The 54382-nt window shown below is 39.0% G+C and overlaps 1 protein-coding gene across 1 annotated transcript; it reads left to right on the top strand.

The window, feature by feature from the left end:
- Nucleotides 1-6594: 6594 nt before the first annotated feature.
- On the top strand, nucleotides 6595-50708 carry LOC139736257 (mediator of RNA polymerase II transcription subunit 16-like). Its single transcript, XM_071646989.1, has 22 exons — nucleotides 6595-6762; nucleotides 7937-8092; nucleotides 9738-9939; nucleotides 10321-10455; nucleotides 11508-11610; nucleotides 12117-12200; nucleotides 13041-13118; nucleotides 34931-35026; nucleotides 35668-35777; nucleotides 36921-37078; nucleotides 37698-37765; nucleotides 38413-38553; nucleotides 39408-39509; nucleotides 40473-40584; nucleotides 41739-41878; nucleotides 43193-43273; nucleotides 43952-44055; nucleotides 44563-44677; nucleotides 45240-45338; nucleotides 48143-48208; nucleotides 49572-49779; nucleotides 50576-50708. Exons 1-22 carry the CDS (start codon nucleotides 6713-6715, stop codon nucleotides 50706-50708), a joined length of 2541 nt encoding a protein of 846 aa, XP_071503090.1. The 5' UTR covers nucleotides 6595-6712.
- Nucleotides 50709-54382: the final 3674 nt, after the last annotated feature.

Below are 54382 nucleotides of genomic sequence, written 5' to 3'. Positions count from 1 at the left end.
CTAACACCTGTAAATAAAATGGACTGTCCCAGACCCCTTCACACATTCATACCAAAGATACCAAAATAAATGAAGAAAAAAATTAATTAAAAATCAATGATGTAGTTTGGCAAAAAACTGAATAGCTGTAGATATTGAGTATGAATTCCTCTACAAACTGCATTTTGGTTGGAGGATGAAAGCTTTTCTGATGGAATTTGAGGGGACTATATTTCATTGGGTACGTGTACGGAAAATAGGTGATTTTTTGAGTGACAAGAACTCGTAGTTTGGCTTTGCGGACCCTTGGACAGAATTTGAGCCGAAGAACCCACCCTGGAAATTTGATGGATGAAAGGTTATATCTCACTTATCCAGGTTAGTGAAGCTGAAACACCTCATTTCTCCCAGCTATTTTATAGAATTTTTTGAAATTTGAATTTTTAACACACGTCTCTATGGGGAATTATTTACCTGTGTAAGCCCTATATCGTTGTGCATATGTGACATCATACACTGTAGTAGTCTTCTATTCATCTGTGACTGTGCAGATACTTTAAAAATTCATAACTTTTGAACGGATTGTCCGATTTTCCACAAACTTTCATTGATGTGTTCTAATAATATTTGAAGAGTTTGTTCGCAAAAACCGATAAGTCCATATTTGCCGAATGGAGATATTTGCGATTAAAGGTCAAGGAAAACAAAGAGAATAATAAGAAATTTTTTGCTTCTTTTGACCATAACTTCAAAAACGTACCTTTATATGTAATGACCAATATATCATTAAAAAAAGGTATTATTTTGTACTTTATGACAGAGACCATCTATACTTCAAAATCTTCAAAAATGGACGTATCGGTTTTTGCGAAGAAACTCTTCATTTCTACATTCACTCCATTCACATGTAAATAAAGGTACACTTGTCCTTTCTTGTAGATCTACCGCTGGCAGGGGATGGGACTCTGTCATATTAATATTGCTCAGCGGTATCGTTGGGTTCACTTGCCATTCATGAATGGTTTGTACCAGGTGCTAGTTTCCAAAATATGCCACCTCATTTATCTGTTTATCAGGAAGTAAATAATGTGATGGCCTTCTTTTTATTCACCTCTACGACTGGCATTAAGACTAATACCATTTGCCACAGTGATATTTCTAGTTCGTATGTACAATACGACCTTTAATAGTTCAAAAATTGTATGGCAGATAACACTGACATTGATTATAACCAATAGCTGAAGAGTGTAACCACAATTTTGTTGGAGGTAATTAGAAAAAGAAAGCATTAATCAGTTCTATCAAATTCAAGATTCATTTGTAAGCTAGGATTCAGATTTTGCTCTGTTTTCAACCCTCTGTACAAAAATTTAACTTTGCTCAGGGGTCAATTGGTGTGTATGATGATGGGAGAGTGTGGTTAACATCCAGACAATGACCCTAAACAGTGGCCAGGGTTTGAATAAGCTATTCATTAGAAATTCCATTATCACAGCTAGTCTTTACTCATCCTGAAATGCAGTGTATGTAAGCGCATGGAAACATGTGCTTGCTTCTTCTTCTTTTCATGTGCATGCATTTTTACTCTTTCTCATGAATTCAGACTAACAGTGCCCAGGGCAATCCACTATGAAATATCAGTAAAGCATTCATGTGCCTTGGAAACGGAGTCTGAGTTAGTTTTGGGCCGTGTATGCATGTGTTCTTCATTTGGCTTTGAATATATTGGGATTTATGATAATTTAATTTGCAGTATAACAGAGGTCCACCTGTTCATTGAAAATTTTGAACTCGCGCTTAGCGAAAAGGAATATACAAGCACATGTCCCTCGGATTGGACATAAAATGGAGGTCCTAGATGTGTGAGACAGTCACAACTCATGCACGTAAAAGATCCCACTGCATTTATTCATCGCAAAGAGCAGGGTGTTTAAGGCTTGCATCCAACTGGACCTATTATGAAAGTTGAGACCAGCTATTGCAGCTAAATTATGGGTTATCCAGCCATCTTACATGATGGAAAATGAAACAATCAAACAAACATAAGGCACTGTATACAGGGATGTCAAGTTCAAAAACTTTTTATGAGTGAGATTTTCATGACTCGGCATCTCGGCGCGCGAATGTGCACGTGAGCGAGGGTGTGGGAGGGGTTTTTCCCCCTGTGGCCTCCCACAGTAGGGAGCCTTTTCAATTTTTAGGTCTTAATGGTGCGATCAGGTGCATACTTAAGCGACTATTTTTTACTTATTTTGAATGACAAAAGGGAAATATACCTTCAATTGCAAATATCACTTTAATCTTTTGAGCTATGCTCCTTATTACAGGCCAAAGTTGCAGACTTCGCCCGATGCGTGAGAAAAATGGGTGCCATGCGTGAGATCGTGAGACGGCCCCTAAATGCTTGAGTCTCACTCAGAATGTGTGAGACTTGGTAGCTCTGCTGTATAGGCCTACAACTTCGAGGAAAAAAAAATAATTTCGACTATTTTTATATTGAAACTGAAACATTAACATTTTATACGTACGTCTTGCATGTTGTGTATTGCTGTCTTCTTGGTTTACTTTTGCTGGAGTTTGTGAGATCATTGTGTGACAGTTTGTCTTTAGATTGATGAATTGTCATTATGTTGTTGGTGTTGGGGCATTGTCAGCATGCAATATCATCAAGAAATATGATTAAATTGTCGTTGCGTTGTTTGAATGCACTGCTGATTGGACATTACAATTTGAAATTTATTGAGATGAAAAACAACGGATATTGATTATGAACAAAGAACAATGTAGAACCTGTAAACAATCATGATTACACTATATGCAAGCCTCCATTGGTTGTGTTGGCCCTTTTGTTTCTTAAAAAGTCTATTCCATTTTCATCGTTAAATTGATTGCATGAAGAAAAATAAAATTGAACGCTCCAAACAAGCTCATTGGGACTATCACATGACTATCGCATGAATTTGAATACACGATGGTAGGAAAGTCGGTGCTGGCATTTTGAAATTGAATGCCCAATCGTGAATTTGATTTCACGAAAACGAAATAGAACGCCCATAAATGAAATTGATCACTCGGATTCTGAATTTGAATGCCGGAATATTTTCGCGTGCGTTCTCTGTGTGAATTTGAATGCACATGAATGAATTTGAATGACAAAAAGTACGAAATTGACCGGGAAAAGAAAAACTTAAAGTAGTTGTTCCGTACAAGATTACTTCCACCAAGCTTAGAATTTTTAAAACCAAGAACCTCTTCTTTAGTTTTTGTATCCCAACTCTAGTTTGTTCATTCAAATGGTGATCCCTAAGTTCGAGGATTAAGCTAACTTCAAGGATAAGTTCGTAATTATATAAGTATGGGCCTCAAGTGTCTCATGGTCTCTTTCGTTACGAAACCGGCAATTTTCGTCACAAAATTCATGTCGTTGACAAAATTTACGTTGTCATGTGCAGTAAATAATTGTCAACGAAAACAAAACAACAAACAAAAAAAAAATTTGTCATAAAGTTGTAATTTCGTTAACCAAAGAGACTATGCGAGATATGAAAGTACATGTAACTATTCATAGGGCTCACACCTGTCAATAAAATGGAATGTCCCAGACCCCTTCACAAAATCGTACCAAAGATACCAAAAATAAATGAAGAAAAAATGATTCAAAATCAATAATGCAGTTTGACAAAACAAAAATGAATAGCTGCAGATATTGAGTATGAATTCCTCTAGAAACTGCATTTTGGTTGGAAGATGAAAGCTTTTCTCGTGAATTTTGAAGGGACTATATTTCATTGGGTGCATGTACAGAAAACATGTGATTTTTTTAGTGAAAAAACTCGAAGTCTGGCTTTGCCGACCCTTGGACAGAGTTTGAGTTGAAGAACCCGCCTTGGAAATTAGATGGATGTAAAGGGTGTATCTCACTTATCCAGGTTAGGGAAGAAGAAACATCTCATTTCTCCCAGCTATTTTACAGAATTTATTGAATTTTGAATTTCAACACACGTCTCTATGGGAAATTATATTTACCCGTGTGAGCCCTATATAATAGGTGTTGAAGAGCGGCTTGGCACATGGAACATCAAAACCACAAAAATGTTAAGAATTTAATTGTCAGGCAAGAACGTATACTTGATACGCCTAAATTTGCACAACTTGCGAAAGGATTCCACTCCGTCTCTAGCACCTCCCTGCTTGGCAACTCCTGTCCATTGTTCAGCTTACTTTTTACAGGAGAAGGGTGTCATACCTGGAATATGAATAAAGATAATCTTTAGGATTTTTGATAGATGTAGGGGACTATTGAGAACAGGGTGAAGAATTATGATCCGGGTTTTTTTTTTCAGTATTCAGTGATTTAGTTACATAAAGAACAAAAGGTATCAATAGAGGTTTATAGGTTTTTATTATAGGGTCCTTTTCAGTTTCCACGAATTTGTGATCGATTATCAGTAAACAATGAGCACAAACTGTAGCTATTGGTGCTCCATTTCTTCTATCAAGGACAGTGATCCTTTCCGTTGGGCATCTCATTTCCGCTGCACCGGCCACACACAACCTATATTTATCTAGGTCACCATTTCCTGTAGAAACTTACTTCACCACCATGTCAAAAGGGATGTACAACTCTTGTTGTATTATAGCACAGTGGCGTGGGAAAATCATTTCTCTATATTCTCGATAGAGAAACATGATTATTTATCATAGACAACAAAATAAGTCACATACAGCAAGACATTGACACATGTATTATAGAAATTTTATAGCAGAAAGGATTTATAGGGAAACGTGTTTTCTTTCTTGCTTGCTTGCTTTATCTCTCTCTCCCTCTCTTCCCTATCAGCTCTCCCTCGATTTCCCCCTCTCTCTTTCTCTTGACTTTTATATTTCTTTGCACGCCAAATGAAACAAGAAAACACACGCACACACACACACACACACGCACACAACGACAAACTTCCAATTACAACCAAAACCAAACAATAACAACAAAAGGCATTCTGTAACATTCTGTTTGACTTGATAACCGTTCACGACTTGTTGTGACTCAGCAGCCAGACCGATCGAGGAATTATAGACGAGTATTTTTATCTGGCCACGAAAAGCAGCTTTTACTTGTGACAGTCTATCTCTTGAAATTTTTAAGAAGATCTTCTTACTATGTCAGGTCGTAAAAGAGACATCCTCAAATTTGAATACTCTTGTTAGTATTATTGGAACGCCAGGAACAATCCAGAGCCAAGAAAATTGAGAACATGAGCTGGTAGCGTTTGTTGAAAGAAGCAAGTAAAAAATGATCAGGAACTCAAACGCATGCTTCATATCCAGGAGCTGCAGATGGCACTAAACGTCTCGTCCTCGCGGCAAAATATCTTCAACGTGTTGAGAATAACGTTGGGGTGTGGGGAAAAAAATATTCTGAAGTTTAAATCAGACTGGAACTTTTTCAAAGAGGGAAGTGACCGGTCTCCAGGCGTAGTGCGCCGCAAAGTAGGTATTCCTTATAAAAAGATTGCTTCTGGTGGAAACCTCCGGCTCGCAGAAGGTTCGGACAGTCGCACTTGAACCGTATTGAACCTTGATGAGATAATCCTTGAAGCAGCTCTTTCCGAACTAAACTCGACTCATCCTTGGATCCTTGGTGTCTTTTCATCTCAGTTTGTACTTGACAACTCTCGATCTTTTCTTCAATCTTCTGATAGTTTCTCTATGTTAACCGCCCCCCCCCCCCCCGGAAAGGAAGTGCAATGTTCAAAGCGTGTTGAATCCCAAACAATTGCAACATTAGGCCCTATCTATGACGACCGATTAGGAATTTCACTTTCTTCAACTATTACGCGTGTATAGGCGGTCTACTCGGTGACTGGACAATCTGTCGCCAAATCATTAGTTAAGACTCTTATTCACACCACAAGGCCAAGTTGTAAAGGCCTACACTTCGTGTAAAATTTCAACCTCACCGAATGTTCTGGTGCGAGGTAGGCAATATCTGGGCCCTGTCATAAAAATTGTGATAGAAATCAATCAATCACAAATCTCTTGAAAGCTGCAATTAATCGCAACCTGCGATTGGTTGATTGCAGTTCTCCGTCTTAATTTCAATCATAACTTTTTTATAAGATGGATTTGCATTCAATCGTAAAGTTGTGATTGATTTGAATCAATCACAAGTCTTTATAAGACGGGGCCAAGGCAGATGATTGCGCAGGTCAATTTGTTTGTTAGTTTTGTTTTCAGTCTGTAAAAGTAGCAATAATTCCTGACCAACCGATGACAGTTCTGTCGAGGAGGAGTTCCCTGTCTTTTAGACCGCATATTATTCAACTAATTTAATTATATACAAAATGAGCTAGAAGCGCAATTCATCTCTAAGAAGAATCATTCTTCTCTTTTAGAAAGAACTTGGCACTTCTTCAGTAGGCCCCTGGACTCTATCCGTTTTCTCTCAAACATTTGATTTTACATTTACATGTACCAGGGTACTCACTAGTTATGTACCCTTTTTTTTTTTTCCTTGAAGTCGCACAAGTGAATTTGTCGCCCTCATTGTTCGACCGCGACCGATGCGACCTAGCTGTACATGTACGATCTTTGATTTGACTTTGTGCGAATCAAAGAGCGTAGAAACCTGCGAATTGTGGAATCTTTGTGCTTGTTCGTTCCTTCCGAGGAAATCAGTTATTCTACACATAACACCGTTCGTTCTCTAGCCAAGCTTTGGTTTCCTTTGCCTGCTATGGAGCGGGCATTTGTCACCGACTGGCCCAACACAGATGCGAATGTGTGGTAAGCCGTATCCCCAGACCCTAGTCCGATATGTGATGTTTTACGTCAGTACAAGTCGTCGCGTTGAAGGGAACCTGCTAACGTTAGAAGTCTAACTGTTAGCTTGAATTGAATTGAATTGAATGGGTATAAAATTATTTAATATCAAACTTGGCAACTCATTGGATGAATTGCGTCTGATTTTCGTGCAATGATTGGCAATTCAGTGGCTAAAATACAGAGAAGTCATGAACTTCGAACACGCCAACCCAAAGACAAACGAAAAAGTGTGACTTGCTTGGCCTTGGGCCAAGTGGTATCTAACAACATGTGATGACAATCGATCAATGTTACTCATTTCTAGTCTAACAAATTCTGCATTCAATATCTTTTGAAACTGGTCATGTAAATTTGATTTAGCGTTAAAGTTTTTGGAATTAATTCTTGTCAAAATCGTGAAATAAGCCCCACCACAGGGCGCCCAGTGGCAGTGGATCCATGCGTTTCACCACCGTTAGGAAGCAAGGTTTGCAAGTGAGGCCTAGATACCATGCTAACTACATGTACAGTGCAGTGTCGGGTTAACAGCATTGGTTAACAATGGTTAGAGTCAACCTTGTTGCTGTACACAAGTGTCGAAATTAACCTTGCTTTGCAGCTTTGCAAATAATTCTGTGTAAAGTTACCGGTATCTCACCATTCCCTGCATCAATTTGATCATGACAGTGCAAAGCTGTCATTAAATTTTAGTTTTAAATCCTAACACTAATCTTTTCCCCTGACTGTTTTGTTATTGGATAACTTTCAGGAAATTACTAAATACAATTTAACCTGGTCCTCCCACAATTCTCGGAGAGCCATGCCTCCAATGCCCTCAAACGAGATTCTTTTTGAAAGGTTGACAGAGAACAGATAGGTTGGTAATCCATCTGTGCAAAAGCAGTCAAGCGCTACACATACGTTGTACATGTACTGTACATGTATCCCCTTTTCGTGGTCAACTATGGGTCATGGTGCCATCCAACAATGCAAAATATTGAGCATGACTTCAAGTGACCGCCAATCCCAATAGCATTCCTTGTCCGCTTACAAATCTGTGGAAACAGTGCAATGGTGGTTTGTACAGTATTGGGGTACTTTTGGTTAACCTTGAAAGTGATTCAAGACCCTTTTGATTTGTACTTTTGTATTTCAGCATCAAGACCCTAATCGATGACTCTGTGTGCAGTTGGTCGTGCCGCAACATTGCAGCCTTCACAGCCATAGGAAATCCTACTTTGCCTGAAGAAAGGGAGGTGTACAGACCTACCATTCATGTTGTAGATCCTGACAGGCCGTGGGAAGTATGCAGGTAAAATGCCCATGGTTATTATCAGTTGTCATGACTTTGATGTAAATGGTAAACAGGAAATTAAGAAGCAGGTAAAAATATTTCTATGTACTCTGCGTGAATTGGAAATCACAAGCATGCTAAAGATTGCCTTATTCAAAGCCTACAATGCAAAACATCTCCTGATCCCCCCCCCCCCCCCACCTGCATTCATTGATTACTGAGCTGAAATCCCAGAGTTAAATGTCTGACCAAAATGAAGGAAGAATTTAGTGACTTTCACCTAACGTGCACTTACAAACTCATTGTACCAGCCAACTGCAAATTTTGTTTTAAAGTACATCAAGATATGTTTAAACAACAGGTAATACACCCATGAATTATGTGTAACTAGTTTGAATTGAGTCAAAATAGGTTCCTGTGTGCCAGCAGGTGTTGAGATTGCTGCTAACCAGTATCTGTATGAAAATTGTCTGTTGACAGAAGAGCATTGCTGGTGGTGAAAACAATACAGGGCCGGCACTATGTTTTTTATGCCTCCGCCAATGAAGTGGCCGGAGGCATTATGTTTTCAGGTCATCCGTCCGTCCGTCCGTCCGTCCGTACGTACGTACGTACGTCCGTCCCGTTTTGTTTTTGTCGATATCTCAAGAACCGTGTGGTGGTTTTACATCAAACTTGGTATGAGGGTATATCCTGGGGGAATAATACTTTGTTTGGATTTTAGGGTCACAGGGTCAAAGGTCAAAGGTCACAGGTTTTGTGAAAAAAAGGTTGAAAATTCATGTTTTTCTCCATATCTCGCAAATGGTTCAAGGTATCTTCATGGAACTTAGTATATATGCTTGTTCCAATGGGAAGTGATTATCTAGGGAAGTTAGGGGTCATGGTTCAAAGGTCAGGGGGTCAAAGGTCAAGGTCAACTCCTCAAAATATCACTACACTTCCTTGTATTTATGCAATGCCTGAAGGTTTTTTTTTTTAAACTTGATGTGTACATGTATTACCCAATATATATTCTGTGGAAAGTTTCTTGCTCAAAGGTCAAAAGGTCAAGGTCAAGTGAAAGTGCTGAATTGCACTTTTTCCTCCATATCTCAAAAGTAACTCCAGGTATCATCATGAAACTTACATATTTATGCATGCTCAACCTAACAGTGATTCTCTTTGGAACTGTGAGGTCAAAGGTCAAAGGCCAGGTTTAGATAATGTTATTTTCCCACTTGATACTGAAATTATACTTTTTCTCAATACCTTGAAAGTTACTCAATGCATAAACTTATAAAAGGGTCAAAAGTCGAGTAAAAATCATCAGTTCCCCAAATACCTGCACTCTGAAATTTTAATCATTCATCCAATTGAACCTAGTTCTAGGAAAGTGAACATTCAGCTCATTTGTGTCAAACCTGTCATTCTAATATTTTGCCAATTGTGTGAAACTGTCATCACACATTGTCAAGACATTGTACTATAGACCTATTAGGAGAACCATGCATTATGGCGGAGGCATATCAGTCGCCGTAGAGATATATCTAGTTTTTTTTTTTTTTATATTGAGTGGGCCGACTTTGTGCGAACAGGAATGTGTGTCTGTTTCCAGCATAATGTACACTTGGTTGTCCTTTGCATCTATTGAAAGGTTTATTGTTTTATTCAATCTTCATAGCTTTGGGAACCAGCACAGAGATGCCATCCAGGCACTGCGCTGGAACAGCGACGGCACCCAGCTGCTCTCGGCCGATGCCATGGGAACGGTGTTCCTGTGGAAGATGAAGCATTACCTGATGAATGACTGGTACTGTGCAGCCGAGAGTCACCTACAAGGGGAGCCCATCATGGCCGTCGCATGGCTGCACAATGGCATGAAGGTGTGGACTGCAAAAGAAAAACATCTCCTTGCTTCCTTGGCTGCATTGTGCTAGCCAGCATGTTTTGCTTCTCAAAGTCACAATTTAATGATTTTCACTGAATGATGTATGCTTCAAGCAAAATGTTTTTTTTTTTCATTATGTAGCTAGCTGTTCAATTGACAACAAAATTTCATCTTTGCAGTATTTGCACAAATTATTTTCAAATTCAAACTTATCCAAAATGCAGTTTAGTTTGTTTTTTTTTGCAATGTTTGAACCTTAACTTTTTTCACTTTGAAGTACAAAATGTTTTCACAGTGCTTTGTGCTGAATACAATAATGTACAAATGCTTGTACGCGTTCACTCTTTCTTTCTTTTTTTTTTGTCTGCTCTATCAGATATCGTACAATGTCGACAATATCGACTCGCCAAACATGCTTGACAAGTTCTCCAGGACTCGCTTCACACCCAGTCTCGCTGAGTTCGGTATGCGCCCGATGGAAGGCTGGGTGTCTGTCACTGGATCCGGACTGGTTAGTGTTCTTTCATCACATCAGACCATACTAAGTTTCATTTTGACAGAATATGCAGCAGTTAGCATATTTCCAGAGCCAAACTTAATTGCTGGTCTATTTTTTTTTTAATTTGCTTGTTTTTGAAGCAAAGTAGCTGCTGTGTTGCAAGGCCCAGCAATAGATATTTTTCCCCACTTACCCGAATGGACATTTTCCCCAAATGTTTGTCATATAAGTGTATTTGTCAAATTGAATAAGAACATGTTGTTCAAAGAAATTAAAGAAGATGTCCATAATTCAAGATCACAAAGAAAAAGAGTTTAGAGGAAGGCATAGTACCCACTGTATTTTTATTAACATGAATATTACAAGTCTTAGACCTGGCACAGTTCAGGTCAGTTCAGACTAATTCAATTTATTTCCATCATCAACAAAATTGTGCATAAAAGTATACAAGCATTACAAAGGTAGTTCATGGAATGTTCATGGAATTGAGCAATTTGACCAAAAAAAAAATACAGGTCTAAAATGTAATGCAATATATATGTGTACACATAATTGTATATGCGCAAAAACAGTGCCCACTTTACAATAGAAACCAAAAAAAAAAAAAAAAAATGAAACAGTGGAAAGAAAAATAATTCTGAGTTCCATTTTCCATTGACATAAGAAAAGGTCAAACATTTTTGCGTCCCTGGTTGACTTGCACACAATGTGAATATTGCATACACACACCCACACACACACACACACAAAAAGTGTGACTACATTACAAAAATGTAGTCAAGGAGTCATTCAAAGTATGATTAAGTAATCTTAGTAGGGCTACTTGATAACAGGGATTAGCATATTATTTCATACAAGTTTGTAGAACACTCGAGGTAGAATTGAATTGTTCGATCTTTCAGTGTACCAAAATGTCATTATGCATGAAATACAAAACTAGTATGTGTTCCAAAGTGTTGCGGAATTTAGGAACACATTGGAGAATTGTTAAACCCATATGCCATTCATCTCTTTTTGTTTCTTTACTTGTTTGTTTTTGTTTAAATTCTATTCTACACGTTCAGATTTCTGCTACAGTATTGAAATCTGGGAAAACAGTTGTTGTGACCGAGAGACTTGGAAATGCCAGGAGTCACATCGCACTCGCGGACATCGCCTTCACCAGCTGTGAGTACATGAAGAGTTTGATTGCAAAAGGAGTTAACTCCATCTGTTTTAATTTGAGACATTTGCAATTAAAAGGATGGTATGCAGTGTAGTGTTGGTTGAGGTGAGGATTCAGCTTATAACGTTTTGCGAGCTATTCAGAAACCACTCTATGAAAAGCTAAAGAGCATACAATTCTAAGGGGAATTGAACTGTGAATTCCTCTAAGAATAACATGGGCATACATAGAAGTGTTATTCATGATTTAATGTAGACCAATTTGTCAATCAGGTGTAATAGAAACAACTTCATGCAGGAATGTCATTAATTTGAAATTTAATGCTGTTGTATGGTACTGTACAGTATGTTTTAGGAGAGTGTTTGAACACACCTTTGCGTTGCTATTTAAAATGACATCTTAGAATCACTGTCTCTATGTCTTTTTTATGCAAGCAATCTCCATCCTTGTATACAACTTCTGCAGGAATGAAGATTTTTTTTTTTCTCTCTCTCTCATTCTCCTTCAGCTGGACATATTCTGGTTGCCACCTCAGATGGTGGCACAAGGTGTCCTCTCCAAGTTTACAAAGTGTCTCTCTCATGGGATGATGGTACTTACTCCCTTATTGTACTTGTACAAGTGCTTTCACTCACACCATACATAAACTAAGTATTCAAATCATGCCTTAATGAAGAAGCGGGTAGGATATCCATTGGGATAAAAGCCAGATGACATGTGGGCGTTCTGCATGCATCAGCGGAAATATGGTCACAAGAGCAAAATGTCGGTCTCAGGATCAATTATGGCTGCTTCTCAGACGTTCAACAATTATCTGTTCCTGTTTGACACCAGATGAGAATTGTTCACACAGAGAAGTTGGTACCCCATACATGATAAGCATAAGATCTAAACAGAATTGATGTCATTTTTGCAGTTAAGAGTGCATACTGTAAAACACAATATGTTCGCCGCGTGAAATTTTCGCGAATTGGAGCCAACGGCCTTTTTCGCGGTATGAAATTTTCATGAATTGCCACTGGCATTCAATGCATATAGTGTCGGTAAAAATGTTTGCGTGCATTTTAATTTCGCGATTTGTGGCTCTTGCAAAGTTCGCAGAATTAAAATGCATGCGAACATTTCTGGTGTTACAGCATAACACGGGGGTGGGGGGGGATGTTTTTAAAACAACAGGAAAACAACAAAGAAACCCAAAGAGAGGGAGGAAGAGGAGGAAATATACTTGAAGGAGACAGTGTACATAGGAAACAGTAGAGGTAAAAAGAAGTTCTTTGAGTACCGGGTAAATCAAGAATGTAATATTTGGTCATGATGATACAGGGGGAGATACCAGCTACATGGAATGTTCAAATATTAAATTTGTTGTTGTTGTTACTGCTGTCATAAAGACCCTTACAGTAACTGTTCAATTTCTTTTAATCTTGTACAGACAAGCTGCAGATGTCGACAGAATACCTTCCCTCACTCTACATGCAGTGCTTGTGTGAGGTTACCAGCAGGGATAAGTGTGAGTGTGTCTTTGATCATTTGGTCTTTGAGCAAATTATACTCTGTTGTCTGGTTTTACAAGTGGAGTACAGCTACATCATTATGAACATGAATTTTAACAGTCAATTCCACTTCAAAAATTTTTATTCATATTTTTTATGAATAAATAGATCTGAGTGATTGTATAATGGTCTGTCATATTTCTGATTCGTGCCAGCAAGCAACTTGAAACAACATGTTTCTGATTTACACTGATGCCAGTGCCATTTTTGTTGCTGTGTTAGTACCACTGCATGCTTTGAAACCCATGAGATTGCAGATTATGGTTGTTATAAACCAATAATGCTGTAACTCCCCCTTCCCACCTGTCAAAAGGATCACATTCTTGAAAATGTGCATGTTCCATTGAATATCCCTTTTCAAACATGATGGAATCACTTTTTGCAATTGTCCTGCACAAGTTGGATTTATTGGATTTCAAATTAAAGGTGACAAAAGGCACTACTGTGGCAAGTCTTGACCCGTCAAGCATTGCAATAGTTAAACGACATATGTGATGCGCTCCGTCGGAATGAGTCAAAAGTCGCAAAAAATGAAATCGTAGTTATGCCTATATGTGAATTCTACAGACTCTAAGCTTTACACTGATATGTAATACAACTCATTTCGACATCCCTATAGATCATTAAAACGAATATCAACTATGTTCATGACGTCAGTCCATTTTCTAAATAACGGAGAAAATCGTTCTCAAAGTTCAGGCTATGTTCAAGCTCACAACCTGTTTCTTTCACGGGACGAAACAATACAACAGTCCCGCTTAGCGACGGCGTTTACGCTCCATCGCACGTACTACCGTATAAGGCGATAGCTTGGGTATGTAAGATAATTAACCAATCGCAGGACAGGTCTATCATTAACAAATCTGACCAATACGGCAGCCCGAATGTAAACTTCGGCGCGTTTGTGTCCGTGCCGCTGCCGCCGCATGAATGAGTCGGTACGCGTTGCGTGTCGGCTGCGTTGTGGTTTGCCGCAAGTTTTTAACTCACAAACAATAGGAAACAGTAGAAAGAAAAAAAGGCACGCAATGCGTCTTACGAGAAGCGTCTTTTAGCGAGGGCGTTGATCGCTTCCATTCTCCTCCCATGTTGTTGTCAATGGAAACTAAAGAGGATGCGTTTAGCAACTACCAATACCTAAATAGAGCCTGAGAACCTATTGTAAGCGGGCACGCGATGCGTCTTACGAGAAGCGTCTTTTAGCGAGGGCGTTCATCGCTTCCATTCTCCTCCCATGTTGTTGTCAATGGAAACTAAAGAGGATGCGTTTAGCAAGTACCAATACCTAAATAGAACCTGAGAACCTATTGTAGGCGGGGTTCAAAAGACAGCATCGGTAGAAAAAGTCAATGACGTTAATTAACGATAGTCGTCTTTTGAGATCGTGTTCTTTGCGTGTACTAAAAACCCTCAAATTACGCACATGGTCGTAATGTTGCAGAGCATCAAAGACTGCTTTCGCGTCTGTTCTGCTGCAGCTGTATACAGCCGTAACATTCTGAATTCCCGCCATATTAGGCACATTTCCTTTATAGGCGTTGCGTGCACAGTAATCATCGCTTATCACGCTTGCCAATGCTGCACATATTATACATATATCAGAAGCAAAGGTTGATGTAGGCTTGACAGCTTTACTTTGGGTTTACAATGATTGTAACATAAATATACTTCTTATTCTCAGTCACTTCTGTAATACCATAGCATATAAAAAAAACATTAACTTGTAGCTTAAGCTGATTTTTTTTTTTTACATCACTTTTGCAGTTGGAGTTTGGAGTATAGATAATAATACTGACAAATATTCGGAATTAATACTTAGGCCTTCTTCACTTCGTTTTATATTCACAAACCTTATTAGAAAAAATGATTGCTTGATTACTTTCGGGTAAAGGAACCACCGGAAAGGAACCGCATTTAATTTTCTTGTTAACGAACCTAAGCTAATAGCGAACATGTTTCCTTGTGTGATTAACGAACCTTCAGAATAATCCATTGTATTAACCCCCCCCCCCCCTCCCCCAAGGATAAAAAAACACATTTCAATGTCATGCGTTGTCAATAGTGATAAAAGGCCCGTTTTTATTTCGTAGTGTGTCTCAGTACTCCTGTGCTTACTTTTAAGGATGTGCCTCTCTTATATAGTGATTGCGATTGATGTTCAACCATTTCTTTCAGGCTTGAACAGGAAGAAGCTAAAATTCAGGCAAGGAGACGAGTTTTCTTCCATGAGATACAATCATTAAGACATACATCTATTCCCGAAAGTTGTGTGATTGCTTATGTGCTGAAGAATTGTGTCCATTACATGAATCAGGCACTATACAAAACAGTTGAAATCTACTGAAAGTCGAACTTCGTTTTTTTTTTTTCATTTCCATTTAAAGCGGGGATAGACTAGAATTTAGTTTGTCTATACTGGCAGGAGACATTACATTTTTCCAGTACATGCTCCGCATTTGAACAGTCGCCATATTTTCGTGGTCAGAATCAGATAATGGACAAATGATATATTATGAAAATGAAAATACAAAACAACGAACACGCCATATGTACAAACATTATGAACTTCAATGAATTAAACTTACTTGTGATATTCTGCATAAAAAACAAGCACGCAGATCAAATAATTCAATAGAATTAATAGAACACACAGCGATGTCATGCATGGCAGATCAAATTAAGTTCAGTTGGTGAGAAACCTAAATGAAGTTAAAAAGTTGACTTCTTTTTGTTTCTCTTTCAATTCATGAAGACAGAATTACATTGTATATCTAATGAAGAGGATTGTCTCTGTTGCGAACGATCGCCATATATAGCACTGTTAGTCTTCTGCGCAAATCCGAATCCCTAAATACTTTAATTTTTGCTTGATAATGTAATAACCCTGCTTATAACTTTATAAAGGACTCGCAAATTCAAAGTTTCAAAACGTATACTAAAGCATTATATTGTACACTGTGTATTTTTATTAAAAAAAACAAAAACATTTTGAATGCGTTGTGTGTTAGCATGTTATAGTCAAGGCGCTAATTCCTGTACGGGCCTTAATTAAGGAGTTCGTTCAACCCACCCCGCAGAAAAGGTTTGACCACACAGAGTGGTAGATAGGACCTCCAGGAACACCCCCAGGTAGTATGTGAGTCGAAATTGTGGTATCAATAAAATTTTACAGGCCATTTTAGTTGCGACAAGACCTTATTGTTCGAAAAAGAGTCTGCGAACGCCAAGACTACTACACGCACCACTAGCACTGCTACAGGCGCAAGTGCCAGTGGTGCGTGTAGTAGTCTTAGCGCACGCAGACTTTTTCCTCGGCAAACAAGGGTTTTTGCCAGCAAACTCACTAGCTGAGGTCATTGTAGTTTAGTTTCTAGCCGTTTTTATTTTGTGTATATTTTTTCCGAGTTGCAGCAAGCCGAGTGAGGTTGCATACCCAGTGAGTGTGACCCCAAACCGTTCGGGCGTCGCAATCACTTGGTATGCGCCTTCGCTCGGCTTAGCACAATAAAGTGGGCTTCTACACATGCGCAAGCTGCAACTCGGAGAGATGAAAACGAAATAAAAACGACTAGAAACTAGACTGGGGTCGGTTGCGGCTGGCACTGAAAATTACAACATAATCACAGTTTTTTGCAGTTATTTCATGAATAATTCCTCAAAACACCGTAAAACCATATATATATATATATATTGCTAGAGATGTCAGCAAAACAATGGGATACATTGTAAGTTAAAATATTGTGCATGGTTACCATGGTAACCAGATGTATACAGGTGATTGATAATCCAACAAATGCCTCCAACTGCTGCAAACTTTGGTATTTTTTGTTCAGTTTTTTTTTTTTTTGTAGATAGGTGAATTAAAAACAAACATTTCTATTGATTATTGTTCAAACAAGTTTTTTCCTGTTGCCATGGCAACCAGTAATATCCAATCAGGATTCAGCTGTCAATACTTAAGAACTAATGCCCATAATTTCAAAAAGCTCAATAAGCATGTCATTCTGCATAATAGTACCATTTACCGTACTTTTAACACATATTTGACTTCAAATTACAGGCAAATGTTGTTTCCAGCAATGTATGGACACAAAATTCCCTCCAAAATCTATGTTAATACAGAGAGCAAAGCCGACGATATTCTGATATTAGCTTTTTAGAGTATATATTTACAGAGAAATGGTTATTCAAAACAACCTTGGAAAAGAGCAGAAGAAAGCAATTGATTGTTCTTGTTCTTAAAGGAAATTTATTCAAGAATGCAGATAAGTTCCTTTCTAAAGAAGGAATATACACGTACACTGCATTATCCATCAATGGAATTAAAAGCGTACTTTTTCGTTGGTAAGCTAGGGTTAAAAATAAAAAAATAAAATGAAAAGTCATGACATGCAAATTTGTATTAAAACGTGCAGTAATGAATTAATGCTATTAAGAGAGAATGAGGGAAAATCTTAGGGGTCCTATCCGTTTTATCCAGGTTAACTTTGTAGTGTTGACGGTGGGTAGTTTAACCCTATAAAGCCCGGTTTCAACCAAATTTGGTGGCTTTTCCTAAAATCTTATTACAAAAATTTTGATGTATAATTTAGGTATGTCCGATATTCCTGTTTGCTATGGCAACCGTAAACTGACAACCATGTTAGTCAGATTTTGTATGATTTTCTGTTTCAATTTCAGTTAACAATATAATTATGGATGAAATTGGGGTTTCTTGACTATAGTTTGCTAAAGGAAAGAAATGTGAAGTAATTATGGTTGAGAATTACCCTGAAATGGTCTTCTTATTATTTCCTTTATTTTCTATATAACGTAGGCATCAAACAATAGATATAATAGAAATAATCGAAAATACAGCATTTTTCAAAGATTACCTTTTTATTTTGTGTTATCTTCACACAAGCTTTGCCTGGAATATCATTTGTTTATCATAATATCAATCTGTAAACTTAAAATTTCAGTATTTTGAAAATGTGAAATGTGATACCAATATATGCACCCATTCCAAGCAATACGTAATAGGTTTTCATATATTTCTTTATATTGTAATGAATTACGCCCCACATGTTGACCTTGAGAAATTTCAACCATAACAGATAGTGAACGTTGACTTGCTCTTCCTTTGTAGTAAATATGAAAATGATTAATATAAAATAACAACATATTTACTGGGGATAAAGAAATAGAAAGAAAAAAACATGATTTTAGCATATTCTCTATGTATTTTTTATATTTTGGGAAATAGTGCCCTCAGTGGGTAACCTTGAGAAATGTTGGGTCATGTAGAGCATGAGTTGCTATAACCCATGTGCCAAATATGACGGTCATACATCATATAATAAAGAAGTTATGTAGGGGGCACAATGTGCCGCCCCCCCCCCCCCCCCCCCCCCCCCCTTGGGCCTGGAAGGGGTCAAAATAGCTTGGGCTTTATAGGGTTAAGACCCGACTTACAATGGGTGATCATGAGCACGTAAGGCAAAATAAACAAACGTGTCTGGATTCCAGATATTTTCTTTCACTTTATCCTACTTTGTTGTGGCAAACTTATAAATGACTGTGGAAAATAGAAAGTTATCTGAGCCCGAAATGTCCTTAAAATACCCTGATCCACAAATAAAATTGTTGAACAAAAAAGTTACAAAACTTGTACTGTAATGTATAACAGTACTGAAAGTCAGTCACACTGTGAGCTCTAGTAACAGGCATAACAAGAAATTCATATCTAACAAAGAACTGACGATTCGAACTTGGTTATGAAATATCACCATAAGTTGTCCAAATAATGATACCCTATATCGACAGAATGAATCAAATTTCGTGCACTTACAGTCCACGAAAAGCACCAAAAAATGTATCTACACTTTAGATATAGCCTATAATAAACAGAATGATTCAAATTTCGTGCACTTACAGTCCCCGAAAAGCACGACAAAGTATTTACACTCGAGATTTTTTTTTTCACTTTAATCGCACGCTGGTGTGGTACAAACATAAATGCTGATGGTATATTTGAGACAGAAAGTTGTCTGAATTGTCTGACCCTGAGACGTCCTTAAAATACCCTGATTCACAAATACCTCGATCCACAAATAAACTTGTTGAAAATAAAGCTAAAATACTTGTATATATATATATATATATATATATATATATATATATATAACGAAGTACTGAAAGTCAATCCATCACACTGTGAGCTCTAGTAACAGGCTTAACAAGAAATGAAAATTGAATTCATATTTAACAAAGAATTGGTAATTCGAACTTGATTATGAAATATCACCACAAGTTGTCCAAATATATATAGCTTACCAACGAAAAGTACGCTTTTAATTCCATTGATGGATAATGCAGTGTACATGTATATTCCTTTTTTAGAAAGGAATTATCTGCATTCTTGAATAAATTTCCTTTAAGAACAAGAACAATCAATTGCTTTCTTCTGCTCTTTTCCAAGGTTGTTTCGAATAACCATTTCTCTGTAAATATATACTCTAAAAAGCTAATATCAGAATATCGTCGGCTTTGCTCTCTGTATTAACATAGATTTTGAAGGGAATTTTGTGTCCATACATTGCTGGAAACAACATTTGCCTGTAATTTGAAGTCAAATATGTGTTAAAAGTACGGTAAATGGTACAATTATGCAGAATGACATGCTTATTGAGCTTTTTGAAAATATGGGCATTAGTTCTTAAGTATTGACAGCTGAATCCTGATTGGATATCTGGTTGCCATGGCAACAGGAAAAAACTTTTTTGAACAATAATCAATAGAAATATTTGTTTTTAATTCACCTATCTACAAAAAAAAAACTGAACAAAAAATACCAAAGTTTGCAGCAGTTGGAGGCATTTTTTGGATTATCAATCACCTGTATACATCTGGTTACCATGGTAACCATGCACAATATTTTAACTTACAATGTATCCCATTGTTTTGCTGACATCTCTAGCAACATATATACATACGGTTTACGGTGTTTTGCGACGGTGATTGCGACGCCCGAACGGTTTGGGGTCACAATCACTGGGTATACAACCTCACTCGGCTTGCTGCAACTCGGAAAAAATATACACGAAATAAAAACGGCTAGAAACTAAACTACACTGACCTCAGCTAGTGAGTTTGCTGGCAAAAACCCTTGTTTGCCGAGGAAAAAGTCTGCGTGCACTAAGACTACTACACTCACCACTGGCACTGGCGCCTGTAGCAGTGCTAGTGGTGCGTGTAGTAGTCTTGGCGTGCGCAGACTCTTTTTCGAACAATAAGGTCTTGTCGCAACTAAAATGGCCTGTAAAATTTTATTGATACCACAATTTCGAATCACATACTACCTAGGGGTGTTCCAGAGAGTCCAACCGACCACCCTATGCAGTCAAACCTTTTCTACGGGGTGGGTTGAACGAAGTCATTTTTTCTGGGTCCCTGCGCCTGGACTATTAATAGCATCAATCTGCCTTTTATTTTCCGTACGTAAAGCGCACAGAAACGTAACGAAACGTTACCAAATACAGTGAAATGCATTGTACGGCGTGGCACTATCAGAAGTAAATCCCATTCCTTTTTATTTTATTTGCTTGAAGCAGTCGTCAAACCATTTTCGCAGCGACATCACTTAGGAATTAGAATGTATGAAGATAATCGTTACTCATTTATTCTGCGCTACTGACATAGCATTTACATTTTCCAACTTTTATTGACATGCAGTATTATGTTACTGTATGGTTACGATTACGAATGTTGGTTATGAATTCAAAAGACTGGTTTATTAATTGAACTATAAAGGTAATAGCTGTTTTGAAAGTAGTTCGATGCAAGTTCAAAACGCAATCGAAGTCATCGTCATAGGGGGAACTGATAGCTCTAGAAAACTTGTTTAGGCTAGTAAAGATTGCCGTACGCAATCTTTGTAGAAAGTTTTGACCTAGGCCATCTTTCGAGTATTTTGAGAAATTATATAAAGAATTATTTGTTTTGATTATGTCAAGAATTAGTTTGAACTTTGAGAATAAAAAGGCACGGTTACCCAAACAATGTCGTGGTTCGATTAGACATGATGGGTAAAGTGAATTCATGACTTGACTAATCCTTACTGAATTGATGATCACTTCTGTAAACCATCAGTTATGTCTTGTAGATGATACCTCTGTAATCGTAGTCAAAATTCTTTTGAGCGATGAGACGAAAACCAACAAACAAAATGCCGTGTATCATCGCTCGAGATTCCAACATTTGGCGTCACCCGACCAACAATAAGTGACGAATCAAATGGAATATTATGTTGTGGGATAGCAGACTGTGTTACGATTTTCAAATGTTTCGAGCAATTGTTTTTAAAAAAGAGAGAATGAGGGAAAGTTCAAGAAATTAGAAAAAAAGCACGTAAATGCAGGCGATCACGTTTGATAATCAAAGTAAGAGATTACAATCGGCCGTGCGGATGTATATGATTGCCATATTTACATGTCTGATTTCTGTAAACTATGTTAAATTTAAATTTAAGTTCCCTTCCCTCCTTGATAAAAGTTGTGTTGGGTTTTCGCTATAGGCATTTATTAGGAAACGCTGTAAAAACGACAACAAATGCCTACTATACGGGTCTAGGAACAGTACCCCCTGAAAAACCACCCTCCGGATAACTACCACCCGGATAATTACCCCCCAGGACAATTCCCCCCTAGGGCAACTACCCCCCGGACAACTACCCTCCAAGGGCAATTACCCTCCAGGGTAATTACCCCCTGGGACAACTACCCCCCCCCCCCCCCGGACAACTACCCTCCTAGGGCAATCACCCCCCAGGGCAATTCCCCCTTAGGAAATCTACCCCCTGGATAACTACCCCTCGGATAACTACCCATCGGATAACTACCCCTGGATAACTACCCCCGCGGATAACTACCCCCTGGATAATTACCCCCCGGAAAACTACCCCCTGGATAGCTACCCCCTGGAAAACTACCCCCTGGGTAACTACCCCCAGGAGAACTACCCCCTGGGTAACTACCCCCAGGATAACTACCCCCCGGATAACTACCCCTCGGATAACTACCCCCGGATAATTACCCCCGGATTATTACCCCCCGGATAATTACCCCCCGGATAATTACCCTCCGGATAACTACCCCCCCCCCCCCCCCCGATAATTACCACCAGGATAATCATCCCCAGATTAATTACCCCCTCCTCCGATAACTAGACCCCAGATAACTTCCACCCGATAACTACCCCCTCCGATAACTCCCCATGGATGATTACCCCGGATAAGTAGGCCTACAACTTCCCCTCCCCTATAACACTATCAAGAGGAAAATTACCCCCAGGACAGTGCACCACGTCAATTACTCCCTGGGTAACTACCTCCCGGGTCACTGCCCCCACCCCCCCCCCCCCCTGACTCCTACTTTTAATAAAAAGGATATCATTACTACAGAAAACGAAGTTCTTTGTATTATTTGCCAGGAATCACGGAGATGCCATACTGAGACATCATCTTATGAAAACAACATCTTAAGGATTTACGATTTGTATCGTTTGCATTTAGGACGATTTATGTACAAGCTTAATTTCTCCCTCTGTATTCTAGTAGAGCGGTTAAGCCCTCAAAATCACGAGAATTGTGCAAAATTTGACTAAAGTATGAAACTTTCACCAGTGTTAGTACATACCATAAGATTCATTTTAAGATCGGGAGGTAAGTCTGATTTGACCTCTGATGACCTCCAGAGGTCAATGAACTTTAAATATCAGAATATTGATGTTTGGAGGCATTTGTGAATGACAGGCTTAGATCTTGGTTATGCTGCACTAAATATGCATTTGTACTACAAATCTTCTGATTCCACAGGGCATTGACAGGTTTCTACCTTTGACCTCTGATGACCTTTAGAGGTCAATGACCTTAAAATACCATAATATTGATCTGTGATGTTATTAGTTAATGATAAACATGGTTAAGATGTGCAAAACAAGCATATCTGTTTTGCAATGAAACTGTCTTCATATTCCAAAGAGCAAAGACAGGTTTCTAAGTCTGACCTCTGGTGACCTTTTAGAGGTCAATGACCTCAAAATATCATAATATTGATCTGTAGTGTCATTAGTTAATGATAAACACGGTTAAGATGTACAAAACAAGCATATACCTGTTTTACAAGAAATTGTCTTCATATTCCAAAAAGCACAGATAAGGCTCTACCTCTGACCTCTGGTGACCTTTAGAGGATGTACAGAACAAACACAATTGTAGCCCAGATGGCTACTAGCACGTGTTTATAATAAAGAATAAAATATAATAGAATAGAATAGAATAGGATAGAGAGTAAAGGAAAACAACACTGCAGTCCTTTTCCTAGACACCCTGTGAGGTCAATATATGCTCAGTCTTTTCCCCTTCTTGGAGTCTATAGCCCTTTTTACACTTGTGTTTCTTAACCCGGACTTTCTCTGACCCAGGACTATCGTTAGTCCCGTATCAATTGTTTCAGCTTTTTACACTGGCCAATCAGTCCCGTACTATCTCTTGTCCGGGGCTAAGGAGAAAACTGACCTTTTTACACTCGTATTTCTTAGCCCCGGACTTTCCAAACCACATTAATATTCATGATTACGCTGTGCACTGTACACGTACACGCACGCACCGGCATCACTTGATTACCTCGTTTCTGATTGGTCAGTGGGGGTTGGACTTCGTCTCCGTTGCTTAGCCCCGGATTATTTTTTCGTTCTGTTTACACTCACTTGCTTGGCACCGCAATTGCGGTGCTAACCCTGCTATTTTGCAGGGCCAGATAGTGCGGGATTATCGGTGGGACTAGCCCACTTTGGCAAAAACGAGTGTAAACAGTGGGCTAAGGATAGTCCCGTACAAGCGGTGGGGCTAAGCCCCCCCCCCCCCCCCCCCCCCTTAGCCCCACCTTTGGTACGGGACTAAGCAAAAATTTACAAGTGTAAAAAGCCCTTATGAAACCGTTTATGTTCCTTCCAGCTATTTCCTTTCTTTTGTGTGTGTGTGTCAAAACCACCTCTTCCAAGAAAAGTCTATGGTCATAGGAATTTATGAGTTTGATGTTGGCTACTTTCCCCGCTAGTGGTCAGCACTCTCCATCCCCAAAGCCCCGCGCCAAATTACGGGGAATGACGTGATGACTTGTTTTTGCCCTCTGATCCCCAAACATAAATGACCCTCTGAGCTGGAAGGTGGCCCTCCTGCCAGAATTTATCCCTCTATTTTAGCATTTATTGTTTAGTGGAGTGGGTCAAACAGGAACTCCAAAGACAAATTCAGGGATAATGACCCAGAACAACGATGACATTGGTTGCCATAAGGACACTAATATTCATTTGGTTTATCATTTTGATATCCAAGAAACAATAAAGTCTTTACCAGTGGTTACAGAGAACAAGTGAATGAAGAAACTAAAAGACAGTGGGCGAGTTAATCAGAAATTGAGATGAATCATAGAAAATTGAGTTTTCACAGAAACGAATAGGAGGAGCAAATTGAACATTTGACCAGTAAGAAATTAATTTCCAGTGAACGCCACACCCCAATGTAAGATTGAGCCAATGAAATGCTTTAGGGAAAGGAAGTTTGTTAGTAAATTAGTTATAAAAAAACATGTCTCAGCCGAGAAATCAGAGTGGCAAGCACAGTGGGAGCGGCTTCACACTATGTAGTGAAACAAAGGCTGCAGAGTATTTTGGAATTTTGAGGAACTTTGATAATAGTTGGAGACCACAGAGATAAAGTCAGGAGTTCCCCTTTCTTGGTACATCATGCCCCCCCCCCCCTCCAAGTCAACCAACTAATCTTTATCGACGCCGAATGCACCATCGACCTTCGCTGTGAATGTGATGAGGATCTGACTGTCGTGACTGAACCGGCGAGCAGCAGGACATTAGGAAAAACTGGGAGTCACGATAGCACAAAACTTTGGTTTACGCCAATTTGGAGTGCAATTACAAACTCCAAATAGTCAACTGGTGTCATCGGAGATGTTGAAGCGCCCTGTCAGACTGATACAAAGTGGAGAGTGATGGTGACGAAGAGAATAGGCCTACTGACAGCGTGACGGCAGACCGCTCAACGGACGGCCCATGCAGTCACACTGACGAGATCGGCAATGACATGCAGACGAGGACCTCATTCGTCGACCGAGAGTAATCATTTAAGAGGAATGACTTTAATTTACGTTTGAAGATATTTCAAGAGATGTAGTAGTCTGACATGTTAAGGGGCAAATCATTCTACTCTTTGCAGTCTTGTGAACATCCGCTTGTATATTTAGCGAAAACTGTTCGAGTACGTGGACAGTGATAAGTAGGCCCCTATAAGTCACTCTGTCGAGTAAATTATATATGAACCAAATGGCTTCTTTTGAACATGTATTGTGTTGAAAAGTTCTTGGTAATTCTTTTCCAGACGACTACATACTACAATGCCTACGGATATCTTTGTTTCACATTGTTAGTGGGGAAAAGAAAAGACAAGACAAGTCTCGCTTCATGAGAGATGTTCAGATCCCGCTCGACACCACAACGTCTACGGATGTCTAGGCTGAAGGTGGGTTTGAGTGTCTTATAGGGCCGATAGAGCACTAACAGTAAGTGCAGATTAATTGGCACGCTAAAATGCATGTGATGGGAAATGTAAACAGTATGTGTGAATACCTCTATTATGTTTCCTGCTATTGAAAACTTGTTTGTTAGTGGGGAAAAGAAAAGAAAAGAGAAGTCTCGCTCTACCACGACTACATACTACAATGCCTACGGATATCTTTGTTTCACATTGTTAGTGGGGAAAAGAAAAGAGAGAAGTCTCGCTTCATGAGAGATGTTCAGATCCCGCTCGACACCACAACGTCTACGGATGTCTAGGCTGAAGGTGGGTTTGAATGTCTTATAGGGCCGATAGAGCACTAACAGTAAGTGCAGATTAATTGGCACGCTATCTTTTGAAGAGAAACAATACTTTGTTTCACACAAAATGAAAAAGCAGAAAAAACAACTGATAATCATCCGCTCATGTAAAAGCAAGCAGAAGTTTTTCAAAACATTTCAAGAGGCATATTTGTGAGTTACAGTCTGTTAAACATGCCAATATACTCTGAAAAACAAATTGAAGGCCACCTTCAATAGGCCACCTGCAATACAGCCTCGCATTTTCCGACATCACAAAAACTTTGATCAACACGTTCCATATATTATACTCGTGATGGAGAGGGAAAATAATAAACAACAACATTGCAAGATTGATGCATTTCTTCCAATTAAGACAACAGACAGGAACTGATTCCACGTAAAATACATAAACATGTATTTTGATTTTTCCATGCATTTTTCCCATATCATTACACACAATCATTACACACGTATACTTGATATGGTGTTCAGCTCACTGTGTGCAGACTGAGCACGACCTGATAATTCAGAACCTCTGCCTGAGAAAGGAGTGTAGCCTATCCCGCGATTCAAAAAGAAGCTTTCTTATCAGCTCGTGCATCCTGTACTCTATGTGCAATGCACTCATCATAGAGACAAAAGCTTGCCTTCACCCAAACTGTTTAGATATTGCCATTGGAAGACTCTGATGATCGCATACAGTGGCTGTGGACCTATAAGAACGCTGGTCTGACTACAGGATGTCTATCCAGTTTAGTCGTGGAGGAGATCTGTGTGCCGATCGCGTGCTTCACTGAAGACGCAGATGCTGCCCTGTCTTAAAAGAGATCGAGGGTATAGATCTAGACCAATTTCAGCAGGTTACACTGAATCACCACTTGCTGGCAGAGAGTCTTAACCGGATCATGCAGGTGATATTACCCGCTGCCAGCGTACCCTGATTCACACATATGATGCAAACCGGATGGCGGCATATTGGAAACAACCAATATTTGGGCATGGGGGCACAACTCTTGGCCAGGCCCAAGTGTTAAGGAGTATCGAGCATAAAGAAGACAATTAGAGTAAATAGTAGTTCCACTCCTATTTGGAATTGAGGTTCCTAAACAGGTCATTGAAAAAATGCCCAAAATTGCCTGACGTAATGACCCAAACTTAATTGGATGACAATAGCAAGTTGCAAGACACAGGGTTGCTTCATGTGGAATGCATGTTATGCCTCACAGTATGTCGCCTTCCAAATGGTCCATGACGTCACTGTATGCTCCTGGACCATGAGTCATTCACCGGAACCATACAGCCCACGAGCTTGACACTGACCAACACAGGCCCGCCAGCTGGAAACTAGGTAGCATTGCCCATGAGCTTGACACTTAGGCAAACCAGGCCCATACGAATCCGACACATGGAGGGGGGGGGGGGGGAGGGGGAGGTCCACAAGACCTACACTGAATAGATTAAGCTTTCTGATGTAATACATATATTAATCTCGTGGGCTTTGTTTTCCTCGAGTGTCGAGCTCGCGGACCGCACAGCTTGTGGGCCTATTATATTTGATGCCGAGCTCATTGACCTTGTTTATCTAGTGTTTAGGTCACGGGATGTATGACTCGTGGGCTGCGTAACTCATGGGCTGTACGAGTCGGGTTGTTTGACTCGTGACGTACATCGCTGATGAGGTGGGCCTGTTGTTTTCTGGTTAGCATCTGTCACCCTTTCATCCAGTTCAAGGGACTTTGCCATATGCCTGTTCACAAACTATTAAGCATCAACCCAAAATATGGTACTCCTCTCCCCACCTTCCATGTTTAAGCGTACAAATTTTGTCCAGTGTAAATTGGATAATGTTGCATATAATTTCATGCAAGCTATAGTCTGCATAACTTACCCAAACAAATATTATATTTGAGGTCACTGCCATCACTGAAGACACGTAAGCTTCATTTCTGAAATAATTGACCGCTCACATTCCTCAGACCTGTTACTATGAACCAATGCTTTAAATTGGAATGTGCATACATACTTTGATTATAACGTCAAGGCGTGATTTGTACATGATTAAACATTTAGGATTAAACCAATGAAGCCAAACATCAATATTTGCAATCCTACACAAATTTTTAGTGATATTCTAAAAGTCTGACCTCACATTGTCCTTAGAGGTCAAAGTTGGATATACTCAGGGTAATGACCAATGTTCTGTGGAATGAGAAGACACTTCTTATACAATGGAGTATATGCTAATAGCATAATGCATGATTGCACACCAGGTAAACAGTTAACCATTGAATATACATCAAATATCAATATTTTGATATTTTGAGGTCATTGACCTGTCACAGTCCTCAGAAAGGCAGAGACGCGTAAATAATTTCCCTTGATCTGAGGAATAGGAAAAAGATTCAGTTGTAACACAAATTAATTTTTAGGACAGCGTTATGTTTATCATCAACCAATTGCACCAAATATCAAAATTCTGATAATTTGAGGTCAATAATTGACCTCTGGAGGTCATTAGAGGTCAAAGGTAGAAACCTGTCAAGGATCTATGGAACATGAAGACAATTCCAATGTAACAAAAATGAGTTTTTAGTACATCATTACCATATTCAACATTAATCAATGACGCAAAATGTCATTTTCTATCAAATTTTGAGGTCATTGACCTCTGGAGGTCATCAGAGGTCAAAGGTAGAAACCTGTCAGGGTTCTATGGAACATGAAGACAATTTCACTGTAACGAAAATGAGTTTTAGTACATCATTACCATATTTAACATTAATCAATGACGCAAAATATCAATTTTTATCAAATTTTGAGGTCATTGACCTTTGGAGGTCATCAGAGGTCAATTCAGACTTACCTCCCGATCTTAAAATGAATCTCGTAACATGTACTAACACTGGTGAAAGTTTCATGCTTTAGTCAAATTTTGCACAATTTTTCGGCTTATCTGCTCTACTATTCTGACTCTATGTTCATAAAACACGAAGCTGTCCCTTCATATCCTACCCGGTAATCCAGTAAATGTCAATGCCTTTCACCAAAACTATTTTCGCTAAATCTGTATTTTCTTTTACTGTTCCGAAATTTCGGATTTCTCTTGATAGTATAGTATAAAAGAAGTTTTAAAGGGTATGTACAGTTCTGGTCGAGGTGAGAATTTTGCTTTTAACGTTTTGCGAGATATTCAGAAAGCACTCTATGAGATGTCAAAGATCATGCAATTCTAAGGGGTATCAAAAGTTTATTTGATGAAAATCGGTTTTGAAATGGCTGAGATATCCAAAAACAAGGTGAAACAAAGAGATCCTAATAAAGGTGGGGCATGTCGCCTTTTATTATTATCACTTTTTTTGGATATCAGCCATTTGAACACCAATTTTCATCAAATAAACGTTGAATCCTTTTAAAAATTACATGCTCTTTCATATTTCATGAGATGTTTCTCACTATCTCACCGAAGAATGTTCAAAACATGAATCCCCACCTCAACCAGTACTGTACAGTCCCTTTAAGTTTGAATGCCTTTACCATTGAATTAAAGACATTTTGAAGAAATGTTACACTTCAGAATGAGTTATACTTTTTGCAATATTTTTTTAGCCACAATGGTTTACAACAACTCCATGTAACACTTCTTTATTTTGAGGAGCTTATATCTCATGCCTCACGTGCCCTGGTTTTGACCCATCATCTTCCTCTTCCCTCTCGCTTTTCTCTGTCCACCGTGAAGGTAGTCTATTCCTGTCATTCATTACTCACCTTTCCTCTTTCTCTCATTACAAGGGATTTATCTCGTGTGTGTTCATGTGCAATGCACTCCCGTTAAAACGAAATGCTCAGGACCGGCAGTTTTTTTTTTTTTTTTTTTTTTTGTTTTTGTTTTAACGAAATTTCATTATAACCGAACAAATATAATATGCAATGTATAAGGAAAAGAAGGAAACCACGCATAAAAAAATTTGTTTGTTGAATCCTCATCATACGCTGGAAAGCTATGTGAGATGGGAGAATACCTTTTTAATTTCGTTTAAATATTACATTTTAAAAAGAGCATAAAGTTGTTTGTGTTGTCACACATGTGGAGAAAATGACGGTGTAGGATTTGGTTACAGTTCGCTATTCCAAAAGTTCTTTTCTTACTATAAAAGTACGCTACTCCGAAGGCTCCTTATTCCGAAGTTTTGCCATTCCCGGGATTCCGATGGTTTGTTTATCTGAAGGTTCGCATTTCTGAAGAATCATTATTCCGAAAGTTCATGATTTAGATCAAAATAATATATTGTTCATTTTCCGAAGGTTCGTTGATCTGAAAATGAAATGAGGTTCGTCATTTTGAAGGTTTATAAATCAAAAAGTGAGAAAGGTTCACTATTCAGAAAGTCCTTTGTTCCGAAGGCTTTTTCATCCGAAAATGAAATAAGGTTCGTTATTCCGAAGAAATTTTGTTAATGAAAAAAAAAATGAGAAAGGTTAGTTATTTCGAAGATTTATTTATCTTAAGACGATTATAAGGATTGCGGTTCTTAAGTTTTGTTGGTGTACTCTCCTTTTTTCACCATACATTAACGATATTTTTGTAATGTTCCGATTAACGAACGTTTTGAATTCCTATCATGTTCGGACTAACGAACCGTATAAGAATGAGAATAACGACCATATTTTATTATCGGATTAACGAACCTTTGTTATGGAATAACGCCAAAATGTGCTTAATATTTCATTTCCGAACTATTACGGACATTTAGTTGTATCAGAATCTGTGTTTTGTATTAAAGGACTTCGGAACAATGAAACTAACCTTATCTGAATTCAGATTATTGTATTACAATAATGCAAGTTCCCCTCGGAAACTGTGCGTGATACACGGAGTGAACATTCAATGATGCGTTCGCTCATGCAGAGACGCTTTAAAATGCTTGTTCCGCTACGCATTTTCGAATGCGATCCGCATTTCGTTAAAACGGAGCACATTTCCTTTATTTTTCTTTGTCAGTGGTGCTCAGAAAATACTTCGTGATAACGAAAATTTTGTTATAACGGTCTTCGTTATAAGCGAATTGTGTACCATAGACTTTAATGGCGATAATTTGGGGACCAGAAGTTTTGCTTCGTTATAACGAAATTTCGTTATAACCGTGTTCGTTGTAATGGGAGTGCACTGTATCTTTATTTGTGTTCTTCGTCTCTGTCTTAATTTTCTCTCTTTGCATTGTTTCATCAATTTTGTAACTATTTTACTGTTATACCGTTAACGCTCATTTCAGAATTGCCCTACTGCATCATTGGGCATTAACAACTAGTATATCAAGAATGTGGGAAGAGATTGTCACCTCCTTGGTATGATCACCGCAGAGCATTACCTCCCTTGACAATTACTCCTTATTAAAATTAGGCTCCAAACAGTCATCCCTCTTACAATAACTCTCCCCCAGAAAATTACGTTTCTTATTGTTATTTTCGAACAACGTTTGCTATTTGAATTGAAAAAAAAAACATTTTTTTCACTGCATATCGTCTGGTTTTGGTTGAGACCTAACTTCAGGTTTTAAATATCTTTTGGGTGAGAAAATTAGAAATCCCTTACGAAATATTAAAGAGCATGTTATTCCAAGAAGGATTCAAGTTTTTGTGAAAAAAAAAATACTCTTGAAATGGCCGGGATAAAACAGAGCAGCCATATAATGTAAAAAGGATTCTGTCAACTACAACTCTCTATAGATCTATTAAAAAAGAGGGTGCAGGACAAAAGACTTCGTTAACAACTAGGGGTGTTTTGTAAAAAAAAAAAAAAAATACCATTAAACTCGTAATATTTTACTCTTTCTAATCAGACTAACTTATATATGAACTGGATTTCCCCTTGAAGTGTCAAGAACATTTAACTTGAAAACTAGCACAATTCTACTTGTATGTAAAACAAGCTGTAATCTTACTCTTATGACAGATTAGGGCACCGTTTGATAAAAGTTGCCAGTTATGACATCTTGTTAGTCTCTAATAATTTCAATAAAACCATGGGTTCTGCTTGATTGATAAGCTCGAGTCACCGACTTGTTACCATGGACCTGCTTTGATCGACCTACAACGATTGGTAATTGTGTGGAACTGACAGCTTGTCAGGACTGACTTCATAAAACCGTGCCCGGATCCTATCAGAAATTATGGCTTTATGTCGAAGGGTCCCTCGCTAATGTTAAGGAAATATGAATTGCAGTGAAATCAACTCTCCTTTTCTTATGTTTATCTTCTAATGTGTTATAACGGTAGAAAATGACAAGCCAAAAGAGTAAATGATGACAGTGTAAGAGAAAGGTGCATCTTCTGATATGGTGTTATGAACTTATGGAAAAATTACAAAGGGTGGTACTTCTTTCGGGGGGCGGGGAGGGAGGGTTGTCCAGTAGGTATCAGGAAAGGGCGGGGGTGGGGGTCGGGGTATGGTTATGGGGGGGGGGGGGGTAGTAATCCGGGTGGTAGTTCTCCGGGGGTAGTTCTCCGGGGGGTAGTTATCCGGGTGGTAGTTATCCTGGGGGTAGTTATCCGGGGGTAGTTACCCAGGGGGTAGTTCTCCGGGGGTAGTTATCCAGGGGGTAGTTATCCAGGGGGTAGTTATCCGGGTGGTAGTTATCTGGGGGGTAGCTATCTGGGGGGTAGTCATCCAGGGGGTAGTTACCCAGGGGGTAGTTATCCGGGGGGTAGATGACCTAAGGGTAATTGCCCTTGGGGGTAGTTGCCCTAGGAGGGTAGATGACCGGGTGGTAGTTGTCCTAGGGGGTAATGGCCCTGGAGGGTGATTGCCCTAGGAGGGTAGTTGTCCGGGGGGTTGTTGCCCTAAGGGGGAATAGACCTGGGGGTAATTATCCGGGTGGTAGTTATCAGGAGGGTAGTTGCCCAGGGGGTAAGTGCCCGGATACGCTACTATACATCAAGAGATGATACATACATGAAACACAAAAATTTGTATACGTTCTGATATAATGCAACTGCTGGTTTGTTAGTTAGTTAGTTTGTTTGTTTGTCTGTTTTGAATTACCATGGTCTTTGTTGGGGGAAAGATGAAGAAAAGTAGTAGACGGTGTATCACTCTCAAATCCGGATGATTGCGATAAGTGTGTATCCCTGCCCTTTCTATACAGGTAAACGATTTAAGCTTGGTATGCTATTATAAAAGCCTGCATGTGTCACGCAGAAGAACTGATTCCGCGATCACTTTTAACCTTTCATAAAATTCACGTTTTAAGATAGTAACGACAGCTTGTAGGAGATAGAGTAAGTTAGCGTCCCTGACTGTGGTTCTGAAGACAAAAGGGGACTGAAAAATTATTTTGCAAATTAGCAGACATAATGCCGATCCTCCAACACTGTTACTCCATTCCGTCACTGATTCTGCTATCAATGGCGACGAAAGAATACTGGTTGCGTGATTATCCACCCCTTGATAGCAGGAAGTTTACCTTTCATTGTTTAAGGCTTCGTTGATGCGGGGTTTATTCGGATACAAGGCGTGAACAGTGTCGTCCGAGTTCTTTCATTCGAAATTCCTCAGAATACGCAATTCAATGGGCAATTAGCGCTGCTACTTCGCAAAGCTGTTAGCCAAATTCTTTGCAGACTTGACCTCTCACATGTCAGCTACACGCAATACACGACAAACAGCTATCATTACACACATTCTGATCAAAAAACAAAACAAAATGAAAAAACACACTTTTGAGTAGCGACACAGCTTTCTGTCCCTTTCTCAATTAGGTCCTACTTCTAAAAAATACACAGATGACAAGAGTCAGAATATCCTCAAAAGGGAACACGACATATTTGGGCATTAATAATGTTTGTCTTCCGATTTCTCTCCATGCCGTCACGGCCCAAACCATCATAAGAAATAGGGCAATAAGTTTTATTAACCAGGGAAGTAATAGTACGCATTACATACATTTGGCGAATTATCACACGAATTGTCGACTTTATAAAAACGATAATACATTTAATTGACAACTTAGGCCCTACTATATCTCCAGAGATGAACTTTAAACAGCAAGTCACATACCAGGGAAAGAAAGTTATGATTATTTGAATGAATTCATTAATGAGGCCAATTAAAAACCGTTGTAAAAGTACACACTCGCATAAAGAGGTTTCAAGTTCGATATATGATCATTGTATTAGCTCATAGATAAAGTATCATAAATTTTGCGTGATCGTTCGATGGAATTATTTTTTTCAGCGCGATTTGTGCGTCACATCAATCACCACTTCATGAAATGGAGGGCATGTATCAAACGAAACTCGCTGGTCATGCAATCGATAGCCTTGGTCAGCTCACTATTATTGCGTAATATTCTAAAGCCCTCGCCGCTTGGCCGCCGACGCCGACGCGCGCATCATGCTTTGTTTTGTCTTCAATGGGGTCAAGAGCAATGCCTCATTAGCATACACCCTAGCAACGGAGGCGGAGTCTCGATCGGGCAAGAACAATAGGTGCGAAACGCAACGCAAAGGCGAGAGTTCGAAAAAAATGTAACCGAAAAAAATTGTCTCAGAAAAACTGTGATTTGGGACACTTGTACTCATTCTTACACGCTGAAATTTTCTGTACAAACAGATAAAACATCAAGGAATCAAAATCCGTAATAAAAAAATTTCGACCAGAGCAGTGCTTCCCCTTCATTTTCGGCTCATTACGGGAAAACTCCCCGTGCGACTTATGACTCATTTCGTCGGAGCGCCACACATATTCCAGAGTTTGTCTGGCTTATCTCCAACAGTTATTGTTCCTCCAAAAAACAGTAGCAGCTGATGAAATTTTCTTTACTTCTCTATTTGATGATGTTTGTCATTTTTTCCACATATATAGATCCTTCAATTACATCAGTCCAGTTCATCAGTAAGGAGTGCACTGAACAGCAGTTGGGGCTGGCCCCCACAGAACAGCTTTTAGTCTGTGCCTCAGGTATCTAGTTTATAACTGCAAAAGTTTTTTAAAAATAACTGGTTGACAGTACCAAAGATATCTGTATAATTGTGTGTTAGACATGTCAGGGTAGTATGGAGTTGGACTCCATGTACATTGTAGGAAGGCAGCAACATGAATGACATACAGTATCTCTGGACTGAGGAATGTAGATAAACTTTCACAAGATATCTTTGTTTTTGTTTTCTTCATTGCAGAACTAATTCATTAGCCTTTGCTTATCAGTAATCTCTCCCCCCCCCCCCCATGAAGGGGGAAGTAAGCAAATATTTAAAGGATTTTTTTTTTTTTCTTCGTTTTAAAACCAAAAGAACATAGGTACATGATGTCAGCTTTTCAATGTTTCACCTTGATGCACTAGAGCTGAAATGTCAAATGGTGAAATAATTCTTTTGTACAACCGTCTTGAGATGAACTGTATTCCATCGTGACATGGTGAAATAGAAATGTTAGATGAGAAAAGTAGTTAAGAGATTTACCACATTCTCCTGTACCATATCAAGATGTAACATTTCTTGAAAGAATGGTGTATTGAGTGCATTATACCATCTTATTAAAGCAAGACCTTGCCTACCATGCCTAATCTCTCTGTATTCCCTTCCTTTACACTGTGTATATAGGCATGATGGGATCCTGTATAGAGTATTGGACCCTGAAGAAAGAAGCCATCCACTTACACAAGCTTTTCCAGGCTGGCTCACCTCATCATAGAGACATGCCCACTACATTGGTAGGCGACTAGCCTTGACTCCACTCTTTTTGTTTTTCCTCTGTCTCCTAGTTTTTTTGGGATTTCCCTCTTTCACTTCTAATATTTCAGTGTAAACAAGTTTGATGAAATGTAACAAAGCATCTTGCACCTTATTCACAGAATCATACATATGCTAGACATTATAGACCTGGAAAAAATGAAACACTATTGGGCAATCTCTTTTTGTCATTATAAGCTCTGTATTTCATGTAATCATTACATTTGTTTTTGGCCTGTAAGTTCATTATTGAGTTGTAATAGTAATGATACACGAGCATGATAAGGAAATTATTTTTTTTGCATGATATGAATTAGAGCGGGTTTGGCATTGTAAATATTGTTTGGCTGCCACACTCTCATAAGAGAGAGAGAGAGAAAAATATAAATGTACAGATACATAAGGTTTGTGAAGGTTTGTTTATGGAAAATGTGACAAATTACCAGAAAAGGGACAAATATTGTTTAAAGTATGAGGGGCGACTAAAAAGTTTTGAGCCTGCGAGAGATGGTAAGAGGCAGAAATACTTTACTACCATATTTTCCAACATTGTCCCCCTGTGAGTCCACACACTTCCTCCAGCGGTGATGGAGTGCCTGGATGCTGCTGTGGTAGAAGATTTTTAGTTGGTCCTCCACCTAGGAGTCGACAGCATCAATGACCTTCTTGTCGGTGGTGCAGCGTTGTCCAGCCAAATCCTTTTTTGAGATTCAGGAAGAGGCGGAAGTGCAATGAAACTGCACACTGTAGATCTGGTGACTAGTGTAGGTGTGGAACAACTTGGCAGCCATTGCTACCACTGATGAATGCACTAGAGCTTCCTGGTGGAACTCGACCCATTTGGATCATTCTTCACCTCTTGTCTTGATGTTTTCCCTTTAGTAGCTTCAGGAGGTCAGAGTAAAAATATCCATTGATAATTCCTTCCTTCTGGAGGTAGTCTACCTTGCTACAAATATATGACCCATATATTTGTTGGGTGGGATTAAGATATGTGAAAAATTTAATGGACCCAATTTGGTCTTCATATGTTAATCCTTTCTATGTGAGGCTCAAGACTTTTCAGGCACCCCTCATAATTATGTATTGAGCTTTAAGATTACTTTTTTTTTTTTAAATTCCAGAAATGGGTGTTCGGAGCAACTTACACAGACTCTTCGGTCATCACAGCTATCGCCTTGCCCAAGCTTCCCCTCAAGCTCTCCATGAACAGTCTGTACAACGGACCAGGCATGGCCTTCGCTGTCGCTAACCAAGATGGCACCATCAAACTTCTACACAGGTATGGATGGATGTCGAAACTCCTTCAGAGCTTACAGGTTGTACATGAAGCCTTATAAAAAAATATCAAACTTCCTACTGTAATTGCAGTCAAATATTGTCTCAAAGTGACACTATCAGGACCACTTTCTTTGTTCTGACATCAACAGTAAGATGTTAGCACAACAAAAGTTGTGATGACTGCTGTAAAACCTGTAGACCTTAGCTAAATTATGCCCCGGATGGTTCCATGACATTTACTCCTTCAACAATTGCTTCCATGAAATGTATGCACACTAAGCTAAATACAAATTCTGCCCACAAACATAACCCTAATCCCCTAAACCTCACATCAAATTAAACTAAAACCCTATCGCAACCCTGTAAAAACCTTAACTCTATAAAGTCCTTGAAAAATGAGACCATAGCAATAATTGTTGCAGGAGCAAATGTTGTTGTCACCGCCCCAGATATTCTGTTTCCCTAATACACTTGTAACATGTTATACATTGTACATAAGAGATTGTGTGTTGGTATTTGGCATGTATAGTGTACATGTAATTGTACTGAACTTCAGGAAATATTATTTGTATTGTTATTGCTGTTGTTGTTTGTTTTCCTGTCTATTTCGAATGTTACAGACCTTCCCTCAAGGTGTGTGCTGCACTGCGCTACGAGGGAGTCCTCAAGGCTGATCCAGGACCTCCTGGTAAGGTTCTTTGAATATCTCAACCCATCTGCATATTCTCTCAACCCAGTCGATTATCCCAACCACCTATGCATCATTCTCATCAATGCCAGCATATTGGTGTTACCTCATGTACCTCTGCACTTTGATAGCTGTGACTTACCTTGTTATTTACATGTATACCGTATTCACTGGCGATAAGGCCGCACTATACGTATTTGTAACAAAAATAAAGCAGTAAAGTCGGGGTGAGGCCTATACGCCAGGACAAGGAAATTACGGTATTGTCCAGGTCTATCCAACTCAAAAGAGAATCACCTGCCTGAGCAACACACAATCATATATGGGACTATGCAGTGTTACATGCCGATTGATATTGTTGTTGTTATTGTTAGGAAACATGTGGAAACATAAAAATAACAAAGTTTCTTTTTTGAAAAAAAAAATAACGGAGAAAAGCAATGAAGTTTTGATCAGCACAAATCCCTCTGATTTTTTGTTTTGTTTTGTTTTTTTCATCACCAATGTTGGGATGCGGCTTATGGAGTTAAATTGTTTTGGGATTACATGTGTATGTTTGTAGGTCTACTCATCAAGTCATGTACAAAGTGATGCATTGCATTCTGATATCTCATCTTTTCCAAATCTCTCCCTCACCTCCCGCCCAGCAAAGAGGCCGAATCTCAACGGCAAGCACCTGGTGTGTATGGAGATGTCTGCTACGTGTTGCAGCCTTCTGGCCATCGATCGCACTGGTGCCCTGTGCATCTTCAAACTGGAGCCGACCCTGGGGCAGAACCTGGATTCAGGTGAGGATGCCCCCCGCCCCGTCCCCTACAGCTGCAGCCTTGTTTCATTCCCTGACAGTGTACACACTGCAGGCAGTATACCTCTTGTGTAGACACCACACCCAGACACACACCACATTCAGTCCCTTCAAAAAGACACCAAACACTTGATATTTAATGCGCTAAACTTCAAATTTCCTCCCTAAGACACGACACTGTGACGTGCACATGAATTTTACAAAGTAGAAAAACACACAAGTTGTTGTGTTTTAAATTCTCACACACTGTAAATGAAACAGCGATGTCTTTCACAGTGGCTTGTGAATATTGAGGTGATAAAGTTGTCTCCTCACTAAGTTTCTCATAGCTTTGTACACAAATCTCCTCATGAATTCCTTTTTGTGAAACAAAATTTCAAAAGAAATTGCATTTATTATATTGCATTGCAGGTGGTTTAATAGACTACACATACACTAAAAATGTGGAAAGTACATGTATCACCCTGTACATCATCATGTGTATCATTTTACCAAAGAAACATCTGCAGAGAAGATAAACTTTGTAACAATGTAACACAGCATGAAACTAGCATATTTTTACAGCATCTTTTCATGAACAGTTACCAAGTCCTGAAACATGTCAATCATGTATGAACCAATATATATGTGGAGTTGTCAGTAAAAGAAATAAAGAAATAAAAAATGAATAAATAAAAAACCCCATATTATCTTCTGTTATAGATAGGGTTATATCTCTAGAACATTACCACTCTGTGAGAGTAGCTATGACTCCACATACGTTGTAACTGTGTCTAGCAAGGGGTTTAGTTGTATTTGGAAAAAAAAAAGAAATCTTGTGTTTTCCCCCCATGACAGGCACAGCCCGAGCTCACACCATATCACAGGTGGTCCACCTACTGGAGTACTGTCTAGTCACAGGGTACGACTGGTGGGACCTACTCCTTACTATCATCCCTAGTAAGTCCAAGATGAGAAGTTACGAAGCTTACAAAGGTTTACAAAGCTGTCAATTTTATTATGTTAGTGACATTTAGTTTGCTTATTCTTTGTTTTTGTAAATTTTAAGAAGCATGCTTTTATGGCATGTGCAATTTGTCTTTTTTATTGTTGATCCAAATAAGACCTTATTGCCATCTTCGCAATGTCTTTTTATCTTTATTAGTATTATTTCTTTTCGGTGTGTTTGTTTGTGTGTGTGTGTATTTTGTTTTTATCTGCAGAGATTGACAGCCTTATGACTTGTATTTTTAAAAGCAAAATAATCTGTTGAGATTGATGAAAGGTATGCCCTTAGTGATGGTTTGATCATAACATTTCTAATTTTTTTTTTTTTTTTTTTTTTTTTTTTTAACGGGAAGTCCAGGGATTTTCTTAAATTCATATTATGTAGTTCATAAATCGACAGCTCCATGTTTAGATATGTTGAATTAAAACCAATACTCTGAACCCCCCCCCCCCTTAAAAAAAAAATTAAAAAATACACTGAACAGGGATGACATTGCACTTTCACCATAAGAACGCACGAGTAGAGGCTCACATATATAAGAAATGTAGGAGTGCAATGCCATTACATTACCCCTTGCTAAATAAGGTCACCTGTGGAGAATTTATGCATGCTTTCTTCTTTTGTTCTGCTTCCTTGAGCCCGTACTCATGCATTGTTATGGTGAAACTGCTATGTCTTCATCCCTGTTCATTGTGATCCTACTCCTCCATGAAAATATGATGCCACAAAAGAGCGGTCCTGGGGACCGTCTCATGAAACTTTTTGTCAGTGATTTACACTGACAACTGTTAAAAGCTACTGAAATCCTTGCGTCTGATTGGCTGATAGCAAATTTGTCGGTGAAAACCTCTGACGAACTCGTTGATGAAACGCCCCCCTGATCAAATTTCTCTCTTCTGTGAAACTTCCTGCAGACATGGTGGATACAGTGCTGGACCGACTGTCGGAATCCGTCAACAGACAATCTAGATCAACTCAAGAACTCCTCTTCACCAGGCTTGTCGCTGTGAAGTCTAGCTTGTACAGGTATAAAGTGCTGACCATAATCAGGACTCGATACTAACGGTGGCCCGGTGGCCCAGGGCCACCAAAAATGAAAGTCGGGCCACCAAATTTCAAAAATGTTCAAATTTTTGAAAAGTAGGGGCCTATGTCTATAAATTGGTAACTTTTTGTGCTGGAAATGCATTAATGCATGCAGTGAGTGTGTGACTCATTAAAAAAAAAAGAAGAAGGACTTTTAATTGTTTGTATTGTTTGTTTTTTGGGGGGGCCACCAAAATTTTCTCTCGGGCCACCAAAATTTTAAAATTGATGATTTTGGTGGCCCCATCGGGCCACCAAAAACAAAGTTAGTGTGGAGCCCTGCCATAATTATCATCATCCATGATCAGGATGGTCGATTGTACAAGATTCCTAGTTGTGTTGCTCTGTAATGTAGCGTTCCTGGTCGTGTTGCTCTGTAATGTAGCGTTCCTGGTCGTGTTGCTCTGTAATGTAGCGCTCCTGGCTGTATTGCTCTGTAATGTAGCGTTCCTGGTTGTTTTGTTCTGTAATGTTTACACTTGAGCGTTGATAATTTGAATAGCAGCATCTGAATTGGCTCCTGCGAAGTGGGCACAGTCTGTAGTTTAACAAGAATGACAAGATGAAAAGTGTAAAGTAAATGGCTTGTTTGTACATGTTGGAAATACATTAAAATTGAACATGTGATTGGAGCAGTCCAAATATTCAGAAATAAAAGTAGATCAGACCACGTTAAAAAACTTCTTTTGACTCCGTGACAGGTTGAGGCATAGAGAAATACATAGCAAAGTGTGGTGGTTACAGGACAATGCTGTTGTTATCAGAACTACATGTATGTCGGCTGTATCCAGCCTCGGTTGCCGTTGGACACTGAAGTATAGAAAGTGGAAATGAGAAATGAGTAAGGTACCATTTTCAAATAGTAAATGGTCGCAGTGTGATGGTAAGAGGTGGCAGAGAACACCCTGTACATACTTAACAAGGTAGAGCTCAGTGGAATAGATACATCTGAATTCTTATCTATTGACAATTCCAAGTTCTTATTCTGTTTCAAAAATAAAGACCATTCACCATATATTCAAAGTAAACTGCACATAGTTTTGAGTAATCTGACAGTGGCTAAAGAGGTCTTTTCTCTTGGTACTCTGTGCTAGGTTGGCTGCCAGTGGATCAGGCAAGGCTGTGGACTGCTTTGGCAAGCTGCTCCTCCACTCGACCTCAAACGTCTTCAAGTCCCTCCTCAGACCTGTCAGTAGCTCCGCGCAGGACAAGGGGCCGGCTGAGAGGCTCACGAGTAAGTGACACAGCTGCTGAGGAGTATGTGGTCTTTCCCCTGATGTTTGATATGTTACCTCCCAACTCCAAACCCACAAAAAGTCACAGATTACGATTCTTTTTAATGGACCAATATATGTCGTTTTTGGGTTGACTGACACAAATTTTTCAAATTCATCGTATCTCAGAGAATAATCTTTTTTCTACCTACACTATAACAATTTGGAAGCTTAAACCAGAACTGAAATTGTGATATTAGCAAGTGTTTCTGCACCATATTCTTTTTCTCTTTTTTTTTAGGACAGGTGCCAGTTCCACTGTGAAATAGAATGTATTTTCATTGATACAGCACGCCTGAGTGACCCTCATCTTTAAATCCTCTTTTATCTCTTTTGTATGAAACTGCACCTCCTAACTCACTCTAATTTTAATCACTTTTTTGAGTGGGTTAGAATGGCTCAATGTCAAGAAGTTGTGTATCATTTTAAAGCTTAGAGCTTACTCTTTTAAACTATGTTGAAACATGGAAATTCATTTTAGCTTACTTTTTGTGGGTTTTAAGCTGGGCGGTGACATACAGCTTGTATTTCTCCTTTTACAAATACGGTCTTTAGATTAAAAATATGGGTTTTCTTTCATTTCATTTTAGCAAAAGTGATATGTTGACTTATGTCATTTTCAGACGAAATGTTTAAACTCAAGGGAAAATTGTGGGACAATGGCATCATCTTATGTAATTTGTATAAGAAGTAGATGCAATGACTAGGTCTCCTTTTTTCTTGCCGAATGTATGTATTTCGTCATTTTACTCTTTCATGTCTATATTTCATTGTACAATCCATCATTGTTTCTGTGTGACATTATTTTAATATTAAAATCAACTCTGAGAATGTAGTGGCAATGCAGTAAATGCACTTACACTAGGATGCATGCATTGTAACCTGCAATTACTGACGTTCATATCAAACAGCCCAATGAGTGGTGCACAGGTAATGTCATCTATAAAGACATATTGAAAAAAAGAAGAAAAGAAAGAGACTTATTCAAAAGTATAAAGGAAGGATAACAAACAGACACTCAAGCAGTCATAACACAGTGTATGCTTTGCTGCTGTGGCTAAGATTCTATCTAGATTTTATCTGCTATGTTGTTTGTTTGTCGCTGTTCAACCACTACAACCAGGGGACTTGAACCAGAGACCTTATGATTGATAGTCTGTTACCTTATCCATTAATCCACAAAACCTCTCGTCATTTTTCTGCATGCCTTCAGAAATATCAAATGTAGCTATCATTTACTTCTGGTGTGTGTATCTTCTTTTTTTTTTAAATAGATCTTTGTTCAACCAGCATGGAAACAGATCCAACCAACCTTCTGAAGAAGTTGGACACCAAGGAATACTATGTGGAGCCTTGTAAGTGCATATTTTATCTATTCTTCCAAGTATATTTGCCGCAAGTTGTTGCAGCGGTAATTATTTGTTTTCCCTGCTGTAAACTGGTAAATTGATAAGTGGTTGGAAAAGACAAACAAACAAACGAACAAAGCTAAGATCCGACCTGTTCATGGGAACTTTATATTTCCAGGTATACAAGCCAACATATGCAAGTGTTGTATGTTACAACCTACAGAGAATTTATGCCTGTATAACCTTGCTGTCTTGTGACTGTAAATAACTTTAAAGAGTGTAGTGTCTCAATGTATTTCTATATAGAGTTAATATCAGTCCTTCATCCATTGGTCATTCATCACCAACCAGCTGAGAAACTATTATGTATGCAGGACCTGACATTAGTTGTGGCTCGCTGACCTTGGGCCATTAAAAATGGATGTCGGGCCACCAAATTTTCAGAAAGTCTTCCCTTTGGTGGGCCGATCACACTGAAGATTCAAAATGGATTGCAATGTTTCTGTTTGTTTTGGGCCTTTGCAAAATTTCCGATTTTAAGATTTTAGTGGCTGGAACGGGCCAGTTAGATTTGAGCTCTTATGTATGTACGTATTATATATCCAAGTTTATGTTTGGTTACAATGAGCAGTAGCAATGATTCTGCTCATGCCATTTCTTCTTTATCTCCTCTTTCCCCCACAGCAACGTTACAGTCCCTTCAGCCACTAATCCAGTGGGTGGCTGATTACACCATCGTCAGTCTTGCAGCCGTGCCCCCTCCCGGCAGTCCAACCAACAAACCTGGGGTGAGTGAATGAAACATGGCTCAAGTTTCAATGCGGCTATTCGCTGCTGCACCAAATTTAAAACCACCTCTTTTTACCATTTCATAAAACAAATAATGCACATTTATTAATCAGATGGTTTTGAAAATCATCTTCACTGATTCCTGTACCAAATGCAGATTAAAGTCTCTCCTTGTTTTTATGCAGAGTGCTACGTAGTTGCCTCCCATCCTGGCTATTTGATTTTTGTTTTTATTTTTTATTTTGTTTTGTTTATTTTGTTTCCATAACAATTTATCTTTGCCAATTGTTAACATCTTTTTCGAATACACAGATGAAATGTATTCAAAGGACCCTCTCTGATTCTTGTCAGTGGCTTTCCTAATTCTCTCTTTCTTGTCAGTGGCTTTCCTAATTCATGCACTCCTGTCATCATCCTGTACTCTTCTTGTTTACGCTACTTTTCCTTGAATGGCTCATCTGTTTTATATACCCATGTAATGTACGTATGTTCTTTTCTCCATACAGGTGAGTCTGATGCGAGACGTCCCCACCCTGGTAATGCTGAGAGAGCTCCTGCTCATGACACGAATGTGGGGCAGACTGCAGAAGAACTGCCTCCCCGTCTTCACAACGACGTCAGGTAATAATGAGTGTTCACCTGTGCCAAAGTGTAAAAGGTGATGTATTCATGACATGGTATATGTGTGACACTCATGCATACGCACAAAATTTTTTTAAAGCTCACTGAAAGCATGATTTTTTTTTTTTTTTTTTGGGGGGGGGTCTTGATTTTGATTGTTTTGTCTTGATTCAGTATAGCTGCCTGTACCTGTCAGGTCTCCATATGGGTGGTTATGTCATAAAAGCATACTATGTAATGCATGTCAGTGTATGAAGTGTTTGATCGTTATCTTTTGTCTCAATGAGTGCATACTACATTCTGTGTGTGTGTGTGTGTGTGTGTGTGTGTGTGTGTGTGTGTGTGCATTTTCAGGTCGACTTTATGGGAGTTTCACTAAAATCGTGATTGATTTTCATTGATTCAACGTTAATTACTTTCTGAGACATGATTAAGTGTAACTTTCAAAATGTTACCACCTCGTATGCTATTTCAGTGCCATTTCTGGATTAAAAGTATATGTTTCTCTTTTCTATTTGCAATCTCTCCCCCCCCCCCCCCCCCCCCCCCCCCCCCTTTCCAGATGAACTTGATGTGCTTGCCCTTCTCTTTCGGCTGGTGTCACAGATCTGGGTTAACTACAAAGATGAGCAGCCTACAGAGCTGGACGAATCTCTCATTGGTAAGGGGATGACAGGAGTACATGGACCGTATGTGTGACCCTGCATCACGAAACCTACATAAAATCGCCAGACATGCCTTTTTAGTTAAGGGCATACATGTAATTAACCATTTGCTAATGAAACCAAAACCCAGCATTAGTGCTTCAAAATAGTTCTAAAATGTGAGTTAGGGATAGAAACAACCAATGTAAAAATTTGAATCAGTATAATGGATGTTATAAAGTATTGTTAGATATACAAAATGTGAACATTAGAGATAATAAATATGTTTCCAGACTAGACCATCTGCAGTTATGGTTAATTGAGAAAAACAGTGATTTCTCCCTATATTTTAGGCTTTATTGCAAAATATTTATATGATAGGATGTTTGTGATACAGTTGACCTACACATGTGCATAAAATGTGATATCTTGAGCAGTTTTTTAAATCACTGCTCCCAAAGGTAAACAGGACCTTCAAGGGCAGGTTCTGAAAGAGCAGACTCTAGGCTTTAATATGATGTATAACTCAACACAAATGGACTTTCCTAAAACCCAAGTAAAAAAAAACGGAAAGAAAGTATACATTCTGGACAAGTTTGTACTGAGAAAAGAGGCCTTGAAGTACGTAGAGGGTCACCATTCAAGTGCTTAATCTCACCATGCTGTGCTCTGTGCAATGAATGGGACAAAAACAGGAAGAACAACTCTGTCGAAATCTCAAGCACAATATCTTCATTATGAAATGTAGGGCTTCTTTTTCTCCTCCTTTGGTTTGTATTGGTCTTGTTGCAGTTAGTTTTGTGAGGATCCTGTGGTTGCCAGTAATTAACCAGCCAAATCATCTACAACATGCAATATCACAGAAGTTTTCAAAGTACTGTTGTCAGAGTATTACGAAATGTGGGGCTTCTTTTTCTTCTCCTTTAATTCAGATTGGTGATGTCGGAGTTGATTTTGTGAGGCTTCCATGGTTTCCAGTAATCAATAGCCAAATCATCCACAGCATGCAATGTCACAGAAGTTTTCAAAGTACCGTTGTCAGAGTATTACGAAATGTGGGGCTACTTTTTAGATTGGTGATGTCGGAGTTGATTTTGTGAGGCTTCCGTGGTTTCCAGTAATCAATAGCAAATCATCCACAGCATGCAATGTCAGAGAAGTTTTCAAAGTACTGTTGTCAGAGTATTATGAAATGTGGGGCTTCTTTTTCTTCTCCTTTATAATTCAGATTGGTAATGTCAGAGTTGATTTAGTGAGGCTTCCATGGTTTCTAGTAATCAATAGCCAAATCATCCACAGCATGCAATGTCACAGAAGTTTTCAAAGTACTGTTGTCAGAGTATTACGAAATGTGGGGCTTCTTTTTCTTCTCCTTTAATTCAGATTGGTGATGTCGGAGTTGATTTTGTGAGGCTTCCATGGTTTCCAGTAATCAATAGCCAAATCATCCACAGCATGCAATGTCACAGAAGTTTTCAAAGTACCGTTGTCAGAGTATTACGAAATGTGGGGCTACTTTTTAGATTGGTGATGTCGGAGTTGATTTTGTGAGGCTTCCGTGGTTTCCAGTAATCAATAGCAAATCATCCACAGCATGCAATGTCAGAGAAGTTTTCAAAGTACTGTTGTCAGAGTATTATGAAATGTGGGGCTTCTTTTTCTTCTCCTTTATAATTCAGATTGGTAATGTCAGAGTTGATTTAGTGAGGCTTCCATGGTTTCTAGTAATCAATAGCCAAATCATCCACAGCATGCAATGTCACAAAAGTTTTCAAAGTACTGTTGTCAGAGTATTACGAAATGTGGGGCTTCTTTTTCTTCTCCTTTAATTCAGATTGGTAATGTCAAGGTTGAATTTGTAAGGATTCCACAGTTTCCAGTAATCAATAGCCAAATTATCCGCAGCATGCAGTATGACGTGTGTACTTGTCTTCTTGTCAGTATTCTTCATGATTGTAAATCATGTCACCTGTGTGTAGGTCTTCTTCCTGTATGTCCATTTTCTTTCTCCGGCGATCTGTCTTAATTCTCTATTTCATTTTATGGAATTTCAAAAAATATGTGCTGTGCATCGCAAACCAACAAAAACTGGCATAACCCGATTCTGTGTGATTACTCTGAATAGGTGAAATGCGTCAACTTTATCAATTCTTAGTCTGTTTGAGAGAGAGCAAATTTTATAAAGATTTAGATCATTAAACAATGCCAAAACACTTTTAGTTAATCTAGCGTAGGCTTTCTAGGATGTACAAATTTTGACTACGAGTGTGAGAAATCTCACACATGCTTTCAACTCTAATAACTGTTGCATTGGTGACACTATTGCACTGGAAGTTTGTATTGGTCACGAATAGAATGTACTTAATAAGTGTGCAAAATTTCAGCCTAAATTGATGATCCCTTCATAAAAGAGGGACGGCAAAAAAGGATTATATCTCAAAGTCGATGACAAACTAGCCATAAAGTTCAATGAGAATGTTGGCAAACCGCAACAAGACAGGTTGTATTATTGCTATTAAAGTGACCATGGGGGCACTGTGGCATAGTGGATGAGACTCCCGACTCCTAATTGGAGGACCCAAGTTTGATTCCCCGCCCAGTGCTAACATTCTTTGACAAGATGTCTTTACCCACCACGTCCCTCTCAACCCAGGTGTATAAATGGGTACCTAACAACGCTAGGGCAATAATTATGGCAGGATCCTCTGGTAGAGCAGTGACAACATTGAAGTGGCTACCCTGGATAAATAAGACCCGATTATTATTATTATTATATTCTTGTATATATCCTGTCTTTCCCTTTTGAACTGTGATTCTCCAGATGAATGCACACTTCTGCCAAGCCAAGTTGGCATACCACCTTGGGATTTGTCTCCAGTCACTGAAGGTAGGTCAAGCTTTCTTAACTCTCTATGTGCCAGGTCGGAAACCCCCTTTGTGCCACATTACTCTGAGACACCAACGTAGTCATGCTTAGGAAAAGCGTTCTGTTTTTCATCAAATTAAGATAGTCAAACACTACATAAAATGCAAGCTACATGTGCCAAGAATGGAATCATGGGAAACGCCTTCACTGTACTGTGCCATTTGGCGATTTATCGAACGGTTTAGGCGGGTTTGTGCATTTGAGCAGAATATGCGAACTTGGCACACCGTTGACTGAGTCGGGTGTGCAAACGTGGCACATGAAGAGTTAATAGGTAATGGCTATCTCTCACAGGTTCCTAGACAATTACCCCCTAGACAATTACCCCATACCCTTCCCCTTCCCCTGACCCTAATCCTAATCCTGAACCTACGTAAACCTAACCATCACCCTAATCCTTACTCTAACCTTATCACTAACCAGGATTTATCTATGTGTAGGTGATCATCGTCCTCAGGGGGGTAATTGCCCTGATACGCTTTCACAGAGCCCAATGATTTTTTTATGATGTATGGATATACTGCATTTGTGGAGTGCCTACTCTGCTAACATTATAATCAAAGAACACTATACAGATGCATAACCATTATACATAGTGCAGACCTACAATAAGTATGGAAATTAATTAAAACACCTTTGTTCATAGAACCTTGATATGTTTCCTTATACTCATTCAACGGAGATGAATTGGGAATAATTACCCCAAGAACTAAATAGAGTTTTCCAGATAAAGACATGTAGCCTCACTTTAACGATAAAATAATCCCTATGATTATTAAGTGATATATCATCACAGTCATCTCATACTGTAAAAAGTATGCAAGACCATCTGATATGTTGCATATAAGGGGACCATTGCACTATATTCATTCAAGTACAAGGGAGATTAGACCATCTCATGCCTTGTTTTGTAAAGGGGAATAATGTCCAAAATTTGGTGATTGGTGCTGCTAGTAACAGATGAAGGCAGATATTCATTTTAACCCATTGAGGACAACTGATTTTGCTACAACACGCATTTGCCTTAGACACTTGCCAGAGTATACGCGGAACTCGTCTTCAAAGGGTTAAAGATCCCTTTGTTCTGGTAACAGTAGATGTGTTGGGTATTGGCATCAACAGAAAGAAAGTAAAATCAAAATGAAATAAGGAAGGTGGAGGGAAAGAAAGAATGGTCCATGGTCTTCAAAGTGGATAAAACTGTTTCAGTAATCCTTTAAATTTGTTGCCATGCAATACCCATTTGACATGATGCTTAAATCCTTTCTACCTTGCTTTCTTTCTCCCTATTTTCTTTCTCTTTGTTCTCGCTCCCTTTGCCCAGGTTACACGGGTAAGATCCACGTTCGTCATGGCCAGTCTTCCTTCCAGTTTGGCATGCTGCCAGGCCGCATGATCAGCATCGCTACGTTCTCCTTCGGCCCCGAGATCTACACCCGCTCCCTCATGGACCGTCTCCACCAGAAGTTTGACCTTGTCCGCAAGATGAGCTTGGGCGTGAAGCCCCACAAGGACATTCGCCGCTGCTCTAGGTATGTTTTGACTCGCAGTACCTTCATATTTGTGTCGTTTATCATACATAATTATACTTTATCAAAATATGACAAACTTTTCATTGTTGGGGTGCTGTGCTTAAAGGACAAGTCCAGGTGTGGATTGAGTGAATGTAGCAATACCGTATTAGTAGAACACATCAGTAAATGTTTCAGGAAGATCAGACAATTAATTCAAAAGATATGAATTTGTTAATTTTCAATGCCCCCATTGCTGGACAAGAAGACCATTTCAGTTTGTGATATGAAGAATTCCTTATACAGAATTTTCAACTTATTTTCACTTTTCTGGCATGATAAAAGAGTACTTGATTTACCACTTTGGTAAAGCAGGGGGAATAATATTACCCTTCTCAGAAGTCAGTCACAAGTCAAGGGAATGTTCACTTTTTAACAAAATATGACATTTTGTTAAGTTCTTGTTATATTTTCTTTATACTGTTCTACAAATGTAACATCACAACTGTAGTGGTCTTCTCATTCAGCGATTGTGGCACTGAAAATTAAAAAATTAACAACTTCTTCATGAGTTTTCCTCTTTTTTCTGTGTAAAGTCATGAATAGCAAAACATGTAGAGAAAGTTACATCTGAATGTCAATTGTAAAACTGAATGCTGTGTATTGTTCAGTAGTTGGTACACACAAAAGGTAGCACTAGTTATTTTTTCAGACCATTCAGCAGTGATTTGCGCACTGAAAAAAAAAAAGGAGACAAACTAATATTTAAGGCTTGTGCTGTCATGTGACTGTTTCCGTTTGTTCACTGACCAATCAGGTGCTCCTGCATCTCTCTGCTACCTCCGATCACCTCCTCTTCCAACACGGTGCGCATCTTGTGGGAGAAGCGCTGGGAGAGGGGCTGCCTGTGCGGAGGCCTTTGGAGGAAAGTCAGCGTGCACCCCTCCTGATCCTGTCCATCTTGGTGGCTACCAGCCCCCCCCCCCCCCTTTACTGTAGCTCATTCCAAGCACACCCATAGACAGAGAGAAGTGTCTCCTCTCCCTCTCTCACGCGCTGTCTTTGGATTCCAGTAACCGTGGGTGGATACCGATCTCCCCAGCTCGTTCCACCATTTCCAGAGAGAGAGGGATGCGGTCTTCTCTTTCTTGTGATCCCAGTCAACTTGGAGGATCCTGCCCCTCCTTAGCTCATGCTACATTTACACTATGTTCCCAGCGGCCACGGCAGGCCTGTTTGCCCAAAACGTACAGCGTCTGGGTGGATGGGACATTCTCCTGTTTTTCCCTCTTTGTATTCTAGTCTTGTTCGTTCCAGTCCTCGCTCAGGTGAACATATGGCTATCAGACGCTGTTCCCATGGCGCCTGGTCAAGCAAGACAACACAATATTTTCTGTCGCATCCCACTACAGACCACCTCCAAGTTTTGTTTTGGCATATTACGTGCCATCGCGTTTTGTTGCGTTCACCCCATTTTATTACGGCCTTCCAGGCCTCTCATTATCACCGGGACTACCGTGGCAAATTTTTTGACGGTTTAAAAATCTGACACGGTATCCACGGCAATCTCGGCCTGTCACGTTTGCCTGTGCCGTCCCACCAGGTTGTCTTGTGTCCATCTTGTTTTGTCCATGGTGGCCATGAACATGGTGTAAACGCAGCATCAGTCTCAGCAAACTAAATGTACCCCGAAAGAGGAATGTTGTTTCTCTCCCGTCGGATTCCAGTAACCATGGGTAGAAACTAACCTTAACTCTTTCCAACATTTCGAAGAGAGGAGTGTATTATTGGACCCACCCATTACCCCGTCCGGGCCCCAGAGAGGGTGGGAACCCATGGTCTTTCTCGCCTCTCCCCAGGGGGCTCCTCAGTGCATATGTGGGCTCTTAACTCTTCTGACTGCACAGATACACTTTCCAGAGCTTTTCAAATAAACTAGAGTCATTCCCGGCTATCTTACCAGGGGGATATAGCAGGTAACTACATGTACTACACTTGATGATCAAATTAACACTCAAAGTGTTTTTTCATCTGTAGCATGTGACCTGCATGTAATTGATTTATTGCTTGCACAAGCTACTTGTGAAGGACATTACCTTTATGAAAACATTTGAACAAAACACTTCTCCTCTGTATCTGTGATTATGTGGTATGAATTCTGCAATCAATGTGTCATTGATGTATTTTGATAATTTACCCAGTGACACTCTTTGAGGGAGACCTCCTGATGATTTCAGACTTTTACATATGGACAATTATAAATTGGTTGTGCTGGTTAGTGCGAGTCTCAGAATTTATGAGGATTAGGAGTGTTTTCAAAATTTTTTACAAATCACTATGAGCAAGGATGATGACATGGCAGCCTCACTATAAGAATGCATGAGTAGGGGCTCAAGGAAGCAGAACAAAAGGAGAAAGCATTCATGAATTCTGCACAGGTGAACTTGTTAAGCATGTGACATTGTAAAGGCATTGCATTGCTACATTTCTGAAATGTGAGGTTCCTATGTCATCATCTTTGTTCTGTGTAATTTGTTTTTGGTTTTTCAGAGTATTGATTTGTCTGCTCAAGGACCACAATAAATTCCACAAATCTATACATGGAGATGGAGCTGTTGATTCATGTATGACATGATGTGGAATTATGAAAATCGTCTGGAATGCCCCTTTAATGTCACATCTGTAGCAGCAAGAGCTTACTATAGATCATTTTGTGCACTGATACAGTCATAGGCTGCCGAGACATTGATTCACTAAAGTTGAAAAAGTCCCGTATTTCTCCTTCGTACAGTTTTTTAACGCTTCACTTGTGCTTTCCCAACGTTATCCTCCTACTGAGATTGGGTTTTACCTTCATCTAATGCAGAGAGGAAATTACATTACCGTAGAGGGCAGCAGATCAAGAATGAGGAGAAAAAGGGCAGTGTGTATAATGTGTCAATTATCTGTGCTGTATATACTGTATGTCAAGTGACTTGTCTTCTGTGAATACAAAATTAAACTGGCAAAGAACTTCAAGTTGATTATGTTGCATGGTTCGTCATTGATGTAACAAAGTGTACTTGCAGAAATCTGCGTATGAGCAAACTAACACAAAATGTCAACATACAAACATTGCTGCATTATTTTAGAACTATGGATCCAGCTTTTAATGTGCCCATAATTACTATAATTGACCAATGTGGAGACACACGACTTCATCAAGGAGACAAGTTGAATCTCCTTAGCATCTCCAACTATATTAAATCCCATTTAATATTGCATACTTTACTGGAGGTGGTGACATTGCTTATTTACACAAGAATGTCTCCATGAAGCTGGATCCAGAATAATATACAATATATATATATATATATATATATATATATATATATATATATATATATATATATATATATATATATTGACACAGTGTGTGAGTGTGTGTGTGTTTTGCATCACAAACCAACAAAAATGTGCATGTCCTGATTTTTTGCGAGAACTCAAAATAGATGAAACGGTTCAACCTAGTCAATCTTTAGTTATTCATATTTTCTGAGAGAACAATTCTTCTAAATTTGATACATTCAAAAGTTTAGGATCATTAAAAATCAATTGTAAATTATGTCTTTAGCATTTTTTTCTAAAACACTTTTTTGTTGTTGTGGAGTATTTTGATTAGATCTTAGAGTCTCCTTTCAATTTCTGAAAAAACCTTTTACACCATCTTCACTTTTGAAAGGATGATGCTACTAGTTTGAAAGTTGGTATTAGTCATGGACAGAAATTGTTGATAAAGCTCACTCAATTTCAGCTTAATCTTATAATCCCTTCATTATTGTTGGAGTTCTACTACATCCTGGTTTTTGTCCCATTCACCGGGCAGAGCACAGCTTGGTAAGCTTGGTAAGCTTGGTAAAGCACATGAATAGACCCTGATAATTCCTCAGAGCCTCTTTTCTCAGTACACACTGTCCCAGAGTGTGCGCTTTCTTTCCAACAATTAGATAGGTTAGGAGAGTTTGAGTTACACATCATTTTAAAGCTTAGAGTCTGCTCTTAAGAGTCTGCCCTTATCTAAAAGTGCATGTCTAGCGACTTTTTGTTAGGATTGTGTGATGCAGGGTCTTAGACACACATATCCACACATTACACACCCACACACACGCACACGAAATCACACACACACACATCTTATATATATATATATATATATATATATATATATATATATATATATATATATAGTATATATATATACATATATATATATATGTATATTTTAACCTGCACCTCAAAACAAACAAAAAGTCGCCAGACATGAATTTCTAGTTAAGACCATATTCTGAAAGAGCAGACTTCAAGCTTTAAAATGATGTATAACTCAAATCAATTGGACTCTCCTAACCTATCTCAATATAGGAAAGAAAGCACAAACTCAGGAAAAGTGTGAACTGAAAAAAGAGGCTCTGAAGTACAGTGTCTATTCAAGCGCTTAATCTTCCAAACCGTGCTGGCTGTGCGATGAATGGGACAAAAACAGGAAGTAAACTACCAGAGTAACAACAATGAAGGGATTATCAGATTAAACTGAAATTAAGCATGCCTCATTAACACATTCTTTCCATAATTAATGCCAACTTTC

The sequence above is a fragment of the Diadema antillarum genome, unplaced genomic scaffold (assembly GCF_040938485.1).
Source record: "Diadema antillarum isolate AM-2024a unplaced genomic scaffold, OU_Dant_1.0 seq00000634_RagTag, whole genome shotgun sequence".
Lineage (NCBI taxonomy): Eukaryota > Metazoa > Echinodermata > Echinoidea > Diadematoida > Diadematidae > Diadema > Diadema antillarum.
This window is presented reverse-complemented; position numbering and strand designations above follow the sequence as displayed.

Coding starts and splice junctions, on each gene's coding strand:
- LOC139736257 (XM_071646989.1), top strand. CDS start 6,713: ATGGAGCGGGCATTTGTCACCGACTGGCCCAACACAGATGCGAATGTG. Junction 38,554..39,407: donor GGGGCAGAACCTGGATTCAG/GTGAGGATGCCC, acceptor CCCCCATGACAG/GCACAGCCCGAGCTCACACC. Junction 44,056..44,562: donor GTCCAACCAACAAACCTGGG/GTGAGTGAATGA, acceptor TTCTCCATACAG/GTGAGTCTGATGCGAGACGT.